Consider the following 72,089-nt stretch of genomic DNA (forward strand, 5'->3'; position numbering starts at 1 on the left):
ACTTGGAGTCGCTGAAAGGCCTCTACCGCATTATGGCCAGTGGTTTCGTAAGTTTTTAATCACGTGTCCTCTTTCTGAACCTCAAATGTGCATTTTCTCCGTGTCCCTCATCTTATGCATCATTCAGTGTGCCTCAATACATTTTCCATGAGTGACAAATGAGTGCAGCTCCCACCTCTGTCCAGTAGAAGGGCTGAACATGAAGGTTTGTTGCAGTGTTGTGTTCCAGACTCTAGAGGGGGTTCCAGGCCATACGTTCAGTCACATTCAGGCTAGATAATAGGATTTGAAATATGCTTTGCCATCAGTTCAGACAAAAAAAAAGCTTTAATTGTTTAGTTCTGATTCAGTTCCAGAAGGCTAGCATAATGATAGGGGTTTTGTCAGTGCGGTGCATTGTTAATAAGGTAACACCATTGAGAAATAGCATTAATAGTATTCAGTCCAGCTGAGCTCTGCCTCTTTGCCTCAATTTGATTTACGGCCTAGGGAAAGCACTGTATGAATTAAGTTAATACCATTTCCATTCAATTTATAAAACCGATATGTTTGATTGAGCAAAGGAGCTCAGGAGGAGGTTATGTCCCCAAGCTCGACCCCATCCCATAATTACGCAGGCGTCCCATGTCAAGGTCTTAATCTGCCCTGTGACCCTCCTCCCCCCCGGCAGGCTGGCTGCGTCCACTTCCCCCACACTACGTCGCCCTGTGAGGTGCGGGTGCTGATGCTGCTCTATTCATCCAAGAAGAGAATATTCATGGGCCTCATTCCCAACGACCAGGGCGGTTTCGTCAACGGCATCCGGCAAGTCATCACCAACCACAAGCAGGTCCAGCAGCACAGAGCGGTGAGTGGTGATGGGAGGAGAAAGTGGAGCGGGAGGTGGTGGGAAGAGGGGAAGGTTTCAGTGCGGGGGAGAATATGTGGTGTGTGGAGACCAAAAGGAAGTGATAATGAGGAGGCATTATAGAGCAGCACCAGGGAATTGAGGTGCAATGTTTAAGGCATTAAAGTGCATTGTTATTGACATTTCATTTAGTGAATCCAGTATCTTCACAGCAGCCACTAACTTCTCTCACTCTAGTGGAGGCTAATGGGGTTAGCATTAGCTGCAGCTGCAACATTAGCTGACTGTTGCACTCTCACCTCATTACCTGTGCTTAGGTGACAGAAATATAGATGCAATCGACTGTGCATTTTTTGTAATTAATATCATAATCCAATTGGATTTAAAAATGTTTACCTGAGCTGAATACTAAAATATTGCACCCTTAAGAAATGGACGTAGCCACAATATTTTTTGTTTAACAAGTATCTTTATCAGCATTTAGATGTCAGCTGAAGAGCAAAGCTATTGTCACCATCAACAACCATTCTATTACTGTGGCAGATACGAGCTGATGAGCACTGCTGTGAAAACTGTTGAAACTAAATTCAAGCTGAAGCCAAAAGCAGCTAAACCCTTCCCACATTTATCTTCTGTAGTGTTTTGTAGCTAACTGAGAGTGGAACTTACCTCCAAGTGTTTTTAAAGTCAAAGCGATGGTGATGTTGTCAGGAATGGACATTTATTTTGGCCGGGCTGCTGCAATAACACAGTTGTTGTTTTTTGCCTGTTCACACAATGGAGCACTTTTCTAAGAAACCCCCATGTGCCAACACACAATAACATCATCATCATAAATCAGCATTAGTTTAGGTTTTATTTAAAAGAAAAATAATGATTGAAAGAAAAAAGACAAGGACTTTTATTAAGCTGCTTTCAGATATGCACTGGACTCCAGATAATCTCCTGACGTGCTGTGGAGGGGTTAGGGTTAACCCTCTATGTGAGAACACAGCAGGAGATTCTCCGGAGGATTCACAGCGAGTGGGTGGGTGCGTTAATGATGCAGACGCAGAAGTTCACATCTAAAAATGGCTGTCACCTAACATACTGGGATTTTTTGGGACAAATTCATAAACCAAACATTATTTAAAAAATGACCAGCAGATTAATCAGTAACTAAATTAGTTTCAAGCCCAGCCCTCTTGACCTGTCTTGTTTTACAATACCAGTTCAGTGTAATGTCATTACAGTAACACAATTTAGAAAATACATCGTATATCAACAATAAGGCAAAAGCACTTTGAGATTCAGTTTTAAATACATTTAAATGTAGTAAAAATGTTGCTTTGCCAGGCCCTCAAGATGTAATTGTACATTAGATGCTATCAGCAAAGCGATGGAGTGGCAGCGGTTTGTGCCCGTCTTAAGGGACAGGATAAGGAAATCTCAAATCCAGGGCCGTCCTTTCAGCCCCCACGGACCAGGTGAACCAGTTCCTGTTGCCGAGTTCATCACAGGTTACAAACTGCTGCCTCGTCCACGTGGCAGAAAAACTTCACTTTCCCTCCCTGCTCATCTTCATCCCTGGAGACGGGATGATTTAAAATGTGTCCTCTGGATTAGCCGCCTGCTCCGCTCCAGCTTATTGCATAGTTGCATGTGAGACAATGCAGCATCCAGTCACAGAGAAGAAGCATTCCTCTGTTTAAAAAAGAATGAGGCTTTCTGTTGGGTTAACACGAGTTAAATCACGTTTCTTGTCGCAGTCCGCTCTCATCAGTGGTGATAGCATTTGTTTACTCACCCTGCTAATTTTACGTCATTGCAAAAGCGCGTCGGCCCTATATGTAACTTGAATCTTTGTGTATGAGCATCGCGGCATTTAGAGAAGCCAGAAGACATAAAATTATAATGAAGACATTTTTTTTTCCTACCTCTTGTGTATCATCACATATTCAGTGCTGCATCGCTAATAGGGAAGCGCTACAGCAATCTTAACGTAATTAAAATTTCAATTTGGACCAGTAGTTAAGGTTTCTCTGTGCAAAGCCCTGGAGTGGCATTCTTCAGGAAGGAGATTGTAGTTTGTTCTGTTCACAGCAAGGATAAATTGAATAATTTCACCCTGAAAAGTGATGTAGGCTTTAAATTGTGATCCAGGATGTTACAGGTTACTGGGTTAAAGACGGGAGATAAATCACAGACAGCACAAGAGAAGAAGAAGCAGATGTTATTGTCGGTCAGAAAAAGCACCATGCATTACCACGTTCCCTGGGTGACTTTTTCAGATTCAGCTCGATGAATCTCCTTTTTTTTCTGAGTCTGTAGTTAATAATTTGTGGTTCAGAGGAGGAACGAAAAACCCTTTTCCCTCTCCCCCTCTGTGTGGAAACACACAAACCACCACTGCACCTGCAGAGCACAGCTAATGGCATCACACTTTTCAGATCTCCTTTAATCCTTTTTAAGTCCAGGACCGTCCAAGTAAAATGTGCATACATATTTGTTTTAAATATAAATCTGGAATGTCAGGACCTACTTCCAGGTGTGTGTTGGTGGCAGTTAGAACAACAGGTCGCCTCCTTTCTCCTTACTTTGCCTTCCACTGTGGATGGATATGATTTTTTTACACTCCAGACAGCAGATAGCTGAAGTCGTAAATCATCAATTTGTTTTCAAAATCGTGAAATCCAAAATAGCAAACACCTCAGCAGGAGGTGCTTAAAGTAGAATCTCCACTGGTGCATCATCATCCTCCACGTTTCTTTTTGCTTTCCGTCTGTACGCCCACCGACAAAAGGAGTGGACATGCAGATTTAGAGCAACACTTTCAATGTTGTTAACACAGAAAACATCAGAAACATGCTGCAAATGTGTAGAATTTACTTTGCTCTTTAAAATGGGTGTGATTTTTCAAGTCTTGCTTAAAGCAATGCTGCTCATTATGTTGAAAGGATTATTGGTCACTGTAATTCTCCTCGCTGTCCATTCTGGCCACAAAGGAAACCATCCTCAAGTAATATTAATTTAAGTATTGGTTACAGAATCAACAGCTCTTGTTTCTATCCCAAAAATACATTAACACGAATTTCTGTAAAAGACACATGATGTAGGTATCTTTCATTTTCACTTCCTCGAACAGCGTTGTGTGAAGGTACGTTGACGACGAAAGCTTTGAGAGTTGTGAGCACTCAGTCATGGATTCGTGAGAGCAGAATCAGTTTTGACTGAGCCTTTCCACTCATACATGCACTCCTAAGTTTTTCTGGAATCCTCTGAGCACACAAGATTGATGTAGCAAGCTGCAACAGGACACACCCCCATCCAGATGTTAGGGTCATCATTTTCTTTTTTCTGAGATATTTACAAAGAACATCAGAAATAAGTTATCCTCAGAATGTGTAAATTTGACTGAATCTAAATGAATATGTGAATCATGTCTGTATCTGTCGATTTCACTGAAAAAGGATGATTTCTGATGCAAATTGCAGCAGTTAGACAATAAGGCAATTCCAGCTGCTGACTGTGTTGATTCACCTGTTTGTACACTTCATATATTATCATTTCTCACCTCTGTGCAGAGGCACATCTCACCGTTAAAAAAAATCCTCGAGCTTCATACATCTGTATAAAGAAAAGATCTGCTCTGTTTTAAAAGTTCTTCATATGTTTGATTTTTTGTTCCAGGTTCATTTATTTTGCAACCGTACAAATCTGTGTATTTGAATGTTTATGGAGGTGTGAAAAACACATAGGTCACCCAGGCCTTGATACTCTCCTGTCCTACGAGTACTGATGTGATGTGCTGGAGCAAAGTAGTGAGACACCATCACTTTTAGCCCCGAGTGCAAGAAAATAAAGACATATTTGAAATGGGCACCTTAAAGATATCAATGGTGATAGAGGTAAGGTAGAGTAGAACTTGAGAAGAGTATGCATACTGAGTAGAGCGTGGCCGGTTAGGATGCTGATACTCACTGAGAGGAAAAAACTTCCAATACTGATATAGATATATACAAATTTGCAATGATTCCTAAAATGTCATAATCAAACCCTTACACCACAGAAATGTAGTATTGATATTTTACAGTTTAACCATAAACTTTATTATGAATAAGAAATAAACGTTTTTCGACATAAAATGTAAACATAAATGCACATCTTTTCTGCATTGATTATGCTGTAGAATAAAAGTTTTCATATTGGCAAACATAAACGAAGATACAGATTTGTCTGTGAAACGCTCATATTGGCACATCCATTAATCAGTTGGGCTCAACTACTGAGTTGATAAATAAAGGTGATCAAATGTTACATGTTTCCATGTGACGCTGTTAGAAAATCTTCTATCCTCCTGTTTCACATTCTCTCTGTTTCCATGCAGCAGCTGGGCGGTGCAGGTGGTCCAATGCAACCTGGTCAGGTCCCACCGAACCAGAACTTCCTCAACAGGCCCTCTGGTCCCATCCCTGTCTCCCATGGCAACGTCCAGCAGCAGGTATGTGAGCCCACTCTGTGCTGGCATGGGTGCCTGTGCTCCCACATCAGTTCCCCCTCTCACACTGCCTATTGTTGACACCTTTACTACCCCCGGTGCTTGCTGGTTTTCCGCATGTCTTACTATTAACACTCTCCTCCGCTGTGCTCCCTTTTTTCCCCCCACACTTCCACCACTCTCCCCCCATTCCTCCTTCTCTCTGATCCGTCCTGTGACCAGTCTGTGGTGGTGGGCATGCCTCCAGTTAGTCAGGTTTCTATGATGGAGGAGCAGCAGAGGCAGAACAACATGGTGAGACCATCAGGAGCCTCTTATCATACAATGTGGTCAGGAACTTTAAAGGCTTTTAAAGTATTGAAACATAATTCAGTTGTGATAGTTTTTCACATTTTTTTCTACTATGCATTGACAGGTTTTATTGAACCACATAGATTCATCGATACATCAGTCCTTCCGTCCTATTTGTCTTTTTTTCTCTATGATGCTAAAAGAGTATATACAACTCGAAATAACCATACATACCTAGTAAGCGGCTTTTAAAATTATATTAAAACCTGGGTAACAATAATAGTGATGAATAATAAACAATAACAATCACTGCAATTTAATTTTGTCCATAGCAATATAACAAAGTGCAATATAGAGATATATTGCTGAGACATTGTGCAAGCATAAAATACGTACTTTAAAAAATGTCAAGATTTGTAAAATGTTTGTTTCACTGTTTAATTGCAAGTGTTTGTAAAAAGATTAAAACTACAACTTTCAATTAAGAGCAAAAATCTGTCTTTAAACCTAAAACAAAGAGATTTTTCATAATAAGTATCGATTTGATATGAAAACTGATATATTTATATATCCTTCATATTTTTGGACATATTGCCCAGCCCTAAACCAGTTCCAGTTTTTCTTAAGTTTGTGGACATGTTGTTTTTTTGTTCCATGTACAATCAAAGTCTGTCACAGCATTAAAACCGGTAACTGTTTTTAATGCTGTAGCAGATCGCTGTATTCTAAACCATCAGTATTGTGCTTTACAACATATTCTGTAGTTTCAGTTTTATTACATGACTCCATTGTCTGAGTCAAAAATAAACTGATCAACCATAACATTAAAACCTTTTACCTGCATTAATGTTGTGGCTGATTGAAAAACCCACTGCTCAACATCATGCTGGTGTACAGCTAATTTCCTATTAGCATGTGTTGACTCGAATGCTCTGCTTGTAGCATGTCTCTGAACAAAATATATGAATTGATAACATGCATGCAGGAGTTTGTGTTATTGAAGAGCAAGTGTGTGTTGGTGAGCATGAGGTGACAGGCAACACAAAACCAACCGGATAGACAGACCCGGTCAAGACATCTGACCTGTTTGTGCACAAAGGTTGTGTCACACATTAGTTTCATCCTTCCAACTGAATGCAGCACTAACATTCAAATGTGTAAAAGCTGATCACATCTAGCCAAAATCTGTAGATTTTTTTAAACAACTCATTCACTGTGTATTCTTGTATCGCCTGATAGATTTTAGCTGATAGGTGCAGTCTTGTTACATTTCCTTCCATCGGATATTTGCTCCATCGCCTCTTCTATTCATTTGAAGCTCAAACACAAGCATGTATTTCCTGTTCTGATGTGATGTTCAAGCTGGTTTTGGTGAATTCACAGGTCAGGTCTGCCATTAGAGGCACTTTTGGACTGTGCTTGGAAATGTAGGAGTTAGGATTTCATTTAGTTTCACTGGCATATTTACTAAATGATCACAAGATAGTCTGTAAATACACTGGTTAGTGTCTGGGTTGCGTGTTCTGTAAATTAATTGAGAGGAAATGTAATGTGACCTTGTGTCTGGTTAAAGTGTGTGGCTTTCTTCAGATGACAATGAGAGCAACCGGACCAGCTAACCAGCAGCCGCCGGTCAGTGGTGTTCCATCCAACCAGGTGGCACAGGGCGGACAAGCCCCGCCCCAGGCCCCCATACTGCGGCTCTCGAACCCAGGAGCCAATCCACAGCTTCGCAGTCTTCTCCTCAGCCAACAGCAGCCAGTAAGAATGCAGCGAGCGGCTTTTTATTAGTGAATTTCTCACACTGTTAATGACTGTTCCAGAAGAGTTTCAGCACAGCTAACGTTGCTCTTCTGTCTCTGTGTCCTCGCAGCAGGGCGGCGTGTCTCACATGCCGGGCATAATGTCTCACCAGGGTTTAGGGCAGCAGTTGGTCCACTCTGCACCAGGAGGGGGGGCTCAAATGCAGAGCCAGTGGAGACAACCCCTGGCAGGTCAGCATGCACCCCCCCACAGCTTTTGAAGGAGTTCTCAGACATTTGATTCAAGTTGACATGAAATAATTAGAATGTAGGACTGGAAATGTCCTCAATGAAAAGTCATAAGGTTGATATCTAAAAGGATATAAACACATATGAGATTAGTCATTTTTGACTCAACACAACTACATGTATCGCATCAGTCACCCAAAGTTACATGTGGAAAAGCTCTTTTTATATCTTATTACCTACACTGCTGTCATATTTACATTACGCTAATATATAATTTACTAACTTTATCTTCTAAATTCACACTGTTTCTGTAACACATATCAACCCACAGAGACTTGCTTGAGTTGGATGTTCCATTCCAGTGTGCATACTGCCGGATTTATATTTGTCAAATTTAATTTGTCAATTATTTTTCTTCTCATTGATTGAACAAGTTTGCAGAACTTAAGGTCCGTTTAGATATTGATTTTGAGATCGAAATGTTTTTTTTTTCCGGTACCATGGTCCCGCTCAGACAAACAAAGATGCACTGAAGATGAGATACAACTAGTGACAGGGCACTGATTGGTTTCCTCAGGCCTCGTGTCAGTCAGTGGTCGTCCTATGTGGTTTGACAGGTTCTTCACATTTGATCTCCTCAAACCCTTTTCACTAAGTTCTGCCTAACAAAGGCCTCTGTGCAGTTATCCCAGTTTTTCCATGTGGCATCTTTTGACTGTAATGCATGAAGTTTGTTTGTGTTTATTTTAAGATATATTTGTGGGAACCTAACTAATATAACATCACCTGTGTAGTTCTTGTCCGTATTCGCTCATTGTTAGTTCTTCGGGTTTGTTTTTCTGACTAAATATTACACAAATATGTTAAATTCATTGTTGATTGTCCTGGATTTTCGACAACATAAAAAAAGCACTAATCCTTAAAAAGCAGCACATAAGAACCATCACAGAAACAGAATTAAACAGGATGGAGCTTTCATCGGGTGGACGATCATGCTTGAAGTCTCTTTGTTCATTTACTTTAGTTTGATGCCCTGAAATCATAAAGGGAAAATCCCTCTAATAAATTCCTCTTCTTTTCTTTACCTCCCTCTCAAATCCACGTGCAGGTCCCGTGCTGATGTCCGGGGGTCAGAGAGGAGCGGTACCGCAGCCCGGGATGCCCATAGTCTCAAGCGCCATGGAAGATGAAATCCTCATGGACCTTATCTGATCGAACGTGGTGGACTCAGGGTTTTTAGTGAACACCCATTTGCCAGTTTTGACACATACATCCACTCTGTTGCTTTATTGCTACAAATGTTCAACATAATTAAGGAACAAGTCATGAGTAGTTTCTTCTGTTTTTTTCAAGAGACTGGAGCATCTGAAGTTAATTAGGGGCAGACAATGCGAGCATTAGTTTTTCTTGTAAATGGTCAAACCGACGGGACGCTAATCCTCCACGTTACACACTGGATGGAGCCAAACCAGTGGAAACGGTGAACTGTGTTATGCTTCAGAAAAAATTTTACTATCTTAAGATTTCTACATTTTGTCAAGGAAATCTGAAAAGTAGTATTAGTTTTTTTTATTGAAATTTTACTTTTCTGTTTTTTCCTCTGTTTATTATTCATGAAGTTGTTTTCTGAGGGTTAAATAAAACTAAGGAGCATAGATCTCTGAAGAAGTCATGTATGATTGTGAGGAGGTTCTGCTGTTGGTGCACATGCACATGATGTCGTGCCTTTGATAGAGGGCCAGAGACTCCAGAGTCCTGCCTCCCCCTGCGTGAATGCTGCGTGGACCCTTAAGGTGAGAGAGACTGATTTAGACACGGTAAGAGATAGTACAGTGTCTTTTTCTGCCAAATAGTGTCACAGTGTTAATTTTAACTTCTACAATATGTCGCGGAACCACAGAGTCCCCTTGTGCCAAGTAGTCCTACCAGATGGCATCAGTTGGCCATGTTTCCTTTGGCATAACATACTGTCAGTAACCGCATGCGCACATGGCACAGACTCCACATATATGCCCACAGTCTGCTTTTCCGAAAACGCGCTCCCTCGCATTGCACACGCCACGCATGCAAGTCAAACCCTGCACGCCAACAAACGCCATCCCGTCGTGGTGTGGTGACTCGGGTGCTGAAACTGCCGACTGCGCGGGGGAGAGAGAGAGAGGAGCCCATGAACTTTGCACAGCTTCACACGTACGTTCATGACACATTCACGTATCAGTTTGTGCCGGGTCTTTTTTTTCTCCCTTATTCCCCCCCACACTTGGACACTGTGTATACACACTCTCACCAACAGGAAGTGATGTCAGTCCCTGTCACCTGGGAGACAGAGACGGTTGCTAAGATACCGTGACAGTGGGTTCTTGTTTCCGAGCTTTTCCTCAGCCCTGCTTTCACATTGACTCACAGATAGACACTAGTCCCTCAGTGGCTGGTGTTCATCCCCCCCATCCCTTAATCACTGGCTGGCCCTCGGAGCCCGGCTTAGCTTCTCTCTCTCTCTCTCTCTCTCTCTCTCTCTCTCTCTCTCTCTCTCTCTCTCTCTCTCTCTCTCTCTCTCTTCCCCCCCATCTCAATCTATCTGCCTCCATCTCACTATCACGCCATTAGCGCCTGTCTGAGCTCATAAGTTTTTCAGTATTTCTTTTATTAACAGTGAAAATGTTCACAAGTTCACATGATGAGTAAAATGGAGGCTAACTGGCCTTGATTTATCACGGTTATTTGGCAAGCGTCCAGCATGTGAGTTTAAAAACTCAATACAGATCACACTTAAAAGAAAATCATTATTATGTTATTCCTTTTACTTTATCAGCTTGATGTTTTCTTTTGTATAGTGAGTATGTCCCTCAAAGAAAACTCTGGCTCCATGATTCCATTATATTTCTCCACCATGTCACATAGTGTCATCGTGTCATCATGTTAACTGTAGGACAGTTTTTCCGCTTTTTTTATCCTCAGCAACGTAACATTACGCTTTAGTGTAATGATGCTCTGACCTGTGGTTCCATTAAAGAACCGCCACCGACATGTAACACCATTCTTCCAAAATACACTCCCTCATTGTGCTCCACAGATGATTCAAATCTTGTTCATGCACATTTAACCACAGTCATTTAGTTACAGTGGCTTCAGAATACATTCCCTTTGTTGTGTTGTAGACTTAAAGGCCCCATATTTTACACCTTTCTGGGACTTAATTTGAGGTATTGATATATCAGTGGTTTAAAACTGCTGCAATGTGTATTTCCATGTCCTCTTCTGCCTCTCTGGAACCTCAGACAGAACGGGCTGTTTTCACCTGCCTCTTGAGCCCCTCCTCTGATTGGCTGACTGCACTTTGAGTGACATGCGACCAGGCCTATCACCGGTCTCATTCTGGCGCATTGACTCTCACTGGTAAACACAGCTGAAAGTCACGTTATGTTTGGATACCAGCCACATATTTACAGTTGGTTAAAACAGGATGGTAATGAACAGTAAGTTACACCGTCCTCATATTTGTTCAAGTTTTAGCAGGACAGTCGGCTTGAGTTACAGTATGGAGTTTCAATACGGAGTAACGTCTACGTGGGTTTGGAGGCTGGACTGGTACCGGCTGGGTGGGGCTGAGAGACGAGTGCGATCCCATATGACTCATACGGGGGCGGAAGTACGAAAAGGGACATTTCGATAAAATATTTCTTAGAATGGACTGATTGAAAAAGTCTGCGGAGTGTTTTCATACTTTGAGGGTCCCTACTGACCCCCTTCAAGTAATTATGTATAGTAAAAGCCCAGATAATGTATTTTACACAATATGGGCCCTTTAAATAAAGTTTCCATCAATGAGCATCAGTCTAGCCTTAATTACACTTAATTCAATTAATTTTACAAATCTATTAAACGTCAAGCCACTGTATTTTCATCAACAAAAAATATTTTATAATTTTTTCAAGCTAAACTCCCCGACATCTTTTGATTACACTTTTTAAATTACATTTGGAGTTTTACTTGGTCTGACTAATCTAAACATCTAAAGATGTTAAACTGTGACTAGAAATAGGTATTCCTCCCTTGATGAATACATTTAATAATCAAGAAAATAATCAACTCATCAATCTTTGCAGCCCTACAGTGACCTCTTGTGCCTTGTGTGGAAGCACTTGTGAGTTTTCCCTTTAATTTGTCAGCATCCGTCCTTAAAATCCCAACCAAGTACTCAGTGCACCAGATGATTGATACTATGTTCCATATTGCCTCTTGTGCACAGTGCAATGTTATTGTGCAAATGAAGATAACATTATGTTAAATGAAATGGAGATAAATAACACAGAACTGTTCTACCATTAAAACATCTTGGTTATAAAGTGTGATTTCAGTTCAACTTTAATATCTCCTCCGCTTGCAGTTTCTCCAGCTGTGAACTGCAAGTGTTCAGATTCTCTTCCAACAGCAGCTGACATCCAAACAGCGCTGCTTGTAGAAATATGGATGTGCCATTGATTTATTTTTGCAGCAGACACATTAAAGTGGATTCATCGGTCAGTGAAACAGATGAAAAAACAACAAAAAAGGGTGAAGAAATAGTCATTTAGAAAATGTAACACTCAATAACAATAAAAAGTAGAAATGGTAAGTAATAACAAATGAGTAAAAATACAATTACAACAGGTAAAACCATACATTAGGTTTTATAACCTGCATTAAGCTCACAGTCCTTTAACATGTGAACCAAACCCTGCTATAGTTAAAGTCCTTCACCGTCCCACTCACTCCAACGGGACAATCAAACATTTTCTGGGGGACTCTGTGGTGGCAACAGGAATCGTGTTGAAAGACTCATCCTCTGCTGTTTTCAACTTTTCCAACAATGTAAAAGCTGCGTCTGTCCACTGAGATAAAGACTGTGCAGATTCATATGGGAGGAAGCCGTTTACCAAAGACTACAGTTCTTTCTGAGGGGACATCTCACTGGGTGCAACACTGGACCACTCTTAGGGCCAAGAACGACGAAGAAGGATCTCCAAAGTGATGCTTTAGTTTAGTTTTGGATCTGGCACCATCACCTTTAGCCGGAGATCTGTATAGAAGAGCTATCTGATCTGCTTCAATGTGTCTCGGCCATTCGCATGAACAAAGCCGCAGACCTGACACCTGCTCGGCACCTGTTGATGAGTCGCATCAGGTCTAACTGGCAGACCTGTGAGGGTGAACTGGGAACGCCTGGAACTGAGGGGGTTTCCTACTTGTTGAGAAATGTTTCTGCCCTTCTTGGAAGAGGCTTGAGAAACTGAAACTGAGTGGACCGTGTTACAGAGGCTGCCATCTACACAAGCTTTGTGGTTTTGAAGATCTCGCCCCCCCCCGGGATGTCGTGTAGAGGGCTACTGTGGGAATATGGAGAGGTGGGGCTGTTAGAAGGAGTCATAAAAGCCATCTGGGCTTTGTACACCCGGAGAGAGCGCCATGGCATGTTCTCTGTGGGTGGTGGGCTTTATCAAGTAATATGAGACTTGTACTGTAAGAATTTTTTTTTTTCAAGTTAGAGTCATGAGAATGTTTAGATTTCAGTCAAATCTTCTTGTGCTGCAGGTGCTGCTTTCCCTCTGATGGGAACCTGTTTGTGTGGCAGCAGAATTTCCTAATTCTAAGACGAATAACACACACACACACACCCACACCCACACACACACCCACAAACTATATCAAACCTCAGTTTTCTACTGAGGCAACTTTGGGGCAAAACAACTTTTTTCGATTTTTCTGAAGAACATCAGACATTGCTCAGCTCTCTATGGACACTCACGTGTGCCACAAATGTTTAGACTCGCTAAAGGAAACTGCACTTCATTGAAATCGAACTCTTCAGCCCACAGTCTCAGGCTACCAGAGATTTTCATTAATTAGAGATCATTTTTCAGAAGGTCACTTTAAAATTCATTCTCATCGTAATGCATCAAATAGTTAATATTCATTTTTACAGATCACGAGAGACATGATTTAACACAGTAAACTAAATCACCCAGGTCTCAACATCTCATTGGTGAACTGTGTAATATGACAAAATAGGTGATAAAATAAACTTAAATGCAGTCTGGTGTTCGAATGGAGATTATTTTCTCTGCGTTTGACTGTTAGGTTGAATTTTTTTATTTTCTTTTATCTAACTTCTAAATTCCCCACACTGACCTATTTTACCTCCACATCCCGATGGCTTCATCTCTGCGGACCAAAATGCAATGCAACAGCACTCGCTCTGCTGCTGTAACTGTCCGTTTCCACAGCTAGTGTTCGCTCCACGTACACCTGCACCCTGCAGCTGAATGCAACATGTCCTGGCAGTTACTTGTGAAGGACGATCTAAGAAATCAAGCTCTGTTCAACATGTATCAAATATTTCCACCTACACACGGTAGTATGTAGAATGTGGATGTTGCTGCCCTCTTTCCAGGAAGGCAAACCAGATCTATCTCACGAAGAAACGCACCGTGGAAATCATGGAGCTACTTTAAGGTGAAATAAATTATGGATGACGGTGTAATAGCATTGATAATCGCTTATAATAAAAATAAATTGACAAACATTTATTTGATGTATTTTTTGGGTATACAAATTGCCAGAGCCAATTTAAGATAATGTGTGTTATTGGGGTATTACAAAAATAGGACAAAGTGGTGGAAATCTCTCAACTGTAAACCGCAAGATATTAAAAGCCTCAATAAATAATGTGAGTAGGGGGATTTCCTTTAACATGCCTCATATGGATTTATAACATAACTTAAATATGTAATTAAAAGCATTGAATGCACTTAAACCTTAGTCATTACATCCCTGAACACATCTTTACATATGACCGTAGCCTGGTCTGCTCTTTACTGCAAAGTGGTTTGGGTCAGAGCAACATTGGCCTGAATTAAAAAAAGCCCCTGCTATGTGATGATCGTGTGGCATTTTGGTTGTTGTCTGTCCCTGTCGTCACCACGAGGAAAAGGCAGAGGACCAGTTTAAAGGCCAGTTAGGGGAGGCTGTGGGCGAGAGATGAAGATTATACAGCCTGGTGGCAGGAGTGCTGCTCAGCATAATGGGGTTTATAGGCCTGGGGGCAGAGTTTGTTTTACGCCCTGCCGGAGGAGGTGATGACAGGAGCGAGCGATGGAGGAGCAGGAGAGACAGCCTGATTATTAAACCTTGCCACATGGAGAGTGGATGTGTTGTGAAGGTCCTGGTGGTGGATGAGTTCAGCCGGCACATGAGGAGGAGGTGGAGGAAGGTGGCGGGCGGAGGAGCACATAACACCAAAAATTGGATTTGTCTTCTGGTGGTTGAGGTCCCCTTGGCCTGGGTGTGGGAAGATCAATGTCACTATCGGCCCTAATGGATGCGGTTGCCAGATAGGGCTGTTTCTGATAAGGGATGAGTATTGGCTTTAGTGGTGGAGACACAAGCTTGGTTAACTCTGTGTTTAAAAGAGCTTCTCCTTTCTCTGTGGGAGAAAACTTTGTGTTTCGGGGTGTACACAGGCATAAGCGTTCAAGCATTCAACCCTTGCTCGCTAGTCACGACAGCCCAAATGTTCAGTTTGGTATCACACAGGTTGGGATCCCTGCAGCCGGTGGCGTGCTGTTTCACCATCAGATACGGATCAGGGCTCAGTTAGGGCCTCGGAGGCTGTGGAGAGTTCGGTCTTGAGATAGCGTGTGAGGTGGGAGGAGGGAGGACAAGATGCAGAAAGGGCAGGAGGAGAAAGACAGGCGGTGTGTTCTCAACCCCAGCGGCGTATCTGCCCCACTTCCTCTCGCCACGCCATTCCAGCACAGCGATGGCAGAGGTTTCACCCCAGGGCAGCAACTGCCGCTGAGGGCCCGGGACCTGAACATAACTCAGGGCAAAGACAGCGGCCGCGTGTCTCTCCAACCAAAATGCCAGCACAGCACAACACACAGCAACACAAGGCTGAGGCACGGGAGGCGTGAGCAGCCTCATCCATGGAGCAGCGGCAGAAATACTAGGTGGCAAGCTTTCCGTCTTCATATGAGGCGCATTAATCCTCACAGTGGCTCCCATCTTTATTCATTTATCGGCCTGTGGTGTCCACTCAATCAGTGAGTTAAAGGCTGGCCTGATGGAGCGAGCCCTGCACACCCACCGGAGAGAGGAGGAGGAGGAGAAGGAGGGGAGGTTGTACTCCACAGCCTGAGCAGACACTGCAGTACAGAGATACAAACAGAGTGGGTTGGGGAGGAAGAGGAGGAAATGTGAGGGGGCTCGTTTAAATAATGAGGCAAGGGGAGTGTGTGTGTGTGTGTGTGTGTGGGGGGGGGGGGTGACAACTGGAGGTGAAAAGAGAACAGCCTTGCATCAAGAGTGAGCGAGATTGAGAGGTTCAAAGTAAAAAGGGGGGGGAGCAGTCAATATGAAGAGCGAGTGGTGGGGAGAGATCCAGGACGACACCTCCACAGACTACTGAGGTATGTATGTGTGAGGGAGAGGGAGGGAGACGAGGAGGAGAGGGATGTGGTGGTGGTGGTGGAGAGTGTGTGAGAGTTAGAGAGAGGGAGGGATATCCACTGCACTGTTGTGTGACTTGAAATTTAATAGAGAGAGAGAGGGAGGGAGGCAGGAAGGCAGCAGGGGAGGGGGGAGAGAGAGAGAGAGAGAGAGAGAGAGAGAGAGAGAGAGAGAGAGAGGAAGGAGCGACGCAATGCAAAAGCAGCGAGCGGGAGCCGTTGTTGTTGGAATTACAGAGGACTGGGACGGGCTGTGGGCGCTGCTAGACCCTCACTGCAGAGCGTGGAGCTGTGGGGAGGCGGGGGGTGGGGGTCAAGTGAGCGAGAACATATTGTGCATAAAGTGGAAAAGGGCAACCAAGGCCATGTGGCGTGTCTGTGTGTGTCTGTGTGTGTGCAATGTTTAATAAGAGAAACAGGTTGGCCACCCTGTTGCTGCAACCTGACTAAATATGTTAGGGTCAGTCATTACCTTGTTCCCCATCTACATCATGCTTCTCTGAGTGTGTGTGTGTGTGTGTGTGTGTGCGTGCGCGTGCGTGTGCGTGTGTGTGTGTGTGTAATAGAGCAGTGCTGGAAGCAGGACACGTGCATGTGTGAGGAGTGTGTGTGTGAGAACACGTGCCCGTGATGGAGAGCTGGCGTTGAGGTGCAAGGATGTGAGAAAGAGTGATCCTCCGAGTCTCGATATAGAACGTTATCAATCCAGCACTAATCACCCGTCTGAACACCCCCCCCCCACCACCACCACCGCTCCCCCCAACGTTCACCCATCGCTCTCCACCTCCCTCCTTCTTTCCCTCTGCTATCTGATGGACGCACTCAACCACCCACCCACCCGCCACTCTCGCATCGTCGTGATGATGTCCCGCTGAGGTGATTGACAACTCAACCCTGACCAGATCTGTGACCTTAACCTGACCTTAACCCCCCCATACACACAACACACGCACACACACACACACACACACACACACACACACACACACACACACAATCTTAGCTTTCCTCTCTAACTTTACATGAATGACATAATTTCACGTTTTCTTTGAATAGGAAATCTAGTTTCTGTAAAAAGAACTCAGACACACCAGCATATACATGCTGTATCGATATATATATATATATATATATATATATATATATATATATATATATATATATATATATATTTATTTGATGGGAGCTGCAATGGCAGGCAGGACACAAATCCAATGAGACGGTGCTGTACAGGTGTATGTGTGTGCTTGAGCGTTGCCAAGGGAACCGGCCAAGCAGCAAATGTCCCTTGTAACAAGCTGTAAACACCACCATCATCGTATTATAGAGACATGAGCGCATGGACACATGTCAGGAATCAAATACTACATAAAACAAAATGAGACAAAATGTGCAGTTTAACACTGGAGAGGAGAACTGTGGGGTTCATACAGCTAATTGTAATTCTAATCATTATGAGCATTATTATCGCCATTACAGTTGATGCTTGTGTCGTATGTCATCTAATTTTGGCTTGTTCATATTTAAACCTGCGCCATGGGCTGTGTGCAGGTCTGGTGCAACGTGCATGGTCTGCAGAGAGCAATATAGACACTATGATGTTTGTTTGTTTATTTGCATGTAAAACAAAAGAGGACGATGCAGTAAATAAACATATTAAGTTTCATTTTCACTGTACCAGCAGCAGCAGCAGCAGCAGCAGCAGCGGCGGTGCAGTCCGACATCCCCGCACCGTCCTGCAGCAGTGGTTCCATCCACCTGAAGATCTCTGAGACAATTCTCATTACCAGCGGTGGCAGCAGCACCTGGAGAGGGTGAATCAATCTGAGAGAGAGAGAGAGAGAGAGAGAGAGAGAGAGAGAGAGAGAGAGAGAGAGAGAAACAGTAAGAGAGAGGGGAGAGAGAGGAGGGAAACAGTGAGGGAGACGGAGAGAGAGGAGAGAGATAAATAGAGGAGGGAAACAGTGAGGGAGAGAGAGAGAGAAAGAGAGAGAGGAGGCAAACAGTGAGGGAGAGAGAGAGAGAAAGAGAGAGAGGAGGCAAACAGTGAGGGAGAGAGCGAAAGAGAGAGAGAAAGAGAGAAAGAGGAGGGAAACAGTGAGAGAGGGAGAGAGAGAGAAGGGAGAGAGAGAGGAGAGAGAGAGAGAGAGAGAGAGGAGAGATAGAAACAGTGAGGGAGACAGAGAGAGAGAAAGAGAGGAGGGAACAGTGAGGGAGACGGAGAGAGAGAGAGAGAGAGAGGAGAGATAGAAACAGTGAGGGAGAGAGGGAGAGAGAGAGAGAGGAGAAGATCGGCTCTGCAGTGGAATACTCGCTGGTTTGAGGGAAGGCGAAGCTCTCGGAGTTATCGGAGCTCAGATGCGTTTCAGGAGCGGATCGTGAAATAAAAAGGTAAGAGAGACGATGACATCCACACAGACGTGGTGCACATGCATGTGCGCGCATTCTCCTGTTGGTCACGCGTGTGTGTGCGTGCGTGCATGTGTGCGTAACCGGGCAGTTTGTGCATTTGCAACAAAACTACTAATTAGAAATCCTTGTCCACGATGTGATGTGTGCGTGCGTGTGTGTAGGCCCCCCCACCGCGGCTCAGGATTGACATGTTTGACGCGTGAGATAATTATTTCGGGGGGTGGACAACAATTAAATAGATCAATACATTTCCAATTTCTGATTGCTTCATCAATACCCACGATTTCAAACTTTTTCTACACCCTCACCATTGTATACTTGAGTCTCTTTCTATTGCATTTCCAAATGTGCTCGTGAATGCAAGTTGATAATACTAATCTAACCTTGGCGGTGGCAGGAGCCTCCACCGGAGCACACGCTGTTGACAGGGTTTAATGTGTGATCCGGTTTGCGCGCAGCTCTCACTCACACACACTCACCCAAACCTGCCTAATCGCACCAGTTTACAGTGTTAATTTGTGCGTCGGGGGCCGTGGCCCCTGCTCGATGACCCCAGATTTGGAGGAAAAATGCGCAGCCACCTTGCGGCTTATGCGCGGTGGGTTAAGCTCTGAGTCAGAGCCCGGGATCCCTCAGGCTGGAGAACAAGGAGCAGATAGATTAGGACTGATGAATGAAGATCTACTGCCTCTATCTGCAACACAATGATACGGTTATGAGAGGATTTAAATGCTAATGTGCGGTGTTTCAGGGAAATCCGAGCAGGCTGGGAACTGGCGGGAGGAGGTGTGTGTGTGTGTGTGCGTGCGTGTGTGTGTGTGTCTGATGTGGACGAGCCGGATGATCTCCTGAGTTTTATGATAGACAGAATAAGTTATTAATGGTGGGAGGTGAAGTGGGGCACTGGGGCAGGATTTGACAAGAGAGGGGTGTGGGCTCCAACATGGAGGGACATGGGGATGATGTCCCCCCCCATCCTCCTCACTCTGCAAGTTTTTCCATCTGAAGGAAATTGTGGTGCTGAGCTTTAAAGCATCTCTGCTGGACACATTACTGGACAATGGATGTGGTGTCATTTTTGATGTTCTTTCATCCCCCACGGGACGATTATTCTCTTCTGTTTTGCTGCTTGTATTTTACGACCTGTGTATTTTATTCATGCACCCGTATTAGATTTTATGCTTGTTCCAGTACCTGTAAACTCCTACACCGTCGTAGCCCAGCCGTCAAATGAGAGACCACGACACATGCCATTTACGAGCCCCTGCTTCACGACATATTCTCTCCATTAGATCCAAAATAGACCCAGTGATGTAAAACTTTAAGAGGACGGTATACTTTTATGTAGCCTGTGAAAGTATGTATTTTATCCACTCATATTGTGGTGGCTCTGAGTTCATATAGTGAGGAAGTGGGGCTTCATCCTCAGCTGATCATGACCTGTGTGCAACAGCACCAGTCACCACAAGGCCTCGGCTTCATGACAGGCTTGTCACATGGTATCACATTTAAAAGGCAAGGCTGGGCTCAGGGAAGTGCTTCAAATGTCAAGACGCACGAGCGAGGCCTAAATATCAGTGGAATTTGTTCATCCCAAACTTGGGACGCTGAACTTTTTCAACTCGTCGACACCAACGCGTTGCCAGATGAATTCAAAACTTTGCTCAGGTTACATAAAGCCAGTCATTTATGAGCACCCAGCCACTCGTCAGGGAAACAAGGAAGCATTTATTTAAATTCTGTCATGTGGTTTTAACGTTGGAGGGATTTAAACTCCTGCAAGCCTCATTCGGGAAATTGGTGGCAGGGAAATTCGAGAGCACGCTGTCCTGAATAAGTAAAGGTCCGGAAGTGGAGGGAATCTATTGCACGATTTAGATCCATCCAGCTTTTCAAATCCTGAAGGTGCAGAGTCACGCCACCTCTTGACCTAATATGCATGTTATTAAAATTGAACAATGTCATGATTCACAAGGAAAGGTTAACATGGATTAGTTAATGGGATGCAGGTGGAATGTTTTATTCAGTTTTATTCCTCCTTAAAGGATTCTGCACCTGTAACAGGCTCCACATTCAGACACCTCCACCGGAGGCTTCATTCTCCTCATCGTGGTGGACAAGTGAGAAAAGTGTAACCATCAAACATACTTTTAATAACTGATACAGCAGGTCCACTTTTACTCCTCTGCAGCGGTTGGAGGAAAACACTTTTTTTACTTTTCCACCAGCCTGATGACTTCCTGTGGTCATCTTGCTAATTTTAACATAGGTGCAAATCCGATCGCAGAGTCCTTCCCGTGTCACAAAGTAAACAGCGGCTGAGTGATTTCAGTCATCTGAGGAATCAGGCCAGGCCCTGCTTTAATTTTCCGAGGCTCCCAACTTACACATGGCCGATGAGCTTGATGAAAACAAGCAAGCAGGTTAACAGGGACATGGTAAATTACACCTGCACACCTGGCCTAGAGGGAAGGTGTGACTTTGAGATAATGCTCGGCCCTCCGCTCCTCCACCGCCGTTGGATTTGTGGAGCCAATGCGATTTATTTCCGGAGGAGATGTGGAGAAGTCGCAGCAAATCCTCCGAAACCAAACACGCGAGGTGGGAAAGGTCATGGGAGGAGTCCAGCATATAAATGATTACCCCCCAAAACACAGCCCAATGTCAATGATTTGTGTGTCTCTCAAAAGACGCCCGGGATGCTTTCAATCTGGTTTGTCTAGTTTGCCTTTCCTCGTCCCCGTACTGTACTCAAAAGGACAAAGGACTGCATTAATTCCGAGGGACGTCTCTGCTGCTACATTAAAATGCAAAGAGTGAAACTGTTGCCCTAAATTTGGAGTCTGTGTGCGCGTGCGTTTGGGCATGCACGTGTTTTAATGCACATTTCTGTGTGTGTGGCAGAGGGCCAGAGAGAGACAGATTATAGATGACACTAAAACTGCTCTAATCAGGGCAAGCTGGTCGCTGATCTCTTCATAGGGCGAGGGTGTCATTGATTGATGGCTGCACGACTTGCTGATGTACACAGGTTGAAGGGTGAGGAGAGACTCGCTGATCAGCAGGAGAGGCTGAGAATTGAAGGAACAACCTCCGGCTGTCCCTTAATAATGCAGCACGACGAGGCCCCCCCCCCCCCCCCCCCCCCCCCCCCGATCGGAGACACTGGGATCATATCACACATGTCGCTGCCGGCCGCCACGTGCTCAAGCCATGCCTGAACCCGCAGACAGAGATCTGAGATTCTGTTTTTTCGCATGATATGGCACAATTTGAATCTCGGTAACCGGGGGGACGGGAGTGCATCAGCACTGACCCATCCGCTGCAGAAATGCTAAGCTGCCTATGATGGCAGGGGGGGGGGATATAATTAGCCAAGATTGGTTGATTGAGTTTCCCCATCCAGACCTGGGTGTTGGCCCTTCGGGGATCATGATGTCTGCCCGGGTATTAATTATTGAATAATAGTTGGAAGAACGGCAATGGTTAATGACACAAAATGAATGCAATAATCCATTGAATTGACATAATTAGAAACGGTGAGATTTCCCCAGAGGAAAATATCCTCATCATGACCTGAAGTGGAGAGGGAAGCCTGGAAAGTGGACCGGAGCGATTCATCTGCCTTCCCTCCTCGTGCCCTGTGCGTCAGTGCTCTGCCAAATATCCGATCATCTGTTTAGGGAAGATGGTCAAAAAGTGGCCGTTCGCTCGCGTGTCATCGCAGTAACTCCACAGGCTGAGACAGTCCGGACGCAGTTGGGTGCATGCCGTTTGAAATGGGCTGGCCGGGGAGAGAGAGAGCGGTCAACCCTGCGTGTCTGATATTGAATTTGGCAAAGAGAAGAGATATTATCTTCTCCTGGTTAGATTAAGTATTAGTAAATGTGATTGGGTAATGAAGGCGGTCAGGCCTCGGTGACCACCGCGCTTTGCGGCTACTGCCAGCTTGGCTGCGTCTCGGCACAGAGTCTTGAGGGAGTTTGTTTCGGGTCAGTGACAGCATAAGAGCTCAATACAGCATTGCAGAGTCAGGCTGGGGCCTTTCCTCTGTCTGCCTCACTGACTGGCTGCGCTGGCTGGAGGCACAACGGTAGTGGCATACTGATGCTGCTCATGATGACAGTATAAATATTGATGATGTAGATGGCAAGAAACGGATAGTGCATGAGAGCAGTAAACATAAAATTATAACTCTGATGACCAAAGTGTGATGCTTAACAGGTTTTTTCCCCTCCTTGTTGTTGTTATTTTCCGTGCTGTGATTCAATCCTGACACAGACAGGTTTGGTTTCCACGGCGCTCTGAGAGATCACGACGAGGCTCCCGGAGAGAAGCGTGGGCGCTCTGTCGCACCAGAACCAGACGTCCTTTTTGGATCTGGTTGGATGTTGTCGTATTTTCAGGGGCGGCAATTTGGTGATGTCACAATGGGATGGTGGCGATGAGACATGCCAGCAGAGGTCCCGGGAGGCTGCTGAGGGCCACGGAGGAGGTAGTTAGGGAGGCTACGCCCCATCGACGTGATAAATCACAGATTGGGCCGTGCGGTTGGGACGATTACTCTCGGTGCCATCACGTGAACCCGTACATGCCTTCACTATTTGTTTTCCCAAGTCCCTGGACTCTCCGCGATATATGTAGAGTGTTGACTCAGTTGTACGAGTTTATTTATATATTTTGCCCTTCTTGCACTTTTCTGTCGTCATATTGGATTGGGTGGTGCAGTGGCGAGGCATTCAGGCTCAAATTTCACTGTGTGGACTTTTGAAACTTTGGTCGATAATTGGTGAGGTAAGGTGCTCGATGTGCCATATAAAGCCCAAGTGAGTCCTAATTTGGACATTTTATTAAAAGTTGGAAGCCATAACAGCCTATCAGGAGAATTGAGAGCCAATTTTCCTCTCAGCTGTGTGCCTCTGGTGACCCCTGTCTAATGATATAGCAAACTAACCTGCAGATAACTATAGTCATCAGTCACTGACCTCTTCAGAAGCATGGTCGTCTGGAAGTTTACAGAGAGACTTTTCCATCACATTGCAGGGTTTACTGAAGTGACGCCCCGCTTTGGGAGCTGCAGATCAGGGCCGCGGACACCCCGAGCCCCCGCCAACGTGACGGAGACACGCAAGACGGTGAGTGGTTACTATGGCAGGTTACTATGGCAACCTCAGGTCTCTGTGAGAGCTTCCATTTCGCACAGCGTGGGAGAGAGAGGGAGGGAGAGAGAGAGAGAGGGGTGGAGAGAAGAACCCGCAGAGAGGGGAAGGGTGGAGAAATCAGCAGAGGAGGTGAGGTGTGGAAATAAACATGCCGTAGGTGAGGGAAAGGGAAGGGGGAGCAGAGAGGAGCAGATGCGGAGGTTGTAAGAGAAGAAAAAGTGATGGAGAGGTGTGAGTGATGGGGTGAGACTGAGGTGTGAGAGGAGCTGATCGGAGGGCAAGGAGGACGATCACATGGCCCGCTAGACCAGATCTGCACCGCATCCACGCATATGCTGGAATATTTCAACGGTGCTCTGTAATCATTCTGCTGCTGCACAGTGTGTTTCCACTCTTTATCTCTCCTTCTCTCCCCCTTCCTTCTCGTTCCTCTCCCTCACCTCACTGATTTGGTTGGCAAGGCGCTCGGCTGCGAGAGACATTGTGTCAGTCTTGGTGACTGGTCTCCATGGAGACGTCCATCAGTCAGTCCGTGTCAGAGTTTCGTGGGCAAAGCCTTATCGTGTTTGTCAGTGTGAGTGTTTATCTGTCTGTGTATTAGTCGGTGTGTCACTCATACAGAAGGCTGGGGCGAGGCCTGGATCGATGAGAGCCAACACAGTGTTGCTTATCATGCATGCACGCACACGCTGTTTGTTTGTTTGTTTGTTTGTTTGTTTGTTTGTAAAAAGGCAGTCATCTATACAGGAAACTGTAAGGTCTGGTGGACGGTCAAGGTGCAGGAGATGCACTGACAGATGGACCCATAATTAAAGCGTATCCACCTCTGCTCCACATGTTGCACCACACTGTCTGAATGTTTATTTCCCTTTTTTTTCTCCCCTCTGAAATTCTAATTAGGCACCGAGCCCCCCGCTACACTCTAAAATCTGTTGCCGTACACCGCAGACGTCGGCTAATGTTACACAACCTGCTTTTTTCATGTAATTTGATGTTGTTAACTTGTGTGGTACAGCAACAAGACACTGTGGTTGTATCTTATTTCTGATTCATTATAGTGAATAATGCAATGTGTTTTAGCATTAGCCCTCTTTTTTGACACTTACATACAGATGCGTGCAAATGCTGCCATGTCGCCATATTTGTGTATAATATATTGTTAACCTTGACTTATATTTATAGAAAACTGCACTACTTTCTTTTGGACCCATTTCTTATTATTCATATTTTAAGTTAGGATTGTTAATCTTTCTTCTATTCTGATTTTCTTTCTAAGATATGTGGCATGAGGGGAGGCAACAACTCCATTTGTAGAATCTTGTACTGATGACCTTGACCTTGAGTAGTAAGGGAACTTGTAATACTTGAAACGAATTTGCTTATTTTGATTAGAGGCTCCTGTGTTTGCATGTTTAACACGCTCGGGTGGAGCAGCTGGGTGGAGTGTGTGCATGATGGGACAATTCAAGGGGGTTCATTTGAACTTAACCAAATCCACCTCTTAACAGGAGCACCGCATGAAGAGGAGAAGTTAGGACCGTTCAAAAAGGCCTGTGACTGAGGCTACTTTTGTTGCCTTTTACATTAGTTACTTAAAAATATAATGTGTAACAATTCTTCATTAAAATGTATATTATATATTTTGTTGGCTTGTGTAATTACAGTCATCCAAAAAGTTTCAAGCTATGTTCATACCCAGAGAATTCCCCAGTTTCATTCAAGGTAATGGGATGGTTTTTTTTGGTCGTCTATTAATTGCATCATATCAGCTTCCTCCCTTTGTCCGTATCTGCTATAACTTCAAATGATCTATGATGAAGGAAACACACGCTGCTGCTAGCCAGTTAGCCACTCAGCTGTTTTCCCTTCCACTGTTTGTATTGATCACTTGTAATGAATCGCAGAAACAAATTGCTGCGTCACATGAATAAAACCTAAATACATGACCTCATCTGGGAACATGATTTGCATCAGGTAGATTGTCATCTGCAGTGGTGGTGAGGACAACTGCCATGATCCCACACTGCTTCACAACGTCATTAAACTAGGTTTTTTGTTATTTTTTGGAAGTTGCATATTGTTTGTTTAATATCGTCACAAAAAAGGATACGTTTTAATAATCATCCTCAATTAGAATAACTTATTAATGACCAAACAGTAACATTCTTCAGTGCAGCCTGATAAAGACACATCACAATGACATCGACATAGACAGTGATGACACTGGACAATACCTGGACAGGACCACATCACATAGAGTAGAGTAAAGTGCAATGTGTTTAAAGTACATGTCCATCATGGTTGTTGCAAGGAGTTCAGAGTCCTTCACGGTTGTGGGGAAAAAACGTTTTGAAACGCGATCATTTGGTGGATAAAGATCTGTTGCGCCTCTTCGGTCGTAACGGTGAAAACAGATGGTGAGCAGAATGGGAGGGATCAGAGAACTTTTGTGCCCTTGTGATGGTGCGTTTGTGGTGCAGAGATTCAATTGATGGGAGGGGGGGGTGCCAGTGATCTTTGATGATTTGTCGACCATGCATTGTATTTTTTGACGTGATTGACTGTTGAGGCTGCCGCACCAGACTGTTATGGAGGAGGTGAGTGCTTTCATTGATGCTCGTGTAGAACTGGAGGAGGAGGTTCTGTTTGATTTTGAACATTTCGCTCCTCTTTTAGCCAAACGTTGAATCATTGCAGAAGTTTGAGAAATGACTACATCACTTGTCCCTGTCTGGTGCCCGGCCCAACTGAGCCCTCTTCCCAACCCACATACCCCAACCAATGAAGCAGCTGCACTCCCAACTGAAGAGGGAAGTGGGCAGCTTTGAGCTGAATCATGTGTCAGCTGCTAACTTTAACTTTATTATAATAAAAATTACTAATGGTCAAATCCTTATCAAAAAGAAGAATTCACACACGGTAATTTCTCACACAATTATATTCGTCCTTTGGCGCCACCATCCCCCCCCCTCTTTTCTTTTACATTTTACAGCTGCTTATTTTCTACTTGAGAATATTTATGCTCACTTTCTTCTTTTCTTTGTTATTCTGTAGAAGATGTAAAGTTAGCAGAGGTTAATTTACAATTCAGTTGTATTTATTATAGCTTCCATTAATAATTCAATGTTTGCCCTAAAAGATGCCTTAAGCACATTTCTTATAGAGTTTGTCAGTTCTGCATTAAATGGTGCACGCATGTCTGCACACAGTTTTCAGAGCTGGTGGGGCCCCACTGTAACATTTGTTTGTGGGCCTCCAAATCCCTGGCAGCGCCCCTGCCTGGTACCTCTGCAACTCCACTTTGAGAATCAGGGAGCTGTGTCTTGGTATGTGGTTGGTCAGCACACCTGTCTCTGACCATTAGATTCATATTTAATAACAAGAGTGCACCCTGTGGGGAACTGCACCACCTAAATGGTGCAAAATATAAATCCCCTCAGAGTGCGTTACACACAAATTACTGGAAAAAATGCAGAGGATGACACTTGCTGTACGTGCTGCTCCAGAGAAGCTAAAAAAGGAAACTGCATTGTAAAAATAATTGAAGTTAAATTAAGCATTGCACAGACAATGTGTTTAATCCAATATTTTTTATTTTCAAAACATATAGTGTTTGTACTTGCTAAAAATGTCAAACCACATAATTTGCTAAATAAAATCAATCTCCGCAAATTTCTATAATGTACCATGGGGAATCCATTACAGATAGAGGTCTGGTACAATTTAGGAGGATCTTTGGAAATGGAAATGGAAAATAATATTCACAATTATGTTTGTATCAGTGTATAATCACCTAAAACTAATCATTGTTTTCATCACCTTTGAATGATCAGCAGCCGGTCCTCTTGCATGGAGTCTGCCATGTTGCACCTCCATGTTTCTACAGAAGCTCAGAATAGACAAACCTAACACTGGCTTTAAACATTGTCCTTTGCGTTCTTACTTTATCAAAAGGCCACCACAGTTTCTACACCCTTGGACGGGGAGGCTGAGGTGAAGGGTTGCTCACTTAGTTGCAAAATTCACCTTCACCACTAGATGCCACTAAATCCCACACAATGAATCTTTAATACGTATTGTCGCCTTATCAGCTGTGTATTCAGGCTGCATCCTTCGTAGGATGCGGTCTACCCATCCCATAAAGACCGCCTCCCTTTTACCATGTGTAACGTTAGCTGTTCAGTTCAGTTGACATTGGATGTCTCACTGCTTGTCGGCGCCATTCCCTCTTTGAAAAATGTTTTGTCATTGAGGTGCAATGAATCCCAGGATTCATAGGTTGGGCCGGGAATGATCCACCAGTTGAAGTCATCGTTTCTCTGGGATGTATGGACACATTTGTCAGCCGCGTTTGAAGGAGCCTTAGAAATGGGACAGTCTAGTCATGTTGCTGTTGTGCAATCTGTCTTCAAATGCAGCCTCCGAAGGATGTGGCCCCTGAAATGAGACACAGCTATTGTTTTACGATGATGCATTAAGTGTAAACTCTTTTAAAGCATGTATCACCAGCTTGATGATGCGTTCACATGCGGGTTAAATGAGATGTGAGATGCAAAAGTTTACTGCAGAATAACGCTGGATTCCAATCCAAAAGAAGCAATATAAATATATTTATACTTATAAAAGAAGAATGTGAATTTGACAGCCAACAGCTGTAATGTTTCAATCATAAGTGATTGTAGAACAATCATGTTAATGCATCAATAATCCAAGTAGCGTCAGTGAAAGGAAACAAACACTCCTCTCCAGTTTGATCTAAGTAAGAGCAGCTTTTTTGGTTCAGTAAATGCTCCCAGTTATTGTTGCTCAAAAGACAAAAATCAATGGATTCAGTGGAGGAAATAAAGACAATTATATACACATATATTACACCACCTAAGCATACCATATTCAAATTCTTTTTAACTTTATTATTATTATTATTATCTTTGATGAGCTTTGTCTTGGACCCCAACATGAATCTGCAATTCTCTTAGTCTGTTCTATTGATCACAAATTGAACTGAATATGATTTTAAAGTAACACAACTCTGCTCATGCACATGGTACACAGGTATAAAAGATTCTTGCACGTTCACACATCCATTAACTTTATCTTAACACAAAATACTCCCTGAATGCAGCATCGACTGACCCCATCACAGAAATATCACCAAGCACACAGAGACGGTCACATGGAGTCAGAGTTGACACACCACAGTTTGACCTCCTGAAAGAAATCACGCACACATTCACATGCTTCCTCCTGAGCACAGAGGGAAAAACTGCAAAAAGCGAGGGCAGCGTGAAACACAGAAATGCTGAACCTAGTCGTCCTCGCCAAAAACAGCTGGGAGCAACAAACGCTCGGCTCAGAAACACCAGCAAACTGTTTCACAGCAACCCCCCAAAAATTGTGCAGTTTACATTGCTCTGTAAATGTCTGAGAGACATTTTGATTAGCTGCTGGCTCTGGCTTCCCCCCTCAGCGCACAGGAATTGAGTGTATCAACACACTTAACAACCTTAAATACGGATTAATTGTTCACGAAATCGGCGCCCCGACCAGGCGGCGCCACAGAACGGACAGTAATAACTGGATTTCATTTGAAGTTGAGAGCTGGTGTAGTGAATGTGAAAATGTTAACATTAAAAAGACTTTTATCCCAGCATGTAATGACAAGTGGTACGAAGCCCCCAGTTAGGGATTTGAACATGCGGGGTAGGTAATGTAATGTCTGTTAATGGGAGTGCTTTAGCAGGGTGATGAACACAGTGACTTTTAATCTGCAGCTCTTGGCCCCCTCGGAAAGGGGAGGAGGTCCCCGCTCCTGTAGGAGCAATTCTGAATAGATCAGGGCTCCTCGCCGCATCCAGCATCCTAATGAGAGCAACGGCGCGTCTTTGGACATGTTGAGTGGGAGGGCGAGGTAGGAGACGGATACAGTGCAGAGGGGGCTGCAGTATATCCCATTTGACAAGGATGAGTGGTGATTAAAACGTGGAACGCCGAATGCTCCGGTTTATGAAACCTCATCAGGCTGTTGTGCTGTTTTCCAAAAATAAGCGTTTATTGTAATATCGCTCCAATAAAGCAGCTAAACAAAATGTGAGCGTGACGGCGTCGGAGGCTGCACGTCCTGCCATGAGATCACACGAAGAATCTCAATAAGTAAACAAGGAGGAGTTCAGTGTAATTAATAGTTTATTGTACAATCATAAGCTCAATTGACCTTCTGTACATTCAGCTTCACAGGGCATGAGGAGACATCAAAAGTGCATTCACTACATTATAAATATGTCACATTCATTACAACAGGGCCATGATATAATAAAGAGGATAAAATAAATGAATGTTTGTCCTGTAAGGATTTAAACTGAGACTGCAGTCTCCATCTTATGATGATTTAATTTGAAGGAAATATTGATGAGTTTGTAATTTTCTTGTCATCCATTCAAATGCAGTGTAATACAGGTTTAGAGGAATTCCTAAATATATCTGACTTTCGGAGAATCCTCATTTGACACATTTTCATTAAATATTGATTGTCAATACTAGAATATCTCACAGTAGAGTGTGGACCTCAAACCGTTCCCTTATGAAACCACATTTAAATTCACTAGATCAAGATTTTTGCTTGGATCTGGATCAAATCTGCACACACTCATAAATATCAGTCCCCAAAATGTGCCTGATTTTTTTTCATCAAGATTTATGAATTACATTTGAGAACTACCGAATTATTACTTGAAAAACTCTTTATCTCCCTCTGATCTGGATCCGCACCAAAATTGAATGGGCCCTTCCATGAGTCATGCCCCATCCCTCTGCAAAATTTCCTGTAAAATCTGTTGAGTAGTTTTTGTGTTATTCTGCAACACTCAAACAAAAAAACATGACCCCCTTGGTGGAGTTACTAAATATGTATTAAAGGTGACAGAATAAGAATGAAGTTCGTAGTACACCGAGTAACTCACTGTAGAGCACTCACCTCTTTCAAGGCTGCACAGTCACTTTAATAACAGAAAATATGTATCACATTTAAGCCGTTTTCAGTCATGACCTCCGGGTAAAATCCGGAGAATTGGCTACGGAGTTTACCCAGAGTTTTTCTTTCACACATGCACAAACACAGCGGGAGGTTTTCTGCACACACGCGTTCACAACAGCATCAAATCCTTTGCATTATTCAGGCGAGAGGTGGAACAGCCGGGTGCAGCAGACAGAGGCAGGAAGTGACGTATAAACTCTGCTGCAAAGATCACGTGATTTTCTTTATAGCAACCAGCAACATCTCCTGGATTTCTACGGACATTATAATAGGAGGCCAGGCGGATAAAGTCCGTAGAAGCTGCAGAGCGTCTCACTCAGACATTTGTGTTCACACATGCAAATGTGTCAAATCTGGAAATGTAATAACCTAACCTTTTTTTCCTCCTACCTGCAGCTCCTACAGCTCTAGAATTAAAAGTGAATACTTTCGGTGGTGCGTTCTTCTTCTGCTGCTCGGGTGCAGGAAGGTGATTCAGGATGAACAGGGCGTAAAATGTGCAGTAGAGTGAGATAGGAAAGGAAGAAATTGGATGATGTTCCTGTTAGAAAAAAATCCAAACACTATCTGATTCCTTCTGCTGTTTTTACCATCAGCAAACATGTAGACCAACTGTTAAGTTTCTGTGTTAGTCTCCTCATTTTCATCAGGGATAGTGTCGGGATGCAGGATGGAGAATTAGTCACAGTTATTGCTTAATCACGTCACTTTCATCTCGTCTTCGTCATGGGAGAAAAGGTCACTGATGAACGTATTTAATCTCAACTTTCATTAACAAACGTTTATGCCTGAGTCTTATTGTAAACAAGAAATAAATCCATGAATGTGGTGCAATTTCTTCCGTGTAACATTTGCAGATGCACATCTTCGTGATGCACCAGATCTTTACGAGCATTATTACCATGGTGATGATGATACAAATAATAACAGTTAACCACGCTTGAAACCACATTCACCACCTGCTCCCCTTCTCCCTGCTGCCCCGTTGCAACATACCAGTCACTTAATGATACCAACGATCAAACACAGACTGAGTCAATAGGTGGACAGACTCAAATATGTTTCTTCATGAACTTATACTTATGGGGAAATCACTGTGCAATATCAGGGAGAATAAAAATCTATACCAAGTACAATAGCGGTGTGTTTGGCATAACAGAGCGCCATCCTTAAATGCCTGTTGGGGGCTTATTGACTGGCATCATTGATTCACCTGTAAGAACATCTGACGTCTCTGAATATTTCAGCAACCTTGGGGGCTTCTTCCCCTGGGAGCCAGATATGAATCAGGTATAACTGAGGCAACACAAAGGACGTAAGTACACTATTAGTCACACTGCTTACAGTGTGTGTGCGTGTGCGTGTGTGTGGGCAAATGACGTCAGGGCTTCATTCACCAGCAAGGCCAGTGCTCGTCCAGCTTCCTTTCAGTGCCATGGGGTGGGAGGGTAAACACAGCGGAGGAGGCCGACAGAGGATTCATAGGGAAGGAAGTGGGCGAGTGTGAGGGGCTTCCTCTGCTGCATCCAGCACAATATGACCCAGTCCCTCCCACCCCACCGCACCCCTTGTGAATAAGAACTATTCACAAGCACCTTCTGTCAAAGTCCCATATTCCAAACCCCACCCCCACCCCCACCCGCTATCATTAAAAAGAGAAAGCCCTGTGCGTGACTCGGCTTTTTCTGCAGGACAAAACGGCTTTTTTTGTTTTCCATTAAATCAGGGCTTCTGTGTCCTGATGCAGAATTTCCCTTTTCATTTTTTTAAAAGCCCCCTGGTCTTTCATCCCAAAGTCAATTTTGTCTGGCAGTTAGTCAAATGCTTTAAATGTTTATAAGGGCCTGTGAAGACTGTAAGCTTTAAGTGTGATAGACTACCCTGGGACCAGGAAGGGGCTGAGCGTGAAGGAAAAATGAGGCTAGATGAGCAGACTGGGCTAAAAAGTAATGGTGGTTAGTAGCAGACTGTGGATGGTCTGGATGGGTTTATAATGGGCTGGTTATGGTGAAACTGTCTCCACAGCAGGATTATCATCTGACACGACTATGAGAGGCTGAAACAAACGAATGTTAAAAATTTTACATTTCTGAATAATTTTTTTTTAACTTAGGTGGCACGATTTATATTTAGTTTGGCCTCTGCATACTGTATGTTATTCTGCATGAGCTGCTTTTTCCCCCCCTGGCTGGGACAAACAAGATATTGCAGGCTGAGTGAGGAACGCCTGCTAAGTGAAAATTTAGTGTTTTTTTTATGTTAACCAGCAGACACTGAGGGTAATCATATTAGCGCTGATTTATCATATCCTAAATTTGTCTGCTTCTTATGAGCTGTGCAGCACCGAGATCACACTTGTGATAGAGCAGTGCCGCCTCGGCCCGGGAAGGCCTGGAGAAATTAACGTCTGGGAAAGTGAAAGACCTCTCTGCATCCTCCTGCTTGATTGTATTGTGGCCGGTCATATTCCCTTCTAATAAGAAGCAGTGAGATGAAACTGATTTGGTTTGGATCCTTGTGTTCAGATGGAGTTCACTGGAGGAGCGAGTCTTTTTGGAAACCTGAATTATGACTGAGCTGCTCTGCTGGTATTCGGAGAAACTGCCACGTCTCCCTGGTAGTCACTTGAATATTGCATGCAAATAATTACACTGGTTCACTGGTTTTAAAACAACCTGTCAACATTGAGCTTTGACTAGCAGTTGATTAGCTGCTAATTCACAACTTTTACGTGGCATTCCCAAAAGACCTGTCCTGGTGGTTTTGAAGACACCTGTAGTTACAGATCTCAGAATTCTGATTCTATGCTGCACATGACATTAGTGTGTAAACAGCAGGGCCCGGAGAGAGGAGCTGGTTACCTGGCTGAGATGTTGGAGGTGTGTTTATCTAACAGCTCTCACTGTGGCTGCTCCTGTCTCTTCCATCACCCCCTGCAAAACTTCAAACTGATCCGCTGTCAGAAAATGCAGGAAATTACAGTTATCTTGTTTCATAGATGCATTTTTGTTGAGCGATAGCGATGTGACAACTTCATTGACTTGTGTTTTTCCAGTTAAATGATTTTAATGTAAATCTGCAGGAATAGGACATGTTCGGTTTGCATTAGCACCAATTTAGTTTTTTGTAGGAATGCTGCCACACAGTTTGTAATACTGCTAAGATATAAATATTGAAATACTTTCAAAAGTGTGAACCTATGTATAATTATCATCTGACTCTGCAGAGACCCCCAGCTAAACAAACCTTAAAAGTGAGACTATGAAACTTTTTTCAGGAGAAATAACTCATTCTTCCTCTTGCAAATAAAAATGTAATTCATGAGCAATAAAACGCACCATTGCTCAATTCACTACACTCAAGGATTTTACAGCTATAGCTTATACTTTTGCTTTGGTATGACTAATAGCTTATGGCGGCTGATGTTAGCCAATTTTAGCTAAGTGTTGCTGTAGAACACATCACTAAGTCAGCTGATGACCGTTTTGACTGGTCTACAATAGTTTTGCATTTTGACTCAGTGCTGCAAGTAGTACCTTTTCAGATGCAGTAGCTGTGCATTTTCTGTCCCAAAACGTTGCTGTTTTGGTTATTTCTCTCTGCTCTCCGAGCATTTATTGGTTTTGGCCACCGTAGGCTGCTGTTGTCTGCAAAAAAGCTTTGAAAATGTATCTGTAGACTAACTGCTCAGCACCACACAGAAGATAGAAACTATCTCATGAACATAGCCGAGCATTTAGCATCAAAAGAGACAGGAAGGCCCTCAGGAGTTGGTGGAGATTAAAGAGTAAATATTGGACAGAAACGTGAATCCAAAAGACCTTATCTTATGTATATAAGATTTCTGCTCGCTAACATGTTTACCCTATCAGTTTAAAATGGGGGGGACAATATTGTGTTCAAGGCTAAATTACTAAGTGCTCAGGTGGCCAAAAAAATCTGTCATTGTAGTGTAACGTGTTGGTTAAATATGTGATAGTTGATCACTCTTGATATAAAGAAACAGCAGGATGGAGACGGATAACTTTTTTTAACGGCAATTTACTGATTCACCCCCGCTCAGACAACATATCCTCATTCTGAGTCACATGTGGCTGAACTAACCAATCAGAAACTAGATGTGGTCAGACTGAGGGTGTGACGGAATCACAGACGTAGATTCAACGGAATACAAAGAAGTAGGAATACACTTTTAAAGAAGCAGTAAATATACATATGTAAATATACAGCTATGCAAACATCATGAACATACTTTAGTAAATAAAATAATTAGCTTACTAAATGGAAAATGTTTGGCTTGTAATCCCTTAAAATACAAATATATGAACTTGAATGTTTTCATTGATGTTCTATCATCAGTGGAGATATTAGAATGCTTCACTTGAAGGATTTTGTAGAAGGTGTATTATCAAGTATGAAAAAAGTATGATCTTTTTTGTATCCCACTGATTCATGTAAAAATATAATTTCTTAAAACAAGTGAAAAAATCCTCATTGTGCTTTGATACTGTGACACTGTCTGTTTTCAACAGAAACACATTCAGTTCAGTAATTTGTAGAAAAAATTGAGCAAAATGACAAAAAAGTTAGGTTGATGTTCAAGAATAAAGTAAAATTAAATTCGATTTTATAAAAATACTCAAATAAACTGTTATGTGTGTAAAAAATTCAGTGTTGCTGAAATTAAGAATTCATTTTTTAAGATACTCCACTTCTATCACGAAGCCTGAGTGATAGAAGGTATAAAAACTGGATCTGACAGAGACACAGTCAGTGACCCAGTGAGATGACCATCCGCATGAGCACCCAAAAGTGTGACATAGTCCTGGAAATGGAGCTCAAAAGAATCTCCTCAAAGGTGGGAGAGCGGCGACAATCCTCTATTCGACACACGGACCTCACATTTCCCCTGAGACTTTGCCCCCTAGCGATGCCTCAAGGTGCCAAGCCTCTGTCAGTTTGTGAGGAAACATCCACTCGCTGCTGCTGGCACTCAACCTGAAACAGGAGACGGAGGGTTGGAGGGGGCGAGGCAGGGGGTGGATCTGGGTTCTCACTTTTGCCCTGTTCATCACCCTCTGCCAGTCGTGAGCAATTAGACCTCGAGAATTGTCCCTGTTTACTCGTGTGCTGCAAATTCTGCAGAAGATAGTTTCAGAATCGTTTTTTAGTGCGATCTGTTATGTGGGCTGTTAAGGCCGATATTGATGCTGTTTAGATCAAAGGAGCCAATTTCCCCTCAGAATTTTATTTTTTCTGTGGGTGGTAAAGCCTCTGAAACAGTTGTTACTGCACAACGTGCGGCACTAAAGGTCTGCACTGAGACACCAGATTTACGTAAATGTAGCCGCTCCCGAAGGAATCTGATCCCTGAATTCTCTTCTGATTAAGAGGCTCAGACAGTGTTGTCGATCAATATTGATATTGATCAGAAAAGCATTATCATATTCATCATTTCAGACATGGGCCAGCGCTAACTGAATTTTAATAAAAAGTAAATTGGGTAAATTGACTGAATCATCAGCTGCCGTGAAATGTGCCATCCCTCATATAACAGAAGTATCAGCAGCTGTGGCACAGTAGGTAAACTTGTTATCTGCTGTTTGGGATAAAATCTGTTTTACGTTATTATTTTAAATGACTCCCTTGTCCCAGGAACTGAGGTGTGTGTGAGAACAAGTTTTCCACTGTCTTTAAGCGTCACACGGAACAACACTGTGACCAGGAGAGATCCCAGCTCTAGTCCCACCGCACAAGCATTATTCGCTCCTTTTTTTTCTTCTTCCTGTGGCTGAATGAGCTGCCATCTTTGTGCGTGCGAATTGGCAACCCACCATGACGTCACTTATTGGTTAGTGCGCTTCCGTTTTGGAGCCTAGAGTTTGGCATTTTGTTCAGCGCCATCTTGGTTTTTTGAAACTTGCACCCATTGGGCGGTACTATCTCTCAATCTCACAGTATCCAATCCTAAAGGCATACTGTGCTTTGTAGTCTATTTGACTCTAAATGGGACCAAAATTTACTCAATGAAGTGATCAAGTGAGAAGTAAGAGTTATTTTACTTCTATAGAAACTGACTTCATTTTACAACCCCAACCCTAACGCCCGGGCTGTGTGAACACCTTGCTTTTCCTTTCGGCGCCCATTTGATCAGGTTAGAGCCGCCACACTGCCCACGAAATCTGCATGTCTCCGGTGCGTCTCCTGCCTGTGAGCCGCGCTGCTCTTCTAGAGTCGGGCTCTCACCTGTTTTCTCCACGTGCTGCATGTGGTTCACAGCACAGTGAGAATGGTCTTTCACCACAGTTTCAATGTTTTTTTGTCGAACATGTCGCAAACGTAAATATTCGCAACACTTCCTGTACCCGTTTCAAAGTAAAAGCATCCAGTGTTTTTGTTTACAGAATCAATTCATTTGTTTTAACCCTTTTTTTATTGTTATTATCGCAGAGGTTTCAGGCTCTTCCACGTTGGCATCCCTTTCTAGACCCAGAGTCCATATGTCCATTATTGGTGGGCCTCCATGCTGATGTGCAGACAGAACACTTGAGAGAGCAGCTCAACAACCATGTGCTGCACAGCCCATTCATGATCATTGTACCCTGCTGACGATCCCTCACTCAGCGCAAGGAGCAAAATCCTGCGCTGCTGATACTTCCCCCTGACATTATGGTTCTGTGGTCACAGGCAGAGTTGTAGTGGAGGGTAAAATTATACAAACTCAATTACCCAACCTTAAGAGGCTGACATAAATCTTTATGAAATAAACTTAGCAGGATACAACATTGCAGCTAGGATCAAAAACATGAAGATAGGGGTCTTTTAACCTTTTAGACCCTACGGGGCCTGTGGCGAATCAGGCATAAAAAATTCATATTGCGCAACCAAGCATTTGCTCAGATGCACAAAATGTTGTTTTAAATTCCTGTCAAGATCCTAAAGATGTCAAATGAGTCAGACTGAATTAAAGGGAAGTACTGTATCAGTAGAAAAATGCAGAGGACATCTGGAATCTTTCATTTGATGGACTCCTTCAGCTATCGAAAATGGTCTTAAATTTGAATATTTCGTCGAGCAGAGATTATGTTGTATGTGTAATGTTGTCTAACAGCGTGGGGAGACGTTTTTAATTTAACTTTGAAGCTACTCTCTGAAGCTCAAGGGAAACTTAAAAAGGAATACTGGGAACATTCTGGGCCATCAGCTTCTGACCATTTTGCAGAGCATTCAACTGTGTTTTAGGAATTTGAGTGAATTTAATCTTCTGTTCCAAGAATGTGCTGGTTGTATTCATTTCCCTTTCAGAGAAAAATCTACACGCTTTAAACTTCAATGTGTTGCTGTCACCACTTCAGTTCTGAATTAACTTCCACATGCAGACTCTTAACTCTACTACTGTACGTTATCATGTAATGATATTGTAGTTGACTATGCAACAACAGCAAGTATCAATCTGATTTTTAGTTTTTGAACAGAAATGAATGACAACAGCAGCTGCCTGAAACTGTAGAGGAAAGGTTTTACACTGCATTATAATACCTGGTTCCATGTGAATGTAAGTCCAATATTTACTCTACTTTTAGCTCTGTCTTTGACTTTACTTACTCCTGATGGAAATCTCTGGATCTTTATCTTTTAAATGCTCTTGCATGTTCAACAGCGTATAGTTTGTAACTTTCATGTGTTTGCAGATTGTTTGTAGGCAGGTGGTGAACAGTTGGTTTAACAGAACGTTTCCCCTGAAAAAAGCAGCCGACTGCAGCTGAAAGAGTGTGAACCAAAACAATGAGCTGAAAGAAGCTCAAACAGCTCCGGTGAGCTCTGATGTTCTGTGATGAATCTCTGTGGGTTCGTCTTTACTAATAACCACTTTCATATGAAAGTGATCCATTGTTGATAAGAAATTATGGATTATAGTTTTCAATAGAATTAAATGTATTTAAATAAGCAACAATCAAGTTAAAATTCAGAATTAATAACATTTCTACTGACTGTGTATTAAAGGAGACATATTAAGCCCATATTCAGGTCCACAATTACCTCCACCAAGAAGGTTCTGTTTTCACCCCTGTCCGTTTGTCGGTTGGTTGGTAGGAATGTTTGTTTATCAGCAAGATTACACCAAAAACTACAGGACGGATTTCCATATAACTTAGGATGCAGTGTAGGTCAGAGAAGACATTAAAGTTGGCCACAGATCCAGATCGGAGGGCAGATCCAAGAATATTTTTTTTTACTTCTCAACATTTTTTAAAGTTTTTCAGAATTTATTCTGAAAATGACCATAAATGGGAGAGAGAGAGAGAGAGAGAGAGAGAGAGAGAGAGAGAGAGAGAGAGAGAGAGAGAGAGAGAGAGAGAGAGAGAGAGAGAGAGACTACAGCCCATCACCTGAAGGTTTCCGTTATAACTACAGTGGTCCTGTGTATTTGAGTACACAGGACTACTCAAATAAATACCAGTACTATACAGTATGAAGCTGAGCATCCTCCGCGCCTGCAAATATTTCAAAATAAAACTCTTTTGAAAACAAATGAATGTATTCAGTCAACAGAAGCACTGGAGTGCTTTTAATTTGGAAAGGGTAGCCTATAGGAAGTGTTAGGGTGCGAGAAGAGCACCACTGAACAGCAGCTGTTCCTCAGCCTGTGCTCCGGGCCTGAGAGTTCAAATTTGAGCCGTATATTTCCTGTGTGTGCAACGCTTTGCTTTCACTCAATCCATGTAACCTGCAGTGCCTCCCCGTAGACATGCGTCTTTTTTCTCACTGCAGCAGCTCTCACATATACATCTATAATAAGAAATTATTAAAGTTAACAACATCTTGATCTTTACAATGATCCAAATTATATATAGCCTTCATGCATGAATACAAACAAACAAGAAAACACTGAACAGATAAACAAATGTATTAAGCATGGCAATAATGAGCATAGATAACATTTTAAGTCTGGCATTTCATGGAAGCCCAAACCCAGGATTAGCCTGCACACTGCTGTAGCCTCACAAAATAATTAAACCCTCAGCTATGACAAATTTATCACCATAATGTTTCTAACCAATTTTTTTTTTACTACAGAAGTCTGGCTCATCTAGAGCCAATCTCTTTTTTACCATAAGTATCTAAAAAGTATCGTTATCTATATTCATGACTTGGTATCGGTATCGAAACCAATTTTTCTTTATAGTAACATCACTACACTGCCCATTGCTGCAGCTCCTCTTTTCAGCCTCTGTCTGTAACACTTGGTTATAGCCCCTGTCTTTTTAAGGCCCCCCTCTTGCTGCAGCCCAGTTTGCTCTGATTGGCCAGCTGTCCCACTCTGTTGTGATTGGTCAACCGCTTCCAGCTCGTGTAGGAAATGACTTTACTTGGCTTTGTTGCAGGGCGTATCAGACTAGCTGCTGGATTTGCATTATTTATGTTTCATTTTGTCCCGATTCCTGGTAAGTATCAAGACGGACGACTGTCGTGTTGAAGGAGCTTCAATGTTTTTATTTTTTAACCTTGAAAAAGTTTTACACACTAGAGGAGAGAAACACTGAAAAAGCATAATTTGTCTCCTTTAAAGAGTTGACAGGAATGCAGAATGCAGCAGCTCGACTGGTCTTCAACCTACCTTAGTTTACTAACACTACACGCTCCTCCACTCCTACCTTGGCTAAGAAGATGGTCTAAGTCAAGTTGCACTTATATGTAGCACTTGGTAGTTTGTCTTTTTTAGATTTTTCATGATTCTTGCTGTTCTGGGTTTGTACCCTCATGGTTGAATGCACTTACTGCAAGGCGTAGTCGTTGTCGGCTAAATGATATGTAATGTAACAGGATAGCAGCATGTGGAAAAAGAACAACTGTCATCATGTTGTGATTGGTTCTAGGTAACATGTGATGAAATATGGAAATATTTCCTGCCATAACCAAAACAGTTTTTGACTTGGGCAGAAAATTCTATGTGTTTTCACGTCAAGGCCCAGCGCTCATATTGAGAAACTGATTTAGGGCCTTAAGGTGCTAAAAGCTGCCCTTTCATTTGATTATTTCTATGTCCATTTAATTTCTTTTAAGTCGCCAGAATGTCAGTTTGCTTACCTTTTAATCTGTCACTGCATCATCACTCTCAGGAAGAGTGACCCTGACCTTTGCGTGTGTGTGATTTATGGCTGTTTGTCATTTGGGCCGACACTCTGGACAAATTAAAATGATCGGTGCTAAAAACCTGAATGCGGCCCGCTGTAACGCAGACTTAATGGTCTTTCAGAGAGTCGATGTCATTCACACTCGTGTTCGCTCCGTGCCTTTTCTATATGAATGTGTATAGGGTGCTAATGAGGGGGGAGGAGGAGCGGGGTGGATGTGGAATTGGTGGGATACAGCTGGACAGAGTGTGAGACTGTGGTGAATAGGTAACCATGGTAACTCTGTTGGCTAAGATTTGAATGCAGCGAGAGAGAGCAAAAGGGGGGAAAGGAAGCTGCAGTGTGTTTGTGTGTGTGCATCTGTGTGTGTGTGTGTGTGTGTGTGGTGGAAGGAGAATCGGGGGTTGTGATGAGGAATGTGTGTGTGTGTGTGTGTGTGTTTTGGGGTTAAGGATTAATATGCATCATTGTAGCAGATTGATCTTTCATCAAACTGCGAGGTCAGTGTGGCGTTAACCCCCCTGATAGTGGACACTACAGTGGGTCATACAGGTGGGTAGGTGGGCGGAGGGAGGTCCAGGAAATACAGTCTGTTGCACTAGGGACGAAGGAAGTGTGAGGGGAGGAAACAAGGGGGGGAGGGGGAGAAGGGTGAATGAGTTTGCAAAAGTGTTCACAGAGAAGATGAAGAAGAAGACAAAGTGAGTGTTCCTCGTTTTATAGAAGGAGATGGGAGATATCAGGGGAGATGGAGAGAGGAAGAGGAGGGAGGAGTGCAGGTGGAGACTATTGTATCATGTGGGAAGTGACAGCAGCGAGGCAGAGCACAATCAAACAGCCTCTAACCAGCTGTCAGCTCCAACTAGTCTCCGTCTTCTCAGCCACCACAACCCCACCCACCCAACATCTGAGCGACCATCTTAACCCCAGCCTCCACTTTCTCTTTTTCTCGCACTTTTCAACTACGCTCAGACGCCGTCTACCTGAAATAGCTCTGCAACGTAGTTCTCGCTGGTAGAAGGAAGGAAAAGGTGACTGGAAATTTAAAAAAAGCGTTTAAAAAAAAAAAAAAAAGGTGAGAGCTGAGCCAAAAATAACGCTTGAGTGCCTCTTTATCCGTCGCTGCTGGCACCGCTGTGTGTCGTGATGGAGGCGAAGGGCAGTTGCAGGGCAGCGAGAGCCGGCGTCCCCCAGGTGACGGCTGCATCCCCGCCGCCGTCCGTGTGTTGCAGTTGCTGCAGTTGTCGTCCCACCGTCGCTGCCGTCGTCCTGTTCTGTCTGAGCGGAGATGATGCTGCTGATATGATTTATCATATCGTCCTTGTGTGTGTGTTTTAATGTCATTGAACTATACTGCGTACACATTATTGATTAATCTCACCCCCACCTCTCCTCCCACACATCCAGCACTCAGGAGAAACCTCTCTCTCTCTCTCTCTCTCTCTCTGTCTCTCTCTCCGTCTCTGTGTCTCCACCTGTTTCATATTCATCCCCTCATATTGTCTCTTGCCTCCATCTCTCCGTTGCTCTCTGTTTTATATGCGTCTCTGTGTTGTCATTCCCCTCCCTCCATCTCTCTCTATTTTATATTCATCTCTCTATTGAGACCCCACCCCCCCCCCCCCCCCCCCCCCCTCTCTCTCTCTCTCTCTCTCACTGAGCAAGAGATGATTAATATTAATGTGTCTTCTTCCTCTCTCCCTCCTTATTTTCCCTCTTCCACTTTTTTTATCTTTCTTTTTACTGATCTCTTTTTTGCTCTTCTCACTATTTATACCTCTCCCTGGGTCTTTATCCCTCATCATCCCTCTCACTCAACCTTTCCTCCATCTGTCTCCATCTCTATCTCTTTATTTCTCTCTCTCTCCCTCTCTCTTTCTCCGGCCCGCTCTCTGCAGCTGTTCAGTATTCATCTATTACTGTAGTGTTGATAATTCCCTTCTCCGCCTGCAGCCATACAGTCATCTATCAGATTAATAATCCTTCTTTCCTTCTCATTCTCTCTCTCTCTTACCCCCGTCTCCTTTCTTACTGTGCCAAGTGAGGATGCTCAGCGTTTCAAATGAGTTTGCGTGTCAAAGTTCCGTCATTACAACCATCATCATTGATAACCATATCCATATTGCTGGATGCCCTTAGTTGAGGATATTCAGGTCTAAATAACCTGTAGAGGGGGATTTGCTCTCCCTGCTGGTGGAGCCGGACTGAATCTGGCCATACATTAGTGTTGATGTAGACTGCAGCATTCGCTACCATTCTCCAGCCCCTGGAGCACACAATACTGTTCTTATACAGGAGCGGAATTTGCATTTTAGTCTATGCTGCTGTTGCTGCAAAAAACATTACACTTTTCCTACTTGGATTCAGCCTAGTGATGTTTTCCAGAGCTGCAACCTGCTTTGATAAGTATGAGTTTAAATAATGGGATAGTTCAACCAAAAATGAAAATGCACTCTATCTACTCACCATTGTGCTGATGGAGGGGTGGGTGATGTGTTTGACTCCGCAAAACACTTCTGGAGTTTCAGGGGTAAACAGTGTTGCAGCCAAATCCAATACAATTGAAGTTAATGGCGACCATTCCTTCAAACGCTAAAATAACAACAGGAAAAAAAACATAAAATCCCTCCATACTGCTCCTGTTGTGTCATCAAAGTGTCCGTAAGTCCAGATATTAAAAATCCACTCGAAACGGCTTAATTTACACCATGTTTTTAGCCTAAATGTTCGCTGTCGGGGCGGCATATAGCTCACCTGGTAGAGCCAATGAACCCGCAGAGGCCTGGGTTCAATTCCGACACACAGCCATGTATGCATGTCCTCCCCATTCTCTCTCTATCCCCCTTTCACAAGCTTACTCTGTCCTATCCATTAAAGGCGATAAAAAAGCCCCCCCAGAAAATAAATAAATAAATGTTTGCTGTTATCCTCCTCCTAATTACTGCTGCAGTAACTGCAGCTATCACGAGTTCTTGCAAGAACTGCACCAGTAACCAGGAGGCATAGTGTTGAGTATATAGAGTGAATTAACATTTTTGGGTGAACTATCCCTTTAAAGGTGGTTGCACATTCAAACATCAATATGTCATTGTCTTGTTAATTGCTGTACCGTGGTATAATTAGCGTTAACAAATGAAACTGTGGCTGTGATGATTGGAAGCCTCGATCTCACACCAGTAGTGTTATTAATGGTCCTCCCCATAAACCCTGTTGCTTTCACAAAGTGGATGTTTTTTTACTTGAAGAGATTGTTAGGATTACCACAACCACAAAAATCATTCTGCCAACGATCAGCGATTAATTTTGTTTACCACAGAGCAACCACGATGTCCCTTTCTAAGCATGCTGTGGGTTTCTTCTACCACTTTTTCACCAAAATTAGGGGTTATATGCAGGTTATTTAAATGTGTGTAAAACCACTAAAAAGGCGAGTGACTCCTTTCCCATCATCGGAGGAGTGTTCCCCCCCACCCCCTGGTGCCTCATGTTCGATGTCACAAACCCCCCAAAAACTGAGGCGCTCTCTCCTCGCTGTCTTGCCAAATTGGTGCGTTCACCTGGGTGTCATGTTTCCATCACTGCCGATCAGAGCCGAAGCGATTAAAACCCATGTCTACTGCAGAGTAATCTGCCCGGGGAGTGAATTTAGACAAAAGCCAGATGTAAGTAGGGGGAGGAAAAGGGGGTTTGGATAGTAGGTCATGTACTGGAGTGTAGTGTTAGTGAGGGCCAGCATATTGGTTCACATTGGCTGTGTAGTTCCCTTCCCACTCTTAAAATAATTATGTACACAGTCTTGTACCTTTGCCTTTTTCCAATATTTTTTTCTTTTTCTGAATCAAATATTTTATGGTCACGATTCAGCTGGTAGCTGGTCGGCTAAAACTCTTTTCATAAGGATTTTCTCAAACGTCTGAAATGGAGAAGATGAACGTGAAAGTTACTTACTCACTTTTTACACATTTTGTTCTACAGATTAAAAATCATACATGGTTTTATTCTTTTTTTTAATTTTTGATTATTATTATTATAATTATGTGCTAATATCATCATTTTGCCTCTGTTAGATGCAGAAAACATTATCTAATCTACAATTTTCATAATTGATTAACAATCAAAATCATTAATCAAGTGAAGCTTTAAAAACATGAAAAAATGATATAAATTGCGAACCTTTTGTTTTTCTTTTGTGATTGTCGACCTGAAAAAAGAAACACTTTGACATCACTTCATGCTCAGGTAACTTCTGATGGACAAGTGTCAATATTTTTGGATATTTTATTGCATCCAAGTAATATATAAGAGAGCCCACAAATTACCAACATGGTAAATCTTTTCAATAGTTAACTGAAATCCTGCTATTCAAATTTGTTTTAAATAAAATTCCAGAGGTTTGCACGATATCATCTCAATGGCCAAATCCCATTTCACCCCTTCTCCCTTCTCCTACCCCTTGTTTTCTCGGGTTATATTGCCCCTTGAAACAGAGTTACAAGGAGTAGTGGTTGAAATCTTCCCCTACGATTTGGGACGCGCTTCAAGAAGCCATTACATCATCAGTAGTCGTCGCGGGAACTTGACTAGTCATCAGTAGTTGTCGATGTAAATAGACGCAACTAAAATTTTTGCCGGGAATGTCATTGTTATAACATTGTTGAGATATTTAATAAACCAATGCTATTGTTTGCAGTTACTAAAGTGGCAAACCTATAATATACAAATAACATCTCTGCTAATGCAAGTGAATCAAATTACCAGGTTAATGCTCAGGACACGTTTTCCTGCTCTCCCTCCGTACTATGACAATACTGGTACAGCACAAGCTTCGATGCTCTGCATTATTTCACGTATAAATCGTATATAAAGCACACTTCTTCAGGCTACGAGCTGTGGTCTGTAGGCAACCCTGCCAGGATGCATTGTTATTTGAGGAGCAGTTAAATTCAGCAACCTCGCTGCTATACGCTAGTTAAATTAAGTACATGGAATTATGTCAAAATACGGGATTATCGTGCATAAATCAGCAATAACAATGTAACAGTAGCATGCTAGCTACAGAGACATCTGCAGGTGTAAAGAATGACCATAATACATTGAAACGATATTAAACTAACATATTACGATTATTATCGTAATTTTTAAATCCCTATTAATGGAGAAAATGCTACATTTGTGGGTCTCTCGAATGGCTTTTGCAGCTATCTTGCCAGTGATTCACAAGGCATTCTGGGAAATCTGTAAAGACCTAACACTTGCCCCTAACCCTCCATCCCAACAAGAAGTGGGACACCCTACCCCTCCGGATAGGCCCTAATATCCTTCACAACACATCTGAAATCTTCCACGATCATTTTTCCTGTAAACATTTTAGCGAATATATTACATTTATTAATTAAATGCATCATGAAAATAATTGCAGTACTTTCTGCTCTGAAACTAAACATTTCCACAGAAAATCGGCCTTGGGAACTCCAAGTGGAAATTATGGTAAAACCACAATTGCTTTACTGTTTCAGTGTGATGGTGTGTGATGCAGCTCATCTGTTTACAATCATACAAATGATTCAAAAATGTATGTCTTTCTGATTTATTCATGTTTACATGCTGAATGCCATCCTGTAAAGACAGAACATATCCTGCTGTCCTACTTATGATTGCATGTTTTCCGTATTTCCGTTCCAGCACCTTGAACCATTAATTACAGAAATCGGCTTCCACCTGCCCTGGGTGTAAGGATTTGATTTCTGACAAAATGTCTGCTCAGGGATTATGTGGGATTTGATATGAGCGGAGACAAAGAAGTTCTAATGCTTCTCACAGATTTTTAGACAGTCTGTCCCATGATAAGCTACACTGTAGATGTCTACCTATTATTTGTTCTATTCATTCTCTGTTGGTGAACACGGCGCGCTGTCTGTGTTCTTGCTTTAATATCTGCTCTGTCTTTGTCTCTCTCTCTTTTGTTCTTCCACAGTAACTCCTGGGTTCTTCTCACTTCACAAAAAGCCTCAGTCGAATCCCCAGACAACACACGGGAGGAAAAAAAAGGGAATAACATCTGTTTATCTGCATATTTCTATGTGCAAAAAAACAAGAGGAAAAAGCACAGAGATCGACAGAGGACACAAAACATCTCAAAGGATGTGGAATTAGAAAGAACAAATTGCCACTGGAGAACCAAAGGGAAAATAAACCTTTTCTCGCAAATCCACCAGAGTGGAGTCACCTCACCTGTACCTTCGGATTAAAGAGCAGGGTCATGTCCCAGTTGCCATGCGCATCGCCACGCTGACCTGCCTTCCCGGCCCCTCCCCCTTCCTCTTTCTATTGGCCCAGCTGCTACTGCGGCTCCTCCTCCCTGGGCCGGAGTTGGTAGGAGCCGCTTCCTCCTGCCCCTCCCTCTGCACCTGCTCCAACCAGGCCAGCCGAGTCATCTGCACCAGGCAAAACCTGGAGCAGGTGCCCGAGAGCATATCTGTCAACACGCGATACCTCAATCTGCAGGAGAACTCAATACAGGTAAATACTCGCTCGTCAGGTCAAAGCATGTCTTGTCAATGGTTACTTTCACATGTACCTTGTTTGGTCCGGACCTCTGGACGTTTCAATAAAGTCCGAACCAAATTAACTGGTGTGAAAGTTGCCTCGGACCAGGGTCCAGACCAACTAACTATCCAACTAACTAATTTTGTCCAACACAATACCCAATGTGGTTTGTGTTGTGCACCGATATACACAGCAAAAAGTTTACAACACAAATATGGCAGAGATGCACATATAGAGATGATAAATAATTGTCTTTTAATTTAAAATAAATTCATATTTTATTGCTCCAACTCGCATCAAGCACAGTAATTTAATGCTTGTCTGAAAGTATTATTGATTTCTTTTGACTGCCGGTTGTTTCTCGAATAGCGACGACCGACTGGAGGTCATGGTTCACTCTCATTTTTATTTACAACTGCATCACAACATAAATCACACGTAGAATACACACATTCTATCATTTCATACATGCCACTGTGTCTAGTTTTCACAGTCTTTCCAGCTCACGGCCTGTCGACACATCCGAACACAGTTATTGATTTCATTTATTGTAAGTGTAGCCATTTATACAAGTTATTGATAGAAGAGACATATCCCGTGTGACAGACTGAGGATTTTCTCCTTCAGAGTGCTCAAATAAATCCACACAGACCTGATTATACTTATGTGTCTTTTTATACTTATATATGCATTATTTTATTTATTCATTTTCTACCCATTATCATAAGAACCTTAGGCAGGAGCGGATGTTAGGATTAACTTGTTGATACAGGTTTTCTCTCAGAAACTTAAGTTCAGAGAATAGACAGAAAAGTAAGCGGTGATAATGGTAGAAAAAGTGCACTAAAGCCTCGACTGAACTGAGGGAATATTTTATGAATTGAAAGCAAGGCATATTTCTATGACATAGTGCTGCCTTTTGTATGCATTACCAATTTATCTAGAGTCCCTAGACAGTGTTTTGTGGCTTTACAGCTGCAAGGGAAGATCATTTAACCACAGACCATCGATACAAAGCACACGAGTCTCTACATTTATAAACACAGTGGTTGGAGTTTACTCTTTGCAGCAGCATTTGAAGTAATTGGATTCCTCCTCATGTTGCTGACAGTGCTTTGTTCTTTTGTGATTTAAAAATTCATTTCCACTACATTAATGAAAAGCAACGAGTATCCTAGACATTGTTAAAATTGTCTAGTGCATCTCTAATCATGTCAGACTGCTCTGTACATCAGGCAGAGCAGCCTGATATCCTCTATTCCTCAGAGGAAACATCTTATTAAACGTTATGTGACGGTAACGGAGCATAAATGGGACATCATGCCGCATGATTGTGTGTGTGACGGTTAAAGCGATGCTGCTCACATTGAAGAAAAGAGTAAAGAACTAATAACAACATTTGTTGTGTTTCATTTTTAGCCTTCAAATTTCGATTTGGTTTGTCATATCCTGCAGGCCCATTTGAAATGATTAAAAATCTAAAAATGCTTTAACACCTGAAGGCATCCTAGATTCTCTGGCTTATTTTTTCCTACACTGAGTACCCTGAGAGTAAAGCCTTGACAGCTCCCACCTCCTCTTAACATCCCCACTCCTCTCTCTCTCTCTGGCCCCTCTTTGCCTAACCCCCCCTCCTGCTCTACATACAGAAGAGGCGATGGCCTGACTCCAGGAGTCTCTGTGTGTCTCACAGAGGGCTTTGGCCACACATATCTCAAACAGTCACAGATTTAAGGGGCTTTTGGTCGCGCTCACGTGCTGTCTGTCTTTGACTTCTCGCCAAATGAGCTTGAGTTGGACGGACGGCAGCGATGCTAGTATGTAGCGCCCAGGGCCTGCAGCTCCCATGTTTCACAGAATCGTGTCCTCCAGGAGAAAAAGATCGATTTCAGTTGTTCATTTGTAAAATGGGTTAAAGAAAAGAGTCACACAGAATATTTTGACTGTTTTCTTTAATTAAATTGGTTTCTTAGCTTTGTCTCTGTGGTGATTTGTGCCGACACCTCTTGTGAATAGTCCAACACTGATAATCAGTTTGTTATCAAGGGATTATAATGTGTCATTACAAAATCCCCAGAGTCTCATTGAATCAACAGTGTGAAAAGAACGTCAGTGTCTGAAGCCTGCACTGAAATAAGGTCAGTGTTAGGAATAGGAATGGGCTCACAGTAGGTTTACCATAGTCCTTATTAGCAATGCAACCAAAAGTTTATTTTCTGATTTTTATCACATTTGTTGAATTTCAGTCTGTTAACTACAAATTAAGCGTGTTCGCGTATTCTTGCCTTTTTTTAATCTCACAACTTCTGCTGGCCCGTGTGTATTCTTCGTCAACCTATTGTTATGTGAAGGGAAACAAAAGAAATCAAAACAAGATAACTATGCTGATTAGCTGGTCAGGATTATGGTTTGGGGTTTTACTGTACAACCGCTATTTCAGTGGATCAGGGCATTCAGTAAAACTCTCAGTCCGTTACCTGATGCATATTGTTTTTCAACAACATGGCTTAGTCGCTGGGAAGAATGTTTAACTGGCTCGTGTCGCTATCAGCAGTCAGAGTCAGTCTGTCTGAAAGCCCACTTTCCCCTGCAGGTATCAACAATAGCCACTAGGATGGAGAGATTCGCTTTTACCATTATGAGCAGAGAAATTAACTATTTACATCTGCAGAGTTTGTTTATTATAACTTCATCCTCATCTGTCTTTCCAGATTATCAAGTCTGACACCTTCAAGCACTTGAGGCACCTCGAGATCCTCCAACTCTCCAAGAATCAGATCCGTCAGATTGAAGTCGGAGCATTCAATGGCCTCCCCAACCTCAACACGCTGGAGCTCTTCGACAACCGCCTCACACTGGTGCCATCACATGCCTTTGAGTACCTCAGCAAGCTGCGGGAGCTGTGGCTGCGCAACAATCCCATTGAGACTCTGCCAGGCTATGCCTTCCACCGTGTGCCCTCGCTTCGACGCCTGGACCTGGGTGAGCTCAAGAAGTTGGATTTCATCTCTGACGCAGCATTCGTGGGCCTCATCAATCTACGGTACCTGAACCTGGGCATGTGTGGACTGAAGGACATTCCCAAATTGACAGCCCTTTTGCGTTTGGAGGAGCTGGAGCTGTCTGGAAACCGACTGGAGATCATCCGACCCGGCTCCTTCCAGGGCTTAGAGTCTCTCCGCAAGCTCTGGCTCATGCACTCACAGGTATCGGTCATTGAGCGTAATGCCTTCGATGACCTGAAAAGCCTGGAGGAGCTTAACCTGTCCCATAACTCCCTGCACTCCTTGCCCCATGACCTCTTCACGCCCCTTCACCAGCTGGAGAGGGTACACCTTAACCACAACCCCTGGGTCTGCAACTGTGATGTGCTTTGGCTTAGTTGGTGGTTGAAAGAAACGGTGCCCAGCAACACCACCTGCTGTGCCCGCTGCCATGCGCCGCCATTCTTAAAGGGCAAGTACATTGGAGAGCTTGACCAAAGCCACTTCACCTGCTATGCGCCTGTCATTGTTGAACCACCGACAGACCTCAATGTCACAGAGGGTATGGCCGCTGAACTGAAGTGTCGCACAAGCACCTCCACGACATCTGTTAACTGGATAACCCCTAATGGCACTCTAATGACACACGGCTCTTACCGGGTGCGGATATCAGTCCTGCATGATGGCACGCTCAACTTTACAAATGTCACCCTGCGAGACACAGGCCAGTACACCTGCATGGTCACCAATGCTGCTGGCAACACCACAGCAACTGCTGTGCTCAATGTCACTGCTGCTGACGCCAGTGTCAACTACACCTACTTTACAACAGTCACTGTGGAAACAGTGGAGACTCCAGGAGATGAGGATTCTGCGCTGGTTGCCACCAATGAGACCTTCATTCGTATTCACTCTGGCCCCACTCCCTCGGGTCACTTGTGGCCAGATGGTGTTTCCACCACAGCTTCTACTTTGTCAACTAGCTGGTCCTCTCCCTCTCCCCGCACCACCCGACCCACCTTCACTGCGCCCATCACGGAGCCGGGCTTCTCAGGTCTAGATGATGTGATGAAGACCACCAAGATCATCATTGGCTGCTTTGTAGCCATTACCTTCATGGCAGCAGTGATGCTGGTGGTGTTCTACAAGTTGAGGAAGCAGCACCAGCTGCATAAACACCATGGCCCTGCTCGTGCCATTGAGATCATCAATGTGGAGGATGAGCTTGGGGCCGGGGCGAGTGGCAGAGGCAGCGGCATCTCAGGAGGCTCCACCGTTACGCAGAGCGGAAGCAGTGGAATTGGAGGGGGCCAGAGCCTCCGGCTGCACCATCCGGAGATGGTCAACCTGCCAAACCTGGCTCGGTCAGAGCACCTCAACCACTACTACAAAACCCATCACTTCAACAACAACATGATGGGCCTGGGCATGGGCACAGTCTCCGGTATGGGCCTCAACAACAACAACAACCCCTCATCCTGCTCTCAGAACACATCCTTATCCTGTTCCCAGGTTCCAACTTCCACATGTGGGGGAAATACCACAGGTGGCACCTTACCCTCCCCTGTACCCCTTCCCCAGCTGGGTCTCCACAGTTCTCTGAAAGGCCTCATGGGGAAAGGCCAGAATGAGCCACTGCTTTTTAAGAGTGGCTCCAAAGAAAATGTGCAAGAGACTCAAATCTGAGTAAAAGTGAGAGTGGAAGTAAGAGTTAAGGAGAAAGGGATGCTGGATAGAGACAATGACACAGAAAGTGTCTGTGAGTATATGAGACTGATTGTAGCCTTCTGTCCTCATGGACAGGTTCCAGCAGACATGAAATTTCACATAGTCACTGCTTTGTGGGTGAGAAGCAGATAGAAAGACTGAAGGAGACAGAGGACAATATCTGATCACTAGGCCCAGAATAGCTTCTGCACATAATTTTTAACGAAACAAACATTTATAAAATACAACAGACACATCAGAATCATTCAGTTACCTGTGCAACCTGCTAAAGTCTTTGCCAAAGTCTAAGATCAAGCCAACTATTTCCATATGCGTCCACAATCAGAGTGGAAAGCTACAATGTGCACATGTGCAGTGATCCTCTAGGTTTTATACAGATTCGTATATTTCCAGACATATTCAGTGTATGTATTTGGAGGGCGATGTGATAATGGCCATTGACCATGTTGTTAGATTATTGTTTGGCAGAGAAAAACTGAATACCAAGCGAATGGTTTGGATGAACGGTATGGGCCCCAGGTTTCCAGGAAGCAAAATTAGAGCAGTGCAGCGATTCTGTCCAGGACACACGTATCAGACCTGGAGTTTGCAGGGAGACAGATCAACAACAGTGGTTTCACTCTCCCTTTCTCCCTTTTTTCCCGTTCACACCTTACTGGCTACTGTCTTCTCTGGTGGGTTTATCGTGGGAGGAGAAAAAATCCCATCGCAAAAAGGACAATGAGCGATAAAAGAGATAAAAAGTGACTGAAAGTACATATTATATATACCGTAAATATATTTTCATTCAAAGAAATAAATTATAAAGAGACCTTATCAAGCTTCAGACTGAAAACTACAACGTCTGAAGAATATATATTAAAAAAAACAAAAAAAGACACAGATGTTGTAGTGGCCCTCCCACAACTACTCTCAAGTTGGGACAAGATGACCGCCCAGACTGTACTGCTAAAGGACACACGTGGGACAGAGGTATTTCATGAGATGGAGGCAAACTAAAAACCTTGCAAAGTAAATTTGAGTGAAATTATTTTGGTCTCAACTGTTTTTGTAGCTGCACAAAGTGTCCACCCCCCCACCCGAGGCATTTACATTAAAAGGGTCATTGGTGGATATAGGATCTTTGTGATACTACCACGAAAATATGAACTACAACTATAGCTCCTCATCATTTGGTATCCAGCTCAGCTGCAGTATTAATAATAATGATCATCATGGAAATAATGATAACAAGCTTGAGCTTTGTTTTGTTATTTAAAGATCGACACAACACAACGATCAACAGTATGTTACGTATATTACTAAAAACTTGCACATGCTACTTAAGCATGCGCTCGAAAAACTAATTCTAGATTTGATCAGCATTCGGTTTCAACATATACGATCCATCACTACGGCACATGACATATTATTGTTGTGTTATCATTATTAGCGTCCACATGACTATTATTATTATTACTACTTGTTCATACAAATAGCTGAGTACATTTTTTTCATTTGTATTTGACACTGAAGTTGTGTTATGACTGATGCTGTTGGACTTCAGCTGGTGACCAGCAGTGGGGCGGACTCATCGTGCCACTAAGTGAACTCCACATGCATCTGCAGGAAATAACCTGGCCCTCAAAATGGCTCCCTCCATCCAGCCCCCACTGACTTGTCTGCTCCGATGTCTCAAGCAGTCAGGACCCCTCATGTCACCACGCATTACAGACAGGACATGAACCTTTTGATGAAGACTGCTCCTTTGCAGAGGATAATTTCACAACTGTATCTCAGTGTTATCGTGTGTGAGTGGATTTCATGGCAACAGGGAGCTAAATGGACGACAGGCATTGCCAAGCATTTTTAAAGGTAAGCGCAGCTCGTTGGGTGAAGGAGAAGGTGACATAAAGTACAGTATACAGTGGTGGGTGAATTTTTTTCTAAAGAAAAAGACAATTAAATGAAAAAATATAGAACCTTATAGATCTCTTTTAAAAAAACAAACTATTATAAGTGTTTTTCATTTTGGGTTTTTATCTAGTTTTGATTATTTTCTGTTTTTTTAAATCGAGTGTTACCTTTATTGTAATATTGTTATTGTTATTATAATTAGCTAATTACACTGGTTATAATTATGAGAGATGTTCTGTTAGCAGAGGTCACTTTGAAAATTAAAAAACCTGGCACATAAAATAGCAGTTGAAGTCTGTGAAATTTGGTGGCTATTTTTTATTTTATTTTTGTTCTAATCAACTTTAATTGTAGTAATGTATCCCTTTGGCTCTGCTCGAGAGGAGGAATAGCGAATGTGACATGGTCGGCACTGGGTCCTTTTTTGTCTGCACAGGGGGATAGGAAAGACCCTGCTCTGGTTTACAAGCTCACGCACACTCGCTCTATGTTTTCCTGAATGTCATCGCCATCACAGTGCTCGGAGTGCGATTGCGCTATGTCAACACCTCGTTGCCATGACTACAAACTCAGACTAATGCACCAAACGGCATTACCATCGGCGCAACGTAAGGCACCTCGTTGCACCTTGTCAGTCACGTTCCTTTGAGGTGCCGTATCTCGACGAGTCGGCCAGTGTCCCTTCAGTGGTAGCAAATCAACCTGAGCATTGTACCCGTGTCCTCACATAAAACGCCCCCCATCTCTACTCCTCCAGCACCAACCCTCAGCATCCTGCCATCAGGTTTCCCTGGCAACTGTTGCCGCTGCAACAGCCCTTATCACAGCGTCTTGGTTTGAGTTTCGAATGTTAAACAGACAAGAGCAGAACGGTAAAGAATTTCATCCACGTGCACAAGCATCCAAAGATTTTTTTTGCCAGGTAATTCGCCCCATAATGTTCCTCGTTAATATATTTGATTTGTTTACACCAACAACTATATTTCTTGCACCGCTGACTTCCTGTCACTGAGTCATGCGATTTACATGCCTCTGTCCCCCATGCATTTAATTTGCATAGGCCCCACACCATTGCTAAACGCATCTATGCACCCTACACTTGTGATTAACACTCATACCCTGCATCGGTCATTAACATATTCCTTTCCCAGCACAGGGGATCCATATTCCCCTCTCGAGTTATTTACATATTCATCTGCCTCTCTGTGTGCAAATGACAGGGAAATTATCATGTGGGCATGCTTATGGGTACGAGTGTGTGTGTGTCAGTTTTGTGTACATCGGCGGCTGAAAGCAAGGACTGTTACAAAAGCTATTTACCCCTAATTCCTTGGATACTGCGTGCCCTGCCTATTGCCTGTAGTAGCTCATCACTTTGGAAAGCATTGTGTAGCCCCTATAGCTCCTGTGAAGTGGCACAAACCAGAGGCCATGTTATTGATGCTCGGTGTTAGAGAGAGCATCGGTTGAGCCGGAGACACACAGTCACAGCGCTGCAGTGTCTGAGTCACAGAGCACTGAACACACTCCCAACTCTCTAATGGAAATGCTGTGTTTACTGTGCAGGAAGGGACCCGCTCGTTCACCCATTCAGGGAATAGGTAAAAAAACACCAGTGTGTGTGTGTGTGTGTGTGTGTATGTGTGTGTGTCTGCACCTCTGGATTCTAAAATGCCTGTTGTAGTGTTGTATAAAGCAAAGAAATCAGGACTTTTGAAGCGCTACGCTGTTTATGGCAAAAGGATGTTACACCATTGTTGATGCAATACTGCTCGGCGTGTGCGTGTGCATGTTCAGGTGGGCTTACGCTGGCTAGGTTGTGTAAGGAGGGGAGGAGGGAGGATGGGCGGTCAGACCTCCATTTTAAATCCCCAGTTAAAACGAGCTCTGTGTGTCTCCCTCTGCTTCAGGCCATTTTTATGATCCTCTCACTGACACTTCAAGTAAAAACAGGATTTTTTTTAGCTTTAAGCAACCCCCCCCACCTCCTCTTCTCCAGCTCCCTCTCTCCATGTTGGGATAAGCCCAACTGATGAAAGGTCTGTTCAATCAGGCCGACCTCTCCCTTCGACAGAACATCCCCAGCCTCTTTTAGCTCATTGTCAATCTGACACTTCTAGCCGCGGAGGGTTAAAGGTCAAGGCCGGTGGCAGCTCTTCTTTACCTCATATCTTTAGCCAACTAATCGAGGTTAGTGTTCCCTTTTCGGATTGTGCGGTTTGTTGTTAATTATCTTGCCCTGGCTTGGCTGTACACGAGAGCAACACCTGTTGGTGCAGCCTAAGTGATTTTTAATGTGTCATTTCAGTGGCTGTGTTTGTGGTTAATCTCTTTGATTGTGAATTTGACTTTTTCGTCATAATCGTAACGATGCACATTAAATGGTTTGAGGCTGCTCTCTTGCAGTGGGGGAGGTCTGTGTAATCACAGATATGAGGGTGTTCCAGGTTCAGTGTGATGTTCTCTGTGGCCGGCGGTGTTAGATACCCCCGGCCTCACTTGCGCCAGTCCCCAAGGGCGGTGTTGCACACGTGTTAACCTCGGCGCTACAAGCCCTGTGTGAGCTCCAGACTGCTGAATTTCTTTTCTGTCACCCCTCCCTTTAAGAATTGCAGTGAAGCGACAGCAGAGCTCAATGCATTATTGATACGCATGGTGTCATTGATGCATTTGCTGAGGCACCAGTGCTAATTTTCACCCCGTTTTAGAGGCCAAAAGCATCATGGCGCTGTAAGTTATATGCATCGTTATTGCAATTATTTTTCACCCGGCCATCAAGACGCTCTGTGAGAGAGGAGCCAGGCGCTGCAGCTTGTCTACTCACATGATGGCGGCTGTGATTCCGTAAAGTGCAGCAGTGTTTGTGTGCCACTGTGTCACCGAGGCCCTCTCCCACCGGCAGCCCTGCCTCGCCACGCTCCGCTGTGTCTCTGCTGTGGGATGTTTGGCAGTAAGGAGCCAGTTTCATCACCATCACGCTGGTGTGAGGTCGATTTGATGGCACCAGTTCTTAGATGCCCGGGTCAATCTGTTCAGTCACGTTAGGAGAGAGTGGACAGTTGTTGGCTTTTTTTTGTTGTTTGATTTTTGTCACTTTCCACGTTGCTCATGCTGGAGCTGGAGATGAGATGTGCACAGACATTTTTCTGTGTCATCACTGTGAAAACCTTACCCTGCAGCCTCTTATCAAATCTGACCAAACACACTGACATGCACACATACACAAAAACACCCCAAAACACTCACACACGCACACCACAAAACACAACAACCACTGTCACTGACTGAGTGATTTATCGATTGAGGTGGAGCTTTCCTCAAAACTATTTGCAGCTGAGTGCAGTGAAGGTTGACCACCAACCTCTCAACCGCTGCCATTCACACGTGTGGTGTGTGCTTTATATCCTGTGAAGGTGTCCTTAGTTTGAGAATGGCCGGTTCATTAGCACATGGCTTATTTTCCCTGTTGCCTTGGTAACCACGTCGTGGTCACAAGATGTCCGTTTCAGGTCGTCTTCGGGCTTTGAGCTGTGTGGAGTCGGAGTGGGGCTTGTTAGTATGTGTGGGCGGTGATGTGAGAGTGATGAGTGGTGTCTCATCCCAGATGACTATCTCCCTCTGTGTCACTCAGCTGCTGGTGTCAGCGAACCTCTGAGCTGCAGCTCAGAAGAAAACTGACAAAAAATCCACACAGTCACTGAAATACTGAAATGGGACATGCTCACAGCCCATGTAAGTGTAAAGCACCGATTAATGGAAATAGTAAAGCTGGAGCACTGCTTTACACAGAGCTTCTCAAGCTTTATAAAGCAGAATATCATGTGAAAACCTTGTAACTCCAATTTCGAACATCAGTGGATTGGTTCCATTTTTCTATACGTGCTGAGGAAAGCCTTTCAGTAAAAAAATGTGTGGCATGCAAGTTCAAAAGAAGTCTGTTGTTGTTAGATCCTGAAAGCTGACATTTGAGTCAATGGGTTTTTCACCACAGCGTCAACAATCTGGGATGTTGTGGCTCGTGTTGGATTTGGAAACATTATCTGAGCAACTTCATGCCCCGGAGCACTGTGGAAAACCAGTTTTGTGAGTGTGCAGAATCGGGGGACTTGTATTGGACTGTCCTGAACTACATGTAACTATTAGAGGATGTGCTTGACCCAGCAGCTGTGCTCCTCTCCGAGGACAGGCTCACTGTTAAGTTTCCAAAGCACATTCTCCTCCATCCACAGTAGCCTGACTCCCAGATTTACTGTTTATGGGGCACCTTGGCTCAGCATCATAATCACACTCTGCTGTGTCTGATATTTGTTTGAAGCTGGGCGGGGGCCATAGAGTACATTTCGATGCGTTGAAGTGTAAATTCAGGTCTGGTGTGAGCAACATGAGGAGACAGCAGCGGCCATATGGTATATAGCTGGTGATTTGATATAAGAGCTGTCAACTGCCTCTCTGTCTGCTGTGGTGGCAGAGGCCCAGGGAGGACCATGAGGTCAAACCAGTCCGTCGACAGGGAGGCTGAGGAGCTTGTTGGACTTAGAGAGGGTGAAGCCAGAGCTGAAATCAGCTCTGACCCAGATAAGCCTCCCCAGCTGAGCTTTGCATCAGACCTGAAAACATCCTCCCAGTGAAAGAAGTAAAAAAAAAAAGAAAAAGGAAACAGTTGTAAACAGTCATCAATATGAATAAACTTTTACTGGAGATATTGATTTGCTTTACCCTTATTTTTGTCTCCACCCCCACATGTCAGCCAGCGAGGCATGCTGCTTTTCTCATTGGTGCTGATTTATTTATCCAGTCTGGCCCTCGGTACCCTCATTTCATGTCTGCTCTCATTTCTGCTCACGGTCTATGTGACACCAACCTCACAAGTTATATTTTTACCCCTGATGTCCATGAACAGCTTACGAGCGACAATCAGCAGGCGTGACGGCGGCCCCGCATTGTGCTCAAGCTGCGGCGTTTCTGTGTGGCCCGTCGTCGCTGTGCCACATTTCCCAGGCGCAGCCGGCAGTGGAGCCCGCTTACCTCGCAACAGCTTCTGTCGCCTCAGGCTCCCCCACCTCTTGAGCCCAAAGGAAATAGAGTGACAGGGGAGAGAGCGGGGCAGACAGAAGTAGAGAAAGGGAAAGGAGAGATGGATTGAGAGGAGACGAGGATGACAGGAGGAATTTAAAGATGAACTGAGAGACATCCTTGTCATTCCACATCTATGTAGGGTTTAGTCTATACGTGGGAGTGCGTTCGCATGTGTGTATGGATGTAATATGTCATACCTGCAGAGACACCCCAACTGTGTGTGTGTGTGTGTGTGTGTGTGTGTGTAATATCCGCCATGAGTTGCATAAGTATGGCATATTTATGCATACGTCCGAGTTGGTTGCGTGTGTACATGTGTGCACTCGGGTGCGCACGGTATCCGTGTTTGTGTATCTGTGTGCAGCACAGATAAAGACATGAAGGAGGAAGGGCCACCGTGGTGCTTATATGTCACCCAGCGCCGGAGGGGAAATGACTCCCTCTCTGTCCCCAACCCAGGGGAGGCAGAGGAGGAGCACGGCTGACTTCCCCTGCTACTCTGCCTTTTTCTCACCCTCTCCTTCAGAAATGTAGCTAAAGCCTCAGTCACGGCCTCTCTCTCTCTCTGTGTCCCCCACACACACACCTGTGCTCGCTCTCTCTCAGAAGAAGTACGTCTCATTATCCCCCCTTTCCTCCTCTCGTGTCTCTCACCCCTTAACCCCCCTGTTCCCTCCACTCTTCTCAATCTACCTCATGCTTCCTATTCCACCCCTCCATCCTCTCCTTCGGCCATTTTTCACGCCTCCCCCCTCTCCTGCAGTTAGATGTCAATTTGAGATTCTGCATTAACCCCTTGATCCAACACCACACACACACACACACACACTCTCATGCACCTGTTCGCCCCCTGCACCACTCCAATTCTCTCTCAGGAAAATCGGAAAACAAACCCAGCAACAAACCAGGCTTCTGATATTTCCTTCCCTCTGTTCAATTAAACATGGCCTCCATCTGCTTCTTTGTTTCGCTTCAACTTTTCTTCTGCAATATTGACTATGGTTGTTCTTGGTGATTGTTTCTTAAAGACTGTGTTTTAACCTGTTTATAACCACAGATGTGAATATTAACACTGGAGAAACATGTCGTGTGTGTGTGTGTGTGTGTGTGTGTTGTGTGTTCGGTAGCGAATGTGAGTGTGACGAGCAGGAGGGTGGGTTTGTTCTGCTTCAAGGTTCTGTGCCAAATCTTTTTTCAGAACATTCAATCTCTGTTCATGTGCCATACCGAGAAATTTATGAAATAAAAATAACGTTTTTTCACAAAATTCAAAGTGCAATTGTGGTGCTTATTTTTCACTGTAGGTTCTGTTAACTGAAATCATAGAGGCAGAAATCAAGCGGACTGCCATGTGTGCCACATCACTAGAGCACAGCAGCAAGATAAAAGTGTTTGTTTGTCTGCAGGTTATTTCACCTGCATGTGTGTATGTGACTGAATTTCATATTAATCATGTTTTTCCTAATACTTATTAATGTGCATGATCTTCCATGTCTGTTATTTATCCAAAGCTCCTCTTCCTTCTGTCGACATAATTTGTGCTGCAGCACTGATGCTGTGTGTGTGTGTGTGTGTGTGTGTGTGTGTGTGTGTGTGTGTGTGTGTGTGTGTGTGTGGTGTGTGTGTGTGTGTGTGTGTGGTGTGTGTGTGTGTGTGTGTGTGTGTGTTAAAGCTGATTTGAGACTGAGGCTGTGGACCGGCTGGCTGCAGGGTGTGTATTGTGACCCAAGCTGCTGACCTACGCCTGGACTCACGTCTGCCTGTATGTGTGCGTTGTATTCATGTGGGTGCAGGGGTGTGAGTGTGTGTCTGTTTGTGTGAAAACGTTGTTCGTGGGATGTTTAGCCGGCAGTGAACCACTTAGCTCGTGCTGGCTGGGGGTTTGCCAAGAGGTCAGCTTCTGACATGCTACCGAGTGAGGGGTTACAATTATTGGCTTACAGTGTATGTTTGTGTGTGTGTGTGTTTACCTGTGTGGTGTGTGGGGGTGCAGGGAAAGGGGGTGTTTGGGTGGGTTCACATTGATTTGCCACATTTTAACAGAGCTTCTCCTGTTTCGTTTGAGGTGGAAATTGTTTCATTCACCTATTTTAATATCAGAGCTCTGGCGGTTAACTGGCTGTCGATCGACAACAAAGGCGCAGAGTTCGGAAAGTGTTAGATGTGATTTCAGTGAAGTGCCTTTCCAAACCTATCACTAAAGTTTGCTGCTGACAGCTGAGCACAACTAGTGATGGATAACAGATATACTGTGTGTTTGTTTGTGTGTGTGTGTGTGTGTGTGTGGTGTGTGGTGTGTGTGTGTTTGGCCTCACATGCAGCGCCCAATGGCTTAACTGGGACAACGCAGGTCTACAATGTTATTAATGGTTTAACCAGTTTTCAATAGGATAATATAATATAAATATAACACTTGGACAGAGCTGTGGGCTTAATCTGGTCTTGAATGCTTTGACTCTTGATTCTAATGTGTTGACTTTTTGACGGCCGTGCTAGTTTCTCTGTCGGGCTCTGCTCAGGCAAACATGCACACATCAGAGACTGTAAATAAAGATGGGGGTTGCATCTGCACTTCCTCCGACTATCCAGAAATGAAGGCAAAAAAAACCCTGCATACGAACGTCATTTGGAGCCACAGTCTGCACAGCACAGGGTGACAGAGCCGCGGACTCAAGGTCGTGACGATACACAAGTCTCAGCTGGCAATCATAATGTTTCACACAATTTTGATACCATCAAATTACTAATTAAAACCAAACTTATCAGAAAAACGAAAACTTGAATATACATCAGTGTGATAAGAACCACCTAAGATGAAAAACCATCTTTACGAAAAATGTATTTAACATGTAGGCCTACTTTGACTTTTGAGTTGGACCATGTCCTGTCTGTTAACATGGAAGAGGTGGGGAGTATGACCTATACTGCATCCAGCCACTAGAGGGTGATCGCAATGCTTTGGCTTCACTTTTGGGGATGTCGTCCATGCTTATTTATAGTCTATGGCTCCTGTTAACAAAGCTAGCATGCTATTTATAATATTGATACTTACTCTGACACTTACATTTGTTTTAAAAGACTTAAAAACAGCTCAGCTCTTACATTTCATCTTGGTTACTTTGCGTGTATGTAGTCACAGCACTCTGAAACGTCACACGCCAAAAATATGCATAATTTATTCAGTTATCCAAGGCATGACGTTTTATCACATTTAATCCAATTATAAATGTACTGAAATGTGTTACCTGCAACTATTTAAAATCCTGTATATTGTCTGGATACACTGTCTCTCCCCTCAAACAGCTTTAACATGTAAACTAGAAAGCATTTATTCGTCTTCTTAAAGCTGGTAATCTAGCAACTTAGCTTTTCTATTTTTTCTCTCCAAAGATTCCGAAAATTCTGTAATCAGATTATTGTAATCCAGTTACACATGTATTACTCCTCCAGCCTTTGTGTGGGTGTGTGCATGAGGAGCAGCAGCAGCTAAAAAAAAAAAATGCAAACAAGCTCTGTCCTCTTTTGCATGACGTCTCAGCACAATCCACGTTAAAGCACACAGGTTTGAATTGCGTGACCGTCATGTGATTGGTAATAACATTTAAAAAAGAGCGTGACATGCTGTTTACATGGGTACATGCACAGTAGAAGGTTGTTGGTCGTGCGTCGGAAGTTCAAAATGCTGATGCGACACCACCCTGTGTTCGCACAACATGCTATCCAGGATGCAGTCCATGGTGCCACTGAGTCGATTATGCGAAACAGCCCTCAAATTCTCATTTTCCCCTCAGCGACACCAGTATCTACATGACCTAAGGGTAGACTAGCAAGTACGCATTTAGGATTAGAACAGACTGCATGAAATCCAGAGCGATTTATAGGTGACAGAGAAGTAAGGCAACTCAATCACGAGGCTCGATTTCTCCTTTAGCTCTTAGTAACATTGAAGTAGTTGTGATTGAAGGGGGCAGAGGGGGAGCGAGGTCGGCTGGGGGAACTGTGAAGGAAAAACAGAAGTTGATAGAAGGACAGGGACGGAGGTTTGAGAATCAGGAGGAGGAAGAGGGGGAAAAGAGAAGGGGAGGGTAGTCCTAATGATGAGCTGCAAACAAGTTTCCGTTTTCTGCCTCTCCTTCTCATGAAAAGGCCAATTCTTGCAGTTGGCTGGAATCTAAGTGATTTGTCCCCCTTCCTCTCCCCTTCTGGGGCCTGTGGCATGTCACTCTCCTCCCCGCTGCCATTTGTCTCTGGTTTTCTGCTCTGGTGCTCATGCTGTGTTGGCGTTGGCAGCGTCGTCGTCAGTGTAGTTACTCCGGGCAGGCATTGGGGGGGAGTGTGCATGCATCGTCTGGAGGTCAGGGCTGGCATTAGTCCTGAATTGTGAAGGTCAGAGCCGGAAAAAGGTGCCTCTGTCTTCTTTGATTCAGTCTCGTGTGATGAACGGTCCGAGCCGCCCTCCCTCAGCCCCCGCCTGCTCGCTTTTCCTCTACATCGCCACTCTCCCACTCTGCGGTGATACAGTCGTAAAGTGTAACCTTGGAGACAGGGGCTAATCATCCATCCCAGCTACCCTTTCAATCCTTCTCCCTCCAGCTCGTCCCCCCGACCTCCTCGCCACATCTCCCTTCCTCTTCTCCGCAACAGGCGACTTCGGCATTTCATTGGGTTTTACAGTATTTTCTCAATTATCTGCCTACCTCTTTACCTCCCCTCCCTCCTCCCCTCCCCTCTCTTTGTTTGTCCTGTGGAAGGACGTTTGTTTTCCTGTGGGGGTAGAGGGGAATCGACATCGAGAGATGAGTTATTGATTAGAAAGCAGGTTGCAGGGGAGAGGTAATGCAACGCGGAGAGAGAGAGGGAGAGAGCGAGGACCCGGATAACACGTACCACTAATGACACATCCTGCATACTGTATCAAGGCGGCGTGCCGATTTAACATACTTGCAATGTGGTGTGTACATGTTGTTACAGGCTCACACTTAAAGGTGACACCAAGGATCACTGCTGTGTGAAAATCTTTGCAATTCAGATTTGAACGGATTCGTGGATGCATGCTGCGGAAAAATCTACCCTCTGCTACAGGCTCGTAAAAACAGATTTTGCCTCACTTATACTGATTTAATTATATTTTTGATTAGCTTTTTTCAGTGGCATTATCAGCAGGTGATTAACCCTTCCAAAATGAATCTAAAAAGAAAGTTGGGATCAACACACCCCTTTTTTTTTAATAAATTTAGGAAACTGAAATCATCACAGCTGGTTTTACAATGTTGTCAAATCTCACCTAAACCAACCTTCAAAATAATTTCTGAAAAGATTTGAGAAGACCCAGCTGTGTATCGCAGCTGTAGCTTGAAGTAGTATACTGCAATGGCCGTTCTATAAACCTGCCTGTTTGGAATGGATTGTTTCCTTAGCCTGTGTTAGTGCTGGTTGCGGCTTTCTTTCTGAAACTGTAAAAGTGACCTGCAGTAATTGAACTGCAGCAAGTAAAGCTCAGCTGCAGCACTCTGTCCACAAAGAGCTGTTCACCTGTTTATTCAAAGTTCAGTGAAGCTCGACTCAGTACGCAGAACATCGAACTGGACAATTAGTCTTTCCGTGGTCATCTCTTAATTCTAGGTTTATAAATACTGAATCTTATCGCATGTCCAAAGTGCACCAAATTCAACGCTGCACTTCCCTGGGCCCTTAAAAATATAAACATGCCAAGTGTGAAGGGGAAAGATGTACAGTTCTCGGGATATGTGTTCTACAGACAGAGATTTCTGGAATTGGTAGGTTGATGTTCATGTGTTTGGAAGTTGAGATACGTCCAGTTGGCCCTCAAACTTTAAATCCACTGCTGCTGGTGGTTGTTATCATATAAAACACTTTACATAATTTGCTAATTTGTTTCGGTCTAAGCTGCCGAGCTCAATCGATTCCCAGAGGACTTTTTTCAGACATAAATCTTGTTGCAAAAACTGAGATCAAAGTTTTGGATTGGCTTTTGGAGGCTATGCATGTTGGTCAAGCTGAAAACAATGCCCTTTATTTTAGTCCCAGAAAGGCAGCACATGGGAGACACAATTTTCCACCTGACAGTGACACATTTTTACCGCACTGTTAAGCACAATGGAGCATAATGGAAAAACCTACACACTTTGGGCCACATGTGGCTCACGTACAAGGGCAGGTATGACACCAGCAGTTTGCAATGAGACCAAGCAGAGAATGTCATCCCAGGAGAAGGTAAAAAAAAAATCCAGCAAACAACACAAGATGTAATTTATAACAAGGATTTACCCAGGGACACTATTTCATGCACAGCTATCCATGAAGAGATGTCTTTTTTTTTTCCTGAGAGCGAGCATATGTTCTGTGAGACACCGGTGGAGGCATCAATGTAACACCAGTCCACCAGCCAACATGTGTGCGTGGTAAAAACAGCTCTTTAAGGAGGTGCCAGAGCCTCCTCTGTGATGCGTAGTGTCTTTTTCAGCATGTTGACTTGTGATATGACGCTATCATTGGCTCCAGGACTACTGGACTCCAGGAGTCAGACGTATGAGTTGAGAGGGTTTCGGGCGGTCGGATTGCCGCCCTCTATCTCGGATAATTATCTGTGATATTCAGCATTCCGTACTGGAGCAGAACAACCAGGGGACAATCTGTACAAACAAGCACGATGTGATTATGAATGCATTACCATCCAGCAGACAGGCAATCAACACGCAATGACTTGTCGTGCAACCCTGCGGAATTAGGAGTCCTCTCAGGTTTCTTACACATTGGAGATGATTGACATGCAAACAGCAGCAGCTTGTGTAGAGTCAGCCTCACATCAACCCTCCCATCCTCACCCCCAACTAGCTCTTAATCTTCTCTCTGTGTCTGCTGGTTACATAAAGGTGCTGTGTTCGCTTTTCCAATGTGACTTGACGGGCTTGATGGTGTGTACCCGGGACGTGATTGCGCACTTGTAGTACATTTTAAAAGCCATGTACTGTATGGCGTGCAACCTTCACTTGTGCACATGGCCACTGCTGCCACCACTTACTTCCATCCCTATGCTGCAGTGCTAAACGATTCAAGTAGTTGCGGTAATGACTTGAGGCAGAGAGGCGATGGTTGAGGTGAATCTCTCTCTCTTTCTCTCTCAGTCTCATCAGCGTCTTCAATCCATCGATTAGCTACAGGGGAGCACTGACAGGCAGCAGCCACTGCGGTCCTGCCGGATTGCCTGTGTGTGTGTGTGTCTGTGTGTGTTATCCTGCAAGTGTGAACAAGAAATGGGGATAGAGACAGCAGACACGGGGGCAGAGCCTGTAGTCGTGCACACCTTTGCGAGGGAGTGCGAGAGCCTTATTTACTCCAGTACCTGGTTTATTGAGTCAACCCCTGCAGTCAGGCTCCAATGCAGCTGCCTGGCCCCTCAGCTCGGCTGCCTCCACCAAGTCACCGGACCTTAGCCGCATTCATGCCCCTGGCGAGTGAACACGGCCACAAAGGCGCACTCTTGTGCACGTGCAAACATCATTGACCACGCAGGGGGGCGCCTCACCTCTGCGCCCACACACCACACACATCAGACCTATTCATGCATGGAGCAGTGGCAGTGGTGCCTAATGAGACAACATTATTTATAGTCCGGTGTGAAGGCAGCGGCTTCGCCATTAGACTGATAATGAGTCATTGGGATATTGATGGATGCTTGTCTGTATTGGTATTCACCAAGGAACCAGTGACACTACTCTAGGTTGCCGTGGATACCAACGTTGCCAGCTAAATGATACAGTAATAATAATGATAACAATGACAGCACTATGTGGAGAATGACTTTTAAAACCACAGGGAGAAGGACGCAGTCTGGAGCGTGCGAGTAATGAGGATGGAAGGAGAGCGATACAATTGAAAAGAGGGATATAACTGTTGGCGGGAGGAGGGACGGGGGAGTTGTTGTGTCGGGGGGTTGGTTTGGGTGTGGGTGGGTGAGGGGGTGAGGGTAGGATGGCGAGGGGTGACACACACACACACACACACACACAACCGATGATCAGTAAAGTAGCATTAGCATTGTTCACACATCCCCAGCCTCGCCTCCACCCCTACACCCAACCACCCCCGCGTCCCCACCACCCCCTTCCTCTTGCGGCCTCTTTCTTTCTTGCTGCAGCGTTGCCATGGTGACCGAGAAATGTGGGAATACCTCTGTCCTTCAGAGAGAGAGGGAGAGTAAAAGAGAGAGAAGGAATAGGAATAGGTGGTATGAGATGAAGGAAGGAAGGAAGGTGGGGGGCAAAAGATGCAGGAGAAGGGGAGCACACATAAGGAAGGAAGGGAGGGAGGGAGGAATGAAGGAAGGAAGGAAGGAAGGAAGGAAGGAAGGGAGGGAGGGAGGGAGGGAGGAAGTATAGGTGGACAGAAGATGCAGAGGGAAGGGGAGCAGACATAAGGAAGGAAGGGAGGGAGGGAGGGAGGAAGGGAGGAAGGAAGGAAGGAAGAGCGGGGGACAGAAGATGCAGGGGGTACAGGGGAAGGGGTGCAGACATCACTCACTGGCTGAGCGCACATTAAAAGCCTTGTTTAGCCCTTGAAGGAGCGACTAAAGTATGAAACATTGTGATCTTACACACTTGTGTACACACATAAACAAATGTGCGTCAGAGTCGGCCCCCCCACCCCACCTCTAATGCATTCATCTCCCTTCACCGGCTCCGCTTCCATGAAAGAGAGTTAGTGTAAAGTGTTTTGAGTGAGTTTGTGCGTGCAGACACACAAACACACAAACACACTCTCAATGCACAAGCTTGCTGAGACTCTTCTTCACCTTCATTCTCTCTAACACACACACACACACATACACACGGTTGTGATTGCACGCATGTTAATCAGTGACCAGCCAGACTCCTATGTATTTACCTGCTCCCTGTGTTGTGAGGCCATGGTTACTATAGCAACCCATCCAGACTGAAATAGTCTCTGTGCCTTTTGCTTTCCATTGCGTGGCATGTTTCCCCTCACCTTGTTTTCCTTAAATTCTTCTCCTTGTCATCCGCCCATGCAAGTGACTGGTGCATTAGGGGAACGAGTGAAGTGGCCTCCCACTCTCTCTCTCTCTCTCTCTCTCTCTCTCTCTCTCTTTCTCCCCCATTCCTCCCTCCCCACTCTGCCTCTCCTGTCGTCCCCTTCTCCCGCATCGCTCTCACCTTCCTGCCAACCTGCTGCAAAGATCCTCCTCAAATTCATTTTATTGGCAGCTAGCATTTCCATGGAAACATCTCGAAACCATGGCAACTATGCGAACAGAGCCAAACGCTTTCAGGACTGCTGCACTCGTCCCCTCGCTCTACCTCTTTTCTCCCTCCGCCTCACACCATCTTCACTCTCTCCCTTCTCTCCTCCTCAATATAGACAAGACTGTTGTTGCAGTTAAACTAAACATGCATAGATATATTTATACATTACATAAACATCATGTGTGTGCATGTGCTAGAGATGTAGTGAACTTTTTATGCAGCTCAACATGCCGTGTCTGCACCTGTGTACACTTCATGCATGGATTTGACGGATTTGAGCTTTGATAGGTTTTGGCTGTGTGGCTTTGTGAGCCGATTGTCTTTAACACGTGTGTGTCGGTCCGTGCATGTTTTGTGTCCTCTCCGTGTGCACTCTCTGCAAGAACCAAACATGATTACGGGGCGAGTGCCTTATGCCTAAGCCTCCTTTCTCCTCCTGCACTACTTACCTTCAGCTTGTCCTCTCTCAAGTGTTTCAGCTGCACGCCTGTCTGTCAAACTCTGTCTCCTCCCCCGGGATGATGTGAACTGGAGTAAGACTGACGTGAACGACGGTCACAGCAGCCGGCCTCTGCCCGGGCCCGGCCCTGCTGCAGGCACCGGCCTCCAGCCACCAGGGAAAGTTAGATTCAGTTCTCATTGTAAAGCTGCAGTGGGTGTGGTGAATGTCTAATGACTGTAGCCCTTAAATAGCATCCCAACTTCATTTGTCATCCCAATTAACTTTGTAAAACATTTTGTACTGTTTTTTTACCTTAAGAAGTAGAGCACAACACTTTATATGAGATAATATAAAGTTTAAAATGATAATATATGTGATATAAGTCAATTCTGCCCGACAAAAGAAAAGTGAAGGAAACTAATATATGTACACAACTTAGTAGTGTATACCTCCATCAAGGCCCAACAGATTTAAATGAACTAGATGCTTAATTAGATCTGTACCAAATTGTTTTAATTTATAAATATCAGCCCCCTAACCTTGTCTGTTTTTTTTCACCACTTTGAAATATTATCTTCCATACCTCATCCTCACACCAAGTTTTGTGGTGATCCGTCAAATATCATCTGTATGGGTTTGCTCATGGCACTGTGCCTGTAATGAATTTGATGTTGGATATGTAGATGGTGCTATGTTCACTTACTGTGATATGGTTTCTAGGTTTTTACAGCGACTCTGATTTTGTATTTTTTCCGGATCTGTGAATACACAAAAGGCTAAAGTTGCACTATTTTGCATGAGAAACTGACTGTGTCGTTCCAGTGGAAGGGCAAAGCTCCCTTTACAACAGAGGAGGACATAAAGCGTGGACATTTTAGTTGAAACGGCGTTCACAGCTGACTGTCTAGTCAAACATATTTACTGCCTCATTTACCAACCCTGATAGATCCCCCTTCCTCAGATGAGACAGGAGTGAAGTAGGCTGGTCGAGAATATATCTGCAGCATGAAACTTTCTGCAGCGTGTACCCTGCTTCTGTTGTGTAATAATACATTTTTTCAAAGTAAAAGTTTTCATTTACCTACCAGAGGGACTCACAACTTGGCTGGACTCCTCAACGACAGTGAGCTGGATCTGACTTCTCATCAGAGAGCTATTAAAAGTTGTTTATTTCTATTTTTTGAGGCCCCTAGCTTCTTTAACACCAAGGCTTTGAATGTGACAGTGCGCTGACTGAGACGAGAGATGTGAAGAAAGCGTTTATGCAGAATCTCAACTAATAATGCTTTGTGTGACTTTTCTTTTGTGTCAAAGAGGAAAAGGGGGGAGTAAAAAAAAAAAAAAGTGCCAAAACTGTGAAATTTTATCTGCCCTATTTTAGATCCGTCGGTAATAATTAATATCTCTCCACAGCTCTGATGCGTCAATAGGCTTTGATTTTATCGGAAAGATCTAATTGTGAGGCTGTGGTCATACAAGCACAGGGAAACTAATAACATCACTCTTGACACGAAACTGGGCCGATAGAATAATCTCCAGCCTTAATGATAAGGGAGGAAGTGGAGAGGGATCTCTGCATCTGTTTAAAGTCGAGCTGCCCTTATTGTCCTCATCAAAGAAACCCGTGAACACACATCATGCAATAATCACTTTTATCTTGAACCATGACAATCTTCTCCTCAGCTTGTCCTCTCTCGCACAGCTTTTTTATTTTGATGTACTGTACTTTTGTCCAACCTCAGATTCTTTAAAATAAAGCACTTCCATTTCTTTTTTCTTGGCAAGTAAAGTGAAATTAGCTTAATTGTTTTAATGGGGGGAAGACCTCAAGGCATTTTTTCTTCTCCGCACTGTGATCGCAGATGAGTTTCTTTCAACTGAAGACTCTGCAAAATCAGAGAGGACGCAAACGGCGGCGAAAGCAGAAAGATATAACAAATAGTATTTTCTTTTTTAAGAAAGAGCTAAAACAATACCCTCAAATAATAATACAATTACTAAACATAATGCAGATGAAAGCGCGGCCATATACACAAGTCTATTCCCCAAAGACCTGCTCGGGATTTGCTCAGTGGGGGGAAAAAAAAACAATTGCAGTGCCATGAAATGAATAAAAGGTATATTCAGTTATCTGAGCCCTTTGAAGACGGGTGAGCACGAGTAAGCAAATCTAATTCAACACTGAGGGTTTCTCCACTGCAGAGGAAGAAAACTCCCCAAGTGCAGAGATTAGTTGTTAGTCGTGCCAGTTTCATCTTCTCTGGGGAGTGTGTGTGTGTGTGTGTGTGTGTTTTTGATGGGGAGGGTGGAGTTCGTACTGTGACAGACTGCAGAGATGACTTCAACAGTTGCAGGATTCTTGGGAGTTAATAAGGAGGAGCCGGCAGAGGTGAGGACGTTGTGATCAAACACATGCAGAACACAAACGGAGGAAGGGGGGTGAAGAAGCAACCGAACAATATGTGAAAATCAAGCAGCTCATAAGCAGGACGGCCTGGCCCTCTGCAGCCTTCAGCACCCTCTCCCTCCCTGCGACGCTTTAATGCCGACTCTCAGACTGCGAGTGGAGGGGTTGTGGAGCGTCTTTCAAGTGAGGAAATCTCTCGTCCTATGAGGAACAAGGGGGGGCGTGAGAATGTAAAAAAAAAAAAAGCTCACTGATGTTTAGATCTCAGATGATGCTGAGGCTGAGCTGCTGCTGCTGCTGCTCATGAATTCTTCTTCAAACCCTCTTGTTTCCTGGGACAGGGATGTCCAGACGTCTCTGAGTCACCCAGAAATATTGTTATTGTCTAGAACAGATTAAACTTATTTTATGGAGTGAGCACTGTCAGGTGTTTCACTGGGAATCAAACCCTTGAATTGTTGTCAAAGTGCCATGAACGATTTCTTGCTCTTTTTGTATTTAGTCGCTCCCAAACCTTTTCTGTCTGATATTCTCCCACAGTCCAGTCACACTTTAATCACCTGATTTTAAACTAAATCTTATTAAGCACTGATGATTAAAAATGAATCATTATTAATTATTACTTCTGCCAAGGAGGTTATGTTTTCATCTGTGTCTGTTAGAAGGATGATCACAAAACTTGTTGGAGGGATGTGGTACGTCAGGAAAAGAACCCGTTACATTTTGGTGCGGCTCTGCCTCGGGGGACGGATCCAGGATTTATTTTTATTTTTCACAATTTCTCCGAGAACAATTTATGGATCTTGATGAAAAAAATCGGACTGATATTTATGAGCGTGTGTGATTGGGTGCAAATCTAAATAAAAATCGGTATCTCGTGAAAACGTGGTTTCATAA

The 72,089-nt window shown here is 43.9% G+C and overlaps 2 protein-coding genes across 8 annotated transcripts in view; both read left to right on the forward strand.

Annotated features, from left to right (window-relative positions):
• The window catches only part of med25 (mediator complex subunit 25), a 21,256-nt gene extending 11,980 nt beyond the window's left edge, over positions 1-9,276 (forward strand). For 2 of the 7 annotated variants that reach the window (XM_034593630.1, XM_034593627.1), the window contains 7 exons: positions 1-47; positions 671-847; positions 5,214-5,327; positions 5,547-5,618; positions 7,206-7,376; positions 7,489-7,609; positions 8,715-9,276. The exon at positions 1-47 is cut by the window's left edge and continues 61 nt beyond it. In XM_034593630.1, the coding sequence (XP_034449521.1) occupies positions 1-47; positions 671-847; positions 5,214-5,327; positions 5,547-5,618; positions 7,206-7,376; positions 7,489-7,609; positions 8,715-8,818 (806 nt within the window). In that variant the 3' untranslated portion in view covers positions 8,819-9,276. The remainder of the gene's footprint in view (positions 48-670; positions 848-5,213; positions 5,328-5,546; positions 5,619-7,205; positions 7,377-7,488; positions 7,610-8,714) is intronic. The other 5 variants (XM_034593629.1, XM_034593628.1, XM_034593631.1 and 2 more) reach the window with 5 other exon arrangements.
• A 9,037-nt stretch (positions 9,277-18,313) lies between these two features.
• Positions 18,314-54,268, forward strand: lrrc4ba (leucine rich repeat containing 4Ba). Its single transcript, XM_034593409.1, has 3 exons — positions 18,314-18,483; positions 46,807-47,351; positions 50,090-54,268. The coding sequence occupies exons 2-3, from the start codon at positions 47,106-47,108 to the stop codon at positions 52,046-52,048; spliced, it is 2,205 nt and encodes a 734-aa protein (XP_034449300.1). The 5' UTR covers positions 18,314-18,483; positions 46,807-47,105; the 3' UTR covers positions 52,049-54,268.
• The last annotated feature ends 17,821 nt before the right edge of the window (positions 54,269-72,089 follow it).

The sequence above is a fragment of the Hippoglossus hippoglossus genome, chromosome 8, assembly GCF_009819705.1.
Source record: "Hippoglossus hippoglossus isolate fHipHip1 chromosome 8, fHipHip1.pri, whole genome shotgun sequence".
In the NCBI taxonomy this organism is placed as follows: Eukaryota; Metazoa; Chordata; class Actinopteri; order Pleuronectiformes; family Pleuronectidae; genus Hippoglossus; species Hippoglossus hippoglossus.

What these genes read in the sequence shown, in the direction of transcription:
- lrrc4ba (XM_034593409.1), top strand. Translation starts at nt 47,106, where the DNA reads ATGCGCATCGCCACGCTGACCTGCCTTCCCGGCCCCTCCCCCTTCCTC. An exon ending in TGCAGGAGAACTCAATACAG is followed by an intron (nt 47,352 to 50,089) that starts GTAAATACTCGC and finishes CTGTCTTTCCAG; the next exon opens with ATTATCAAGTCTGACACCTT.